The sequence below is a fragment of the Pan paniscus genome, chromosome 21 (genome assembly GCF_029289425.2).
Source record: "Pan paniscus chromosome 21, NHGRI_mPanPan1-v2.0_pri, whole genome shotgun sequence".
Lineage (NCBI taxonomy): Eukaryota > Metazoa > Chordata > Mammalia > Primates > Hominidae > Pan > Pan paniscus.
This window is the reverse complement of record NC_073270.2, coordinates 12748125-12811032: the sequence shown is the minus strand read 5'-3', so window position 1 is coordinate 12811032 and position 62908 is coordinate 12748125. Positions and strand designations below refer to the sequence as shown.

General features: G+C 39.3%; 1 protein-coding gene across 6 annotated transcripts; it reads right to left on the bottom strand.

Annotated features, from left to right (window-relative positions):
• Positions 1-10424: 10424 nt before the first annotated feature.
• On the bottom strand, positions 10425-46368 carry BTBD3 (BTB domain containing 3). Of its 6 annotated transcripts, none has more exons than XM_034947619.2 (5): positions 46145-46368; positions 18415-18682; positions 17840-17930; positions 17180-17298; positions 10425-14382 (listed from the first exon to the last, which is right to left on the bottom strand). In XM_034947619.2, the coding sequence occupies exons 1-5, from the start codon at positions 46329-46331 to the stop codon at positions 13350-13352; spliced, it is 1698 nt and encodes a 565-aa protein (XP_034803510.1). In that variant the 5' UTR covers positions 46332-46368; the 3' UTR covers positions 10425-13349. The 6 variants fall into 6 exon arrangements, with proteins under 6 accessions (XP_034803510.1, XP_057156798.1, XP_054960653.1 ...); XM_057300815.1 differs by lacking the exon at positions 46145-46368 and adding an exon at positions 46007-46096 and having other exon boundaries at positions 18415-19238; XM_055104678.1 differs by lacking the exon at positions 46145-46368 and adding an exon at positions 45719-45790 and having other exon boundaries at positions 18415-19238.
• Positions 46369-62908: the final 16540 nt, after the last annotated feature.

Here is a 62908-nt window from a genome sequence, read left to right as displayed (position 1 = left end):
CACAATTTAAAATATTTTTTCTTATGAAAATTTTCAAAGATAAAGAAACATAGATTGTAAAATGAAACAATGTACCCCTCACCCATTTCAACAATCACCAACATTTCCTTCAATTTTTTGTTTGGTGATAATTCCACAATAGTCTGACGTAGAATATCCTCTTTTTGACTGAAGGCAATGGGGTTTTTTCTTGGTTTGGGGTTACTTTTATTTTTTTTTCTTTAGCTATCTGAATGAGTTTCATATTTCCTCTTTGTGTCAACCAGAATGATGGGGACCTGCTCCCCAATGAACATCTACAGATAGATAAATGCATTCATTCCACGTATGGGTTTTCACAGCATTCATGTTTGGCTACTCTTCTCCCCTGATTATTGCATAAATGCTTCCATTGTTAACCAGAAAGGAAAATGCTTCTAGGAAGAAATTGGAAAGGTGACATCAATTTAACAAAGCCATTTGGGGTTAGCACAAAATGACAGGACAGCAGGAAGCAGTTAAAAAGCTTCCCCTGACAAGAAAAGCTAAATGACTCAGAGAGCTGCTCCCAATCAGACATGCTATTGACAAGAGACCCGTTCTGATAATGACCTATGAAAGACGGCATTCTGACGACACACGATAATTTGTTTTTCTAACCAGGGTGACTTAGCAGGGGTTTGGGTAAACTGCATGGCTCCTGTGCAAATGACAGTCACATGGCAAAGCCCAACACCTGGCTCATTTTATTTATTTAGGCTGTAAGAAGCCACTTGTCATGTGTCTGGTGACATTAAGCTGTTTCTTCCCACCCGTCTCCATCATTGTGACAACATGGCCCCCATGGGCTCGTCCACCAGCCTGGTCCCTCCTTACTCTCCCACCTGTTGTGAAGCGGTCTTTTAGCTTGAGATGTGAGTGCCATTCTGCAAAATAATGTTCTTTCACCTTCAATCTTTGCTGATCATTGTGGGGATGAAGATGCAGGAAGTGGGACAGGCTGCCCAAGTCCAAAGGCTATAAAGGGAGGTCAGTGAGCAGCACTGGTGAGGCCCCTGAGGCAGGAAGGGTAGAAAGGAGGGGTGAGTGTATCCAAGAGGACCTCTAGCTCCCCATGTGAGGCTGGGTCTACCCAGCCTGAGAGAACAGCAAAGCGGACAGGAAAGAAACTTTGACACCGTCTTCTGGACTCCGGATATTTCTCAGGCTGCTGTGAGCAAGACCGGGCACTTTCTGGTGAGGAACAAACCCCACACATCCTTTCAGCTGCTGCAAGACCTGAGGGCAGTGCTCTGTGGAGAGGAGTCAGGAGGGGCCTGGTTTCTCGCCTCTTCTCTTTATCCTGAATGGCTGATGGATCTGGCCTGCACTCCAGGCCCTACTTGGAGGCCCAGCAGCTGAAAACCCCCCAAGGAAAAGATCTACAAAGATCATTCATGGGACTCCAGCCAAGGCTTGGCAAATCCACAAAGGCTCCTTACAGAGTTTGGGCAGTAGGCCACCAAGGTCTAACAGAGACACCTCCCTACCCCTGGCAGCTTGTCACTGTGCGACATCCCCCCACTTCACCCAAAAGAAGCTGACTCCTTTCCTTCATCCCTCTTCCAACAGCTTTGCATCTCAGAGGAAATGGTCTGGCTCATGCTCTCTCTCTCTTTCTCTCTCTTTCTCTCTCTCTCTCTCTCTCTCTCTCCTCTCTACTCTCTCTGTGCTCACTCCCTTTTCCACCCCCATTCCTTTCATGATTTATTTTGCCTGCAGCTATTGCTTGGATATGGTTTGTTTCCACCAACACTCATGTTGAAGTTTAGTTGCCAGTGCAGCAGCATTAGAAGGTGAGGCATAATGGGTAATTTTGTGGTCACGGGGACAGATCCTTCACCAATAGATTAATGCTGTCTTGTGAGAATGCGTGCGTTCCTGCTCTCTTGGGAATGGATTAGTTACTGCAAGAGCAGGTTGTTGTAAAGCAAGTTTCTTCCTCATGTGTTTTCCCTCTTTGCACACACCTGCTAGTCTTTCTGCTTCTCTGCCATGTCTTGATGCAGCATATGGTTCTCTTCAGAAACTGAGCAGATGCCAGTGCCATGCTCTTGGACTTTCCAGAATCATGAGCTAAATAAACCTATTTTCTTTATAAATCACTCAGCCTACCATACTCTGTTACAGCAACACAAAATAAACTAAGACACTTGTGCTATCCTGTTTCTAGTTAGGCCACATCCATGCTCATTTCTGGAGTTTTCTTGAGTCAGAGGCCAATGTGACTTGCATATATGGAAGATTTGGTTTTACTGATCTAATACCTGTTCAACTGACACAGTGGGTGTTTCTTTGCAACTACAGGAAAGAGTTCAGTCCACTTACTACCTGGACTCTGTCTCCGTAAATGAGACATTAAAGAATGACAAGACGACCCACCACAAACATCCAAAAAATACCAAGTAGAGCTTTCTTGCACATATATTATGTGTATACATTGGACCATATCAGAAATAGATGTAACTACCTCTGCTTGGTTATGCTTTCTTGGGGTGTTTGTCTTTATGGGAAGATGGGTTCCTCCTGAATGTAGCAGGAGAGGGTAACAAAAAGGGGGTGAGAAGCTTTAACATTCCGCAGCTGGGAAGAGATCTGTCCTCAACTGCAGCCCTAGTTTTCTGATTGGGGTGAGTGATGGAGCCAACCTCTGAGAAGCCACCATGGCATGTGACTCCCATTCACATTGAATGCTACCACCAACACAACTGTACCTACAGTCATGGCATTTTTATAGGAGGTAAAACCACTCACTGGTGCACTTGAAAATATTTGAATTATATCACAATTGCTCTATTTTAATATATCTTTATTTAAGATAAGTGTTAAATATATCTTCATTTAAGATAGATAAAATAAGTGTTCAAAGCCCAAACAAGTTAAATTTCTTGGGCTGCCCTCTCTTGATTTCTGGTAAACCTATGTGGCAAATAAAATCTCAAATTTGGGGAAGGAATGGAGTGATTTAGCAACTCTGTAGTTGACTTTTTGGCTGTTTAATAAGTAAATATGATTCCTCAATAAGTGCTATAGTCTGAATGTCTCTGTGCTTTCAAAACTCCTATGTTGAAATCCTAACCTCCAATGTGATGGTATCATGAGGTGGGGTCTTCAGGTAGCAGGAGGTAGTTAGGTCAGGAGGGTGAAGCCCTCATGAATGGATTAGTGCCCTTAGAAAAAAGTCTGCGAGACTCTTTGCCCCTTTCACCCTGTGAGGATACATCAGGAAGATGCCACCTGCGAACTAGAGAGTGGACTCTCACCAGACATTGAATCTGCTGGCACTTTGATCTTGGAATTCCAAGCCCCAGAACTGTAAGAAATCAATTTCTGTTGTGTATCAACCACCTAGTTAGTTATTCTGTTATCATAGGCTGAACTGTCTAGGACAGTAAGGAATGCAGGATCTGAGATACTCTAGAAGTTAAAACTTTCTGTTCTGTGGAAGGACAGTGAGAAAGCAGCCAGGGCTTCCCTCCAGGGCCATTGGCAAGAGAAGGGTGCTTCAGAAAGGGAAGAAACACAAACAAGATCAGCGGCATTGTTGTACCTCCCCCAAGACCACAGAGCAAGGAGCTGACATGCAAATGCATGTGGAAATTGTCAAAGGGAACCAAGACACACGGTGTAGTGTAGGAAAGTCACATAAGAAACCTATTCTGTTGAGAAGCCCTTGGTGATATGGTCACAAAATGCAGAGAAGATTAAGGAACTCCTTGTCAAACACTGCTTAGGAGTAAGGATGATGTGCCCAGACCAGCGACTTGTGAACTAGCCCTATCTAGACTTTCCCCATGTGCTGAGCTTTCCCAGGTTGAACACTGTGAGTTGGGCCCATGCCAAGGAACCCTGAAGAGAAGAAATGGGAGAGAAGCTCTAAGTAAAAAGCTGTGTGAGGCTTCTTGCTAACCTGAGCCCCATCCTTCCTCCCTCTTCCAGCCAATCCTCCTTCTGCAGTTCTCTCTGACTCCAAGGGTTGGCTGAGCTGTTTTCTTTCAGCACACGGTCTTGCCCCATCTTCCTGGAAGAAGCACATGGACCATCTAAGGTTTCCTTTGGGGTGTTGCTGTGAACAGTAATAAAACAGAGGAGAAAAGATCCTTCCTCTTCACCTCCACAACATTTTTTTGCTTTACTAGGGCCAGGTTTCCTGAGTTAAATTGTGCAGTGATGCGAGCAGGGCAGTATGTGAGAATGGAAGTAAGGTCATAAGTGACAAGATAAAAATTATATCTAATGAGGTGTTTACTAACTCCAAATGCAAGTTCCAGCTTGAGGAGTCAGAGCTTGGGGGTGAGACACAGTCCAGTGAAAAGCTACAGCTGTGCTGGCTGGAGGGTTGGGGCCTGAGAAGCAACTCTTTTATCAGCAGAATCAACTAGTTACATGGGAGGAGAACTGCCACATGGATATTTGGACAGTTTATGCCGAGTATGAGGGAGAGTTCTCCTCCTCTCCTCTATAAAACCTTCAGTAAAATCTTCAGTTCACTAACGCTTTTTGTGCAAGTAGATTTTCTGTGGATAACTTCAAGTGGCATTAAATGTAGGGTCTAGGTTGAAAAGGAGCAGAGTGTCTATCTGTAGGCTTCTCCAAGCCTAGGTTAAAGTTGTGGTTGCTTGACTGTATATATGGCCAAATATGCCATCCCTCTCTGTACACACAGCCCTGTCTGTGTGACTTGCAGCCCTTATCAGTAAAGAAGTCTAATTCTCTACCCCATGCACCTGGGAGGCCTTGTGACTTGCTTTGGCCAATAGAATGCAGCGGAAGTGACAGTTTACGAGTTGTGAGCCAAAGCCTCAAGAGGCCATACGTGTTTCTTCCTGTTGCATGTGACATTTTTGTGCCTCCACCATAGCCATGAAGATGTGCTTGGGCTAGTTCGCTGGAGGATGAGACAATCAGAGTAAACCTGCCCTAGCAGAAGGCAGTCAACCCTCACACATGTGAGTAAACCCAGTCAAGACCTGCAAAGCTGCCTAGACCACCTGTGGAAGCACAACTGCATTGCAATATGCGACTGAGGTGTTGTGTTTGTTTTGTATTACGTGGGCAACAGAAAGCTGACACAAATGTATTTTAATTTTGACATTCTGGGTGGTAGGTCAGAGGCAAGAAGGAAAAAGACACAGGGGCTAGAGAACAGGCTGGACAGGGGCCCCGTGAAGCCTAGTGGGCAGATAAGTCAGCTTGGGTTTGGAGGCTGGGAGAGGATGCACTGCAGGCCAGCACCTATCTGGAGGAAGTGCAATGGTTACAGAGACAGTCCCAAGCATAGGCAGGCACTAAGACCAGTTCATGGTGATCAGACCATTAAGTAGGTGGCATGTCAAGTGCATGAGTTAGAATCAGCACACTGCTGATCAGATTGGATCTCTGGCCCTCTGAGAAGCAGATGGAAGGATGAGGGTATAGGGAGATGAACAGGCAGGAGCCAGGTCAACTAGCAGAGATCAGGATCAAAAAGTTAAGAGTCAGAGACTGGGCCTTTGATAATCAGCCCCACTGCACCCTGGGTAGCTTATCTTCACTTTTCTAGGATCTTCATCCTTCTCCCCATCTCCTGACCCCTGTGGTCTTCATTGGCATGGCTCTCACCGCCCTAACTGCTCCTCTGGCCTCCAGCATGATCCAGTCTGTTCTTCCCAGATGCAGATGGTGGTTTTGTTGGAGTTGGCTCCAGGGTCATGGGTTCAGGGTATAAGCACCAGACTGATTTCTCAGAGTGTGTGGTGCCAGGGTCCCCAGCAAGAATCACAGTGCTAAGCTGGAAGTCCATGTGGCATCGAAGGAAGGTTCCAGGATTTGTCTACATCAGGGTTCTCAATCTTTCACGCGCATTAGCAGAAACCTGACTACCCCTCTCCAGCTTCATGTAAACAAATGGGACTGGCTGTGCCCAAGACCTCCTAAATGAGAATCTCTGGGGACAGGTTGGAGGATGCTCTTACAGGTTTACTTTGCAAAATAGAGGAGAATATGGTCCTGAAAAGGGGACACAGAATTAGCTTCTGGGATGGTAGAGCCCTAGGGAAATGAGGTCCAAGTGCTGGCTCATGAACTGAGACTGCAGATGGGGACATTCGTGGGGAAGACAGAGATGAAGTACCAACAACCATGGGGACACCCAAATAAAGTTGCGAGTGCTTCGGGCACACCTGTGTTTACTTGAATAAAAACAATTAGCCATTCAAATATTCCCTGTAACATTCACATTACTTATAATAAAGGTCAAACCTGCCCTCAACACATAACAAAGTCAATGCTAAAACTGATTTCAATCTCAAATATTTGTAGAAGGCACTATATCTAAAATTGCGTAAGGCTGTAGGCCACAAAAAGACCTTATTTTGACTCTAGCATAACTAGTAAAGGTGATATTCATATTTTTTTCCTGCAAAATAGACTCCTCTTGGAAAATGTCTCAAAAACTTGTTATGCACACACACGTTCAGCTTTTACAAAGTAATTTTCTGAGAAATCCTACACAATTCTCTAGCAGAGAAGCTGTCTGATGTGCTAGAATCCATCTAATCAGAATAAATCATTTCTATCTCTCATTAACATGACAAAATTGAAATATTTATAAGAAGTTTGGTTAGAGTATGAGAATTCCTCAATAACCCAGCTCTCTGTAGCTTTATATTCTCCCTATTGACCACAGTAATTTAAAAAAGCAACAAAATCACTTTTTAATTGTCTGCATTGATCCAAATTGTTAAAAGTAGGTATAAACTATAAGTAAACTGGTTCTCATAAATGCAAATGAGGCAAATGCATAGGTTTAATCTGTGGCTTTTAACATTTTTTCACTTAATGAACATTTATGTGGCACTTCGTTTTTGCCAGGTACTATTGTCAGTGCTTTAGAAATAATGTATTTCATAGTCATAATGACCATTTTGAGGAAGTCACTATTGTTACTGCCATCATTCTTGACGGAACTGAGGCTCAGAGAGGTGAAGTAACTTCTCCAATGTCACCTGCGGTTAGAGCCATGGTCAAAACCAGGTCGTGGTCTGGCTCTAGGATTTGAGCTATTAACCTCTACCCTGTTGACTCTTGTTTTACCTTCTTCCTAAAAGATTGTAAAGATACAATCAAGGGTGGATATCTATATACCAACTATCTACAGAGGATGGTAGAGAAAAAACTGTTTGCCTTCCCTCTCCATAGGATAAATGTAAGGCAAGAGGTTGCATCCCACTTCAGCAAGCCCCTTTCTGACTGGATGTTGAAAAACACACAGCACCCTGGGGATCTCCCCTCCACACTTCTAAGATCTCCATCCTTCTTTCCATCCCTGGCCCCTCTGGCCTTCACTGGCATTGGCATGGATCTCTCAGCCCGAACTGCGCCTCTTTCCTCCAGTCTGATCCAGCATACTGTTCCCAAGGCTGTTTCTAAAACACAAAACTGTTGTTTTCTGTAACTCAAATCTCTATGTCACTGATTTATTTTGTGGATAAAAACCAGATAATTTAGCCTAATACACGAAGTGCTTACTTCATGCCTCTGCCCAGCCGATCATCCTACTCCAAACCTGGCACACAGTAGGTGGCCTCATTCTTCCACAGGTTCCCTTTACTGAACTGTATTAAGCTGTCTGCCATTCTGTCCCCACTGATATTTCCTCTTCCAGAATTCCCTTCATCCCCCTCTTTCCCCTCATGACAATTTGCATCACCAGTCTTCACAAAGATCATTCTAGTGCATCCTTTACAACCCAACTTAAGCATCATTTCCTCTTCTACCCCAAGGCAAGCCACATCACCTCTTACTGGTCTCTGACTCTCCGGCATCTCTGTGACTGCCGGGGATGAAGCAAAAGATCAATAAATGATTGGTGAATGAATGAATGGTGGGTTGATCCCTTGAATGATTCATTAAACCTTCTGTCTCTTCTAGGGAACTCAATTATGCAAAAAAACAATATATTCTTCAGTCCATTAATGCCTCCAAATGTTCTTGGACTTTTTCTTGAAGACTGAAGAGCTACGACAGCCTTTAATTTTGAATTGATTAACGTTCAATGCACTGTATCAACACAATTATAAGGGGTGCTGAAATAATTTAAAGTTTAGTACTGTTTAAGACAAGCACAAAAATGAAAATTCCCTAAGACAGCTAGAATGTCTCTCAAAAGCACATTTTTACATATTCTACAGTATAACAGAATGTACCCTCTGCTTCAAGCTTTGAAAGATTATTTGTGCTTCCCTAGTCACTATCTTTCTTTTGACTTTTCGAAGATAGTTTAGGGAAGAAACTTCATATTGTATAGCCACAGTAAAGGCTGCTACGTATCAAAATATTTTATAGACTTTCCTTGTTTCTCACAAAAGTCTTCATACTTCAGGCTGCTCACTGATTTGCTGCAGCACTCCATGTCAAAGCTAACATGGAGGCCACTAGTATGACTTGTCTTTAATTTCTTTCAGGTGTAATTTTACTCTAAAACCATTGAAATCAAAGAGAGTTTATTAAATATAAAACTGCCCACCAGTCATAAAAACAAAAATGTCTTAATTTGAAGTAACTTTCCGTACTGTTGTCACATGAATTGAAAAAGGACATCATCCTCATAGCAACTTTGAGCACATGCCCACTCTGATTACTACCAACAGCTTAAAGAGAGATCTTAAGAGTATTGTTTAAGGGCTAGTAGTCTCATAGATAACTTTTATTATGTCCTACATACAGATATATTTAAAGTACAGGTTTAACAAAGAGTGGGTTGTTTTGTCTCACTACCTGTCTTGAGGTTAGGGACTTTTTAGATGGCAGAGCATAAAACAGCAGCATCTGCTAGTAAAACTGCTGTCCACTGGACACTGAAGTAGATGGGCATGTGAACAATGATCATGAGGATAGTTAGGGTCGGCAAAAATAGGAATTACACTTTCCCTACTGCCCTTCACATCTCAAAAAAGTTTAAGAGGCAACAGGGGGAGATGCCCAAGTTCGGAAAGTATACCCAAACATTGTCCGGAGACCAATCTGTAGCTGCTAGTGCCTTACACTGCTTGAAGTGCGGCAGGGTCGGCCACAGTCTTCACTTCTTCTTCACAGGTATTTCCATCTCACCTACCTGGCAATTTCTTAGTTGAGAAACTTTTCACCAGTGTTTATGTTGGTTATGGAAATAAATGAAGAAACTATTTTTGGAAATTTTCCCTGGTATTAGTTTTTAGAACACATACTCTGAAAAGAAGAGGATAAGGGAAGTGTAGAGCAAAGGGAATAGTTGGTCAATAAATGTAAATGGCTCCATAAAAATGTTGAAATGTACTAACGAGGAATCCACAAAGTGTGTTCATCTTCACCGAAGCACCTCAAAGGCACTCAAAACCCTGCTCTAATAAACACTTAACCACAGGTTTTCAGGGCAACTTGCTTGTTTTGGCCTCCACATTTTATACCGTTTAGGTCCTCAGAAATGCTTTTCTCCTTCCTGTTTTCTTCCAAGTGTAAGCCCATGGCTTTCACAGGCAAGTTATAGAGTCGACTGGGAAGACAGTGTACTTTCCTGGACATGTAGATCCCAAGTCCCAACAATGAAGGAGGATCGTTCCCAATTGTCTTGGAATAATGAAAATAAACATATATGGATTAAGTGGCAACAAAGATGAGATAATGGCTAAGGCATTCCGGGATTAAAGATCTTACAACTCAGGTTGTAACTGTGATTAAACTGATGAGAGTGGGGAGTTCCAGTGCCTTTGTTCTTTGGAGTAATTCCAAAACTCCTCTGGGCAAGTATGCTATGGAAACTGAATCCCGAGTAGATGAAGCGGTTAAGCAAATATACAGGGTTTCACACTAAACTGCAGTAGAAAAGCATCAGAAACTGCAGAAAAAAGAAGTGTATGTTCATAATTATGTATGATTATGTGGATGTGTGTATATAAATACTTGATATAAAGAAATATAATGGAAAACTAGTTGAGCACATAAAAACTATATTCAAAATTCTTACGTGCCATTTTTTAAATTCCTAGACTTAAGCTACTGCAACAAAGGAAAAAGTAGCATTGGTCATATCAGAAGCCAGATGTCATTCAGTATCAACACCCCCCTTAGCACAGGAAGATCCAGACATTTGAGCAACTATAGCTTCAGAATACCGGCCAACCACGAATTCCATAATAGAAATATAAATGCATCCATTCATTCCCTCTCATTAACAGTCAGGCTTTGAACAATGCAAGTGATTAACACATTCATTGTTCTGTTATCCTTTTGCCTCAAATTTTTACTTCTTTAGGGATCAAAGATATCTGAACACTTAGCTAACAAATGCCTCTGCGAAACCATCTCTGCAAAACGTAGTGGGCATCAAAAGTGCCAGAATGAATTTTTGACTATTTCAAGGGTGTGACAAAAACACTAAGGAAAACAAATCTATGAACTAGTTTTATTTGCATTTAACATGATTATACACATTCATGTGTCTAACAAGATCTGCACTGTTACATTAAAAATACAGTACAATAACATTCAACATGAGGTACTTCATATTTATGTATTTTTTCCTTCATAAATAATGCTGTAAGCTACTAAATTCAAGCACACTGATGCACAAGTGGCTACAGTGTCTTGAATTAGCTGAGCTTATTTAAACACCTTAATAAACAAAAAAGTTCAGTGCAATAATTATGTAGAAATTAGACCATTTACTTAAATACTATTTTAAGATATGCTTAAAGAATGTCACATTAGAACTGCTAGCCTAGTTCCCCTTTATCCCCAGAATGAACAACGACAAAGACTGCCAGCCAGATACGTTGGGGAAAAGCATCTACAGTGTATTCTGCTTAATAAAGTTGTGTTTATAGAATAGAGTTGCCTGCTTTGTTAGAACAATGGTTTCTAGTTTTAAAAGCTACAAAATCCAAGATTACAAAAGCAAATAAAGCAAGCATATTAGCCTTCATTCCATTTCATTGAAAATGCATAAAGGACAATAGGGTTTAAAATGTAAAATTTCTTATTCTAAATACAATTTTCAAATTTTACCCACAGCTCTCGGTACCAGCCAATCAGATGGTAGATATGTTTTAAAGTAATAACAATTAACATAAAATTAAATTATTCTATACACAGTGTACAGGATTTCACACGACTTTCACCAGCAGCTCACTAGTCACATGGAGGCAGCTAGCAAACATGGGCACTGACAGTGAGCGTTAGTGATGAACGCACTGCACCTGAAGACTATCACACCCACCTCAACAATCTGATAGGATGCAATTAAAGTTTCTTCTCTGGCTTACAAACAAGTGCCTTCTTATAAGGCCTACCAATTTGCACAGTAGCTATGAGTTACTGAAATGTGTAACCATAATTTAAAAACCAAATCTTTTGTAGAAGTGTGCTTTTTAATTGAAAATGTACCTTTGTACTTCAATGCTTTGCCAAACTACCTGTAATCTCCCCAATAAGAAATAATTGTACTTTTAGAAGGTTGTCCTGGAAATACTCATCTATAATCACCAGTAACAGCTTTTCATCATCTATGCTAATAGATGTAGGTAATGGCAAGAGTGATTAAAACATTTCCAATAATCCAGTGTTCTCCCTCAGGGAAGCCGGCTGAAGGCAACAAGCCCACATCTACAGGGGAAGAAGTGGCCCAGAGGCACAGTGAATACGTCAGGGCAGTCACTCATGGGCCTTGCTGGGGCCAGCAGGAGGACCATTACTGTCCCACCTCTTACTAGCCAGGTAGAGAGGAGATAGCTCCTGAGCTGGCAAACACACTTGCATGCGCATGGGTGCGCAGGCACACACACACCCCAGGACTAACTCCTGGCTCCAGACAAGCCAGTTTCAGGCTTGCAGAGCAGGAGCAGGAGGCGGCCAAGGACCACACTCTGGGTGGCGGCGGGGAAGCCATCTCAGGATCACACTGAGCAGAAAAGCTGCCCAGAAACACATGGATACTTCAACTGGAAGTGAACACACTGGACACTGCCAGGGACACAGGCACTAAACCAGCACAAGCCAGCAGCGAAGGAGAATTTAATAAGCTTTTCCCTCCTTTGTTTACATTATCTGCGGACAAGTAAGGGAGCTAGATGTGATACCGATGCAGTGAATATTAGGTATAATAAAATGTGTCACTCCAGGCCATTTTTTATAAACCCTGCAGGCATATGTTGGCACTTTAAGATGGCCAGGGGCCAGATTCTAGCAGTCTAGGAACAGGACAAAATTAAAATTAACAAAGAATATAGTATACAATCAAAGTGGATCAGGTAAAGTATATTTCAAATTTAAAAAAATGAACAAAGGTATCTCATTACATTAAATGTAGTGCTACAAAACTAGTTGCTACTCCATTTGTATAAAGAATTGTTTGGTCCTCTTTTAATGGGGAAAAAGAAAATAGAAATTCTACACAGTATGACTTATACAAATAAGCAAACAGTGGGGATCAAAAGCTAAGTGGAGAGAAGAGTTTGGCTTTTTCAAACTGCATATTCTTACATGCCATCAGTTAAATTATTTGTAGTATGAGTCTTTTTCAGGCTTCCTTTTTAAACTGTCTTAGTTTAAATTAGTAGGAGTTTAACTTTTTTCTACTGACAATAAAATCTAAAAATTTACTTCTAAAAGAAGTATCTGTATTGAAATTTTTTGTCTTCTAAACTAAAAGAAAATAAATCTGCTTGTAGAAGTCATGGCCTAAACAAATGCCCCCAGTTCGTTATTTTCCAATTTTACATTGATATTCTGAAGTGTTTAATACCTAACAATCTTATGAATTTAGTAATTTTTTAAATCCCAGAAGCAACAAATGTAAAAGGAATAAAATGAGAGCCAAACACAACCACTGTCTACTTTCTAAATTATTACTCATTACAAGGCAAAACTTCTTTCAAAATTGTACACTGAGGTTTATCTGTTTTGGGGGGTAAGAGGAGTTCTGTTTAAAAATAACTCTTGTTATCACTTTATTTCTGTTCATCAAATAACGTCCAAAAGGAAATTCAAGGTGATCCAAAATTATCTTCAGAGGGACAAAACTGAGAGGGTGGTGGAACACTTGGGAAAGCACATAATCTCCCCAGGTTCATAGATGCAACTCTAAAAACCACAAAGCCTTAATAAGAACGTTAGCTCTTTTAAGCAGATAGTTAAAAGCGGAATGCTGCATTTTTGCCTGTACATAATTAAAAGGTTAAAAGAAATTAGAACCTGCCTACCGCTTCATTCATTACAAATTACCGGCACTGATCACATATTTGCAGATGAGCTAAGCATCAGGCAAGTTGGAACCAGATGTGCACTTTGGAGCTCAAGCTGCTTCAGGAAGTGAGTTTTCAAGCATAGAATATAAGTTCAGGGATCTGCCCTCCCTGTACCCCAGTGCCATTGGTGCTATCTGAGGAGCACTGAAACTGGACAGTCACTTTGCCACACTGAACTTCTGTCATGCCTTCTTGTCCAAAGTAGCTGAGTTCATTGCCATCCAGTATCACACTGGCTGTGTAGAAGGTGTCTGGCTCGATCTGCACTGGGTATTCAAACCATACGGGAAAGGTATTGCTGGACCCATCTGAGAAGTACTTGCTCAAGTTCTGCCCCAGGACAACGCCCTGCCGCTTAAGTTCAATCTTGGCACTGTATTCTGCAGAACCACAGCTGGAGCCATACAGCCCAAAGCCAGCAATGAACACTCTTTTATCAACTGCAAACTGGATGCTGTCACAGCGACCACGATAGCGCCATTGGTTGCTTCGATAGGCACACGACTGGAAACGGTGACAGCGCTGGGGGACAAGGCCCTTACGGGCTTTACTCACAAACTGAAGCTCAGGCTTTTTGGCTGCAGTATACCAGAGGAAGATGTCGTTGGTCTCATTGAGAGTTAATACCCCGGACTGTGCAGCACCATTTGCAAAATCATCGAGGGCCATTGTGGGTATGCGGATCAAGTAAAGTGCCTTTCCTAGAACCTTGCGTTTATTTTCAATGCTCAACGCCAGATCTTGTCGTTGGCATTCTACTTCAGCCCAGTTGAGAGCTGCCTCAAAAACCACAATTTCTTTGGCATTCAGAGTTTCCCTACGGAGAATACTTTCTAGTGTCTGGAAGTCAATATCGCAGAATCCCTCAGACTTGAGAGCTAACTCAGCCTGGGCATCAATCACCTCCCAGCAACGCTGGGTCAGGTCTGGCTCCTCGAACAGGCAGCTCTGGGAGAGGAGCACACAGGCATTCTTGGCACTCAGGCTGGTCTCCAGGAAATTAACACAGGCTCTGGCAAGGTGAGGGACAATGTACTTTTTGGCAGCATAAAGTGTGGCCAGCACTGTGTCAGCAGCCAAGTCAATTTCATCACAATAGATATATCTGTAAAAAGCACATAACATGTAAGTGGAATTTTCACAAAATGAGTACATCCAGCAAGAAAAGATACAACCACTTTCAAGTTTGTTCTGAGAACATCATCTTATGTGACAGTTAATACAAACATATTTGCAGAGTAAAGGAACATTCGAAACATATTAATAAATTATTAATATTTTAACCCAGTAGTAAAGTTTGTATAATTAAAGATATTAACTTTGTGCTACCATTCTAGCCTCTATTTTATAAGCTGCATTCAGTGTCATCTCAACAAAACAGAAGCTATTGAAACTGAAAAACAACTGCATATTGAATAGTCAACATTACAAAAAAATAGCAAAATTCTATTATATATACTACATTATATTTAACCAAGAATAGTCTCGTTATGTTTTAAGAGCAATTATTGCATCTTCATGCTTTTGGAGTTTTCCTAAACACAAAATAAAACCTGAGATTAATATTTTCCAAATAGTTCCAAGTTCAATGGATTATCAAAAGTATGGACTGCAATGCTATCGTCCAGTTAACTTTACATAGAATCCAACAGACTTTTTGTTTGTTTTTGTTTTTTAAACTCAAAACTCTTCCTTCTCCACACATTCCTTCTACCTTCAGAATTCAAGATTACATTATTTCCAGATATATTTAATTAAAAGACAAAGTAGGAAAGCTTAAATATGTATTATTCCTGTGCTTCTGTGAACTGTCCTTATTTCAGGATATAAAACACTTCACAGGATACACTTTTTGGAGACAGTGGCAGTCTCCCAAAGAGGCATGTAAAGGTAGTCATCATCTGCTTCTCTTCTACCTAAGGTCTACAGCTACTTTATCTTGAGTTTTCCTTTAGTTATTGTATTTCACCTTAGTGAAACACATGAAACTTAAGAAATTAGCAACAGCTTCTATAAGAAAGTAAAACACAAGAATGGCAATGAGAAAAATGTCCACGATCACAAATGAAACCTGCCTTTTTGCTCACAGGAACTTTTCTCTTCTCTGATAGGCTAAGTCACCTACTGATGGCAAGGCCACTTGATAGTACACCTGCGGCTCAGTGATGCTCTGACTGTGAGCCAGGACCCTGGGGAGGATCCTAGAGCATGGTCAGCACTTTTGAGCTCTTACCCTGGAACTGTCAAGGGAGCAGCTGTCCTCTTTTTCTGACAACCCCAGGAATACTGGCTACTCATACTCGATGAAGCAGGCCACCACTTTCACAACTACAGCACTAGAGCAAATGGCACCTGACTCATTTCTGATCTTACCACATTTTGTGGACTGCATGTATAATTTTATAAAGCTTTATCAATATATACTATAGGCAATGCATCTGTGGGAAAAGATACTTGTCAAATGATTCATCAAATGACTTAGGTGAGATGTAATTCTCTGCCATTCTTGTTCATGTTTCCTAATTATGTATATATCAGGAATGATACAACATCCTACTTGACTGCAGTGAAGACAAAATGCTGAACTAGTGCTAGCAATCTCCTCAGCAACAGAAAACACTGTAAAAAATACAAAGCTGACTTCATGCAGTGGGGATCCTTGCAGGTAAAACTGGTTTCTGTACATATATCTCCAAAAGATTACAAAGGTTAAAAGTAGCAGATTAGTTTACATTTTGGTACTTCACACGCTCACTTGCCTTTAATTTCCCCATCCCCTACTGTGAAAGTTCTTGTCAGTGACAATTATATTTCAAAACTGTAAGATGAATAATGAATTAAATACTTTTAAGTTCTAGAACTAACTACAGTACTTATTTTTCAGAAGACAGTAAACAATGTATGGCAACATTTTAACTATATGTAGGAGTACTGTCCAACTTGTTGACCCACTGAATACTTTTTTCAACAAACATTTTACTTATTCCAATGAACTGAAATCCCTAGAGCAACAGATAACCTTAAAGTAATACACTTTGCTGTGCTAGAATAAAGATTAGGAAAAATCATATAAATACTATTTGGAATAATAATTAGATTATGATCACTTGGTGGACTACCACATTGTCTAGTACCGTACATGATAAAGAAGCTGATTCTATAACGTGTTTAACATATACTGGTGCCTGCAGAAGACCCACCAGACAGAAAACTATCTTTTTTATAAATATATAACGTATCTTTAAGTTTCATACTTCTGTATTACCAATGAAAGTTTTTCTGTATAAATCCACATGAAACTGGAGGAGACTATCCATATCTTTCTAAGATTTCCCCTGTAATGTCAAATGCAAGTACTTTTTACCCTTGAGAGTGTCTGATTTTATATGAGTATGTATATGTATGTGTACACAAAGATCAGATTATTTCAACAGATGATAAGTTTTTCATTTGCTCTTAGGAGACAATAACTCTTAGAATACTCAGGAATCTCCCAACTGGTGTTACTTAAATAAGGTACTTAACTTCTGAAATTGTGAAGCAAAAACATTTGTTTAAAGACTTTTTCACACACAATGCTTTCAGAGAGAACATCTTCTATTAAATAATGCTAATACCAGAAAGTTATTTGTCTTTAATTTTAAGTTGCTAAAAATCATCACTACACATGCCACTTGCTCCCAAATTCTACGTCAAGGTGCGATTATAAATGCTGCATAATTCCATATGCTTTCCACGGAAAGCTAAAGTGTTCTTTTCCGAAAACATTTACAAGGTAAGCAGCACCCTCTTTCTTCATCAGTCTTCTTTTCTGTTATGCAGAACTTAAATTTAACTGTGAAACCAGCAGGGTACAAACACAGCATAAACAAACTCTTTCCAAACACACGAATGATGCTTACTTCAGCATAGCGAGAAAAGCAGCAGGTTCGACATCTGGTATACGGATTTCATCTTTGTCCTCTGCAAGTTCTCCGTAAAACATCGCATGGAACACAGAGCTCCCAACAGCTAAAACATACTGTGTAGAAAGGGAAATCTTATTTCATACACTAAATTGAAGGCATTTCCAGCAAATCAATGCAGAAAAACAACACTAGGCAATCAGGTTTAGTAAACATAGCGTACCTAAAATCTACTGCTTTGAAAAAGCCAAGGTACACAGGGTAGCTTGCCATGGAAGCATAAGACCATGCTGCTAATTATTTCAAAGCTTTAAGAGATTAATGCACATGTCCCCTCATTACTAAATACATACAATAATAGCTTACATAACTAATTTCTAGGAGAAGGGTAAACATACGACTTTCCTGACCTGTCACAACAACTTCCCATGTCTGGAGAGTTAAGAGGGGATGTGTGAGATATAAAGCAGTATAGAAGGAAACAAAGAAAAAATTAAGCGTGGCCAAAGCCCTCTGGAGAGGGTGCGCTCTCTCCCTAATCGAGTGAAACATGCACTGCCTGACATCGGCAAGCTGCCCACACCAAGTTACAGGCTTATGGAGAGGGTCCCTCTTTGTAAACGTCAGGACTAAACCGGTCATGCAGCTGTTGCTTACTTTGTGTCCTGGCAACCGTTGAGTCCCACCTGGTGGCCCAACCACAAAATGTACATCTGCCATCAAATCATTATTGAACATCATCGCATTTCTATAAACAGAGGCAACTCATTAATTCACAGCAGCCTGCATTTTTAACATCCCCTTCCCCAACATACAAAACCCACAAAAGACTTGCAAGCTAAGCAACAGTCCAGTAACTTCAAGGCAAAACAACAAATAAAGGTTCTAACTAAACTGTTCATAATCATTGCAAACATAAGGGAAGTAACTAAAGTTTAAAATAAAAGTTATACAAACTTTTAATAAAGCTAAGGACAAATAAAAGGTTCCTATTTTCTATGGCCCATAGACAACCCTGTCACTTGAATGTTACAGCTTGCAAAAACATTTTTATCTAAGAGGAAAACAGCTGTACTGTTTTGGAAAAGATACAAGGCAATTTTCCATTACCAATAAAAAGCTTCTGGGAAAAGAGGAAACACATTTGTGTTCAAATACATTACAGGTTTTGCAAAAGCAGAAACTTCAACACAGGAAAACTTTTAAAGTAAATAGACTAGCGCGGCACTTACCTCTCTCTAATGGTGGGATAAAGACCCTGCCAGTTTGGGGCCGGGATAAGGTTGTTGTTACTGAGATTCTGCTGGTGGTACTGCTGGACGCTGGTGCTGCTGGAGTTGGCTGGCTTTTTACGGGGGAATATATCAGCAGCCATCTTCTTCTTTTTAGTCTTCAAGGTAATTATTTCATAACAAACTGGTGGCAACTTGCTGCTGTTGCTACTGCTGCTGCTGGTATTTGCTTTCTTTGAGCTTTTCTTGGACCTGTTCTTTACCGTCTCTGGAAGCATCAAGAAGAAGGTGAGACATTTCATGTTCTTTTCCTTGTCATCTACCATGAGTACAGTGTGTCTCTCTTTAGAGTTAGATATCCCAAATTGGTTTGAACATCAAGGAAAAGAGATTAGCCCGGGCTAAGAGGTTAACTGAAACCAACAAAGCTGGTATTTTGCTGCTTTTTTCAGCCAGGCAAGGTGACCTTTTCACTATGTTGAATAGAAACTGGCTTTAAGTTTTATCCAGTACTGGGTCTGTTAAATATATCCCCATCATGATTCCTGTTTCTCTTATTTGCTCATAAAAATAACTGTTTCCTAGATCACCTGAAAATGCTACACTGCAAAGATGACAGGCACAGAGCTGTAGCACTTGTTTTCTGAATTAGGTTAGCAAGATGGGCTGGAGCTGCGTGAGTCTGTTCAGCCGGCTGAAGTTGTGTGGTGAATGGATCGGAGGAGAGTAGGTATTACAGCCCTGCAGATGGAGTCAGACAGCCAGTGCTCCGAGCCAATAGCTGAAGTCACCAATCATGATTGGACCAAGCAAAACAGTGACACCTATTGTAACATGCATAGTTCTGATATTAAAGGAACAGCAGTTGCATTTTCTTGTCTACTGTATATTTAAACAAGATAAATAACATATGAAATATATTTGACAACAGGAAGGGAGGAGTTTATGCCCACAGATTTCTCTTCAGTAGACATACATTATGTCCCCAGTTAAGCAGGATCAATTAACAAAGGGTAGGGACAGATATCTATATTTCTACTAAAATCTTTTTCCCAGCAGCATTTAGTTTCAAATACTTAAAACAAAATCCTCCAGTCTATAAACTGAAAAGGGCTATTAATAGCAAAACACATTTATTACACTTTAAAGGCAAAGGACGTTATTTTTCTTAGCCTCTTTTGAGTGCAAGTCATAGTCTAGTGCTAAAGAAGAGAACTGAGGCCATGTGTTCAGTTTACCTCCCAGTGTTTTCTAGCTTCTATAATGGTCTTTGACAGGTGTCTCAGGTCACAAAATACTGTTAATTAGATTAAGATTATACCCGTACACCTAAGTACACTAAAGCATAAGATAAACTCTAGAAGTAAAAATAAGATTCAAATAAAAACAAATCTGATGATCAATGTTCAAAGGCTGTAATTCACTAAAAATATTTCAGATGGGGCCATGTTCAGGATCTCAAAATTCAACTTAACTGTTAAGGCTACATTTAGTCTTGTCTTAATTTTAAAGAATATAATCCACAACTTCTAAGACAGAACAAATAACAAGGCTATTCAAAATGATAAATGTTCGGATTCCACCTAGTTAAAATGCAAACAGGTTCTCTCTGCTTTGAATTAGAAGAATATAAGCTACCATTTGATTTTTGTAGGTGTGAATCCTCCAACCATTTCTAGCGTTGGTGAGCAAAAAAAACAAAAACACCTGCAATAGGTTCTGCACATGCTTATTTATTGTAAAGAGGGACTAATTAAAATATTTAATCTCACCCCTATCTATTTGGATCACGCTCATTTGTTCAAAGCACAGCAGCCATTTGCTACCCCCCAGGCAAATGCACCCTTCATGACCACAGCCCTCCTTGTTGTAACATTTGTCTGAATAATGACTGCCTGACACAGTGAGGGCTCAGCAAATAAGAGTTACGATTGTTATTGTTATAATTAATAATCTGCTAAAGGCAGTTACCAGAAATCAGTCTTTAAATCCCTAGAACACTAAATTGAACCAAGAAATATCCTCTTTATTGTTGTTATTATTATTCTTAAAACCATTTGCAAAGCCTCTGTAAGAGAACCAGGGCCTGTAGCACAGTTACCTGTCTCCATTTTAGATGGATCCTGAAGCACTGCTTATTTCTTATGATTATCATGTTCTCAACAACAGAACACACACATACAGATACCTCCAAATCATCTTCATACACACTTTAACACACAATGTTAGAGAGGGATCTAGAAACCAGTTTAAAAAGCACATAGAGAAAGTCATGAAGAAACAAGTAAGCTCCTATTGACCTAATTATTCAGAATAGGGTTAACACTAAAGGATTTCTCTCTTGCTCAAGTGCCACTGAACTTCCTTGACCACTTCCTTGCAGGAAAGCTCCCATGCCAGGTAGGCCTTTCTGACTGGGATTAATCTCATAAATATTTCTAACAAATCTAGTATCTGGCTTTTCAGGTCAGAAGTAATCAATTAGAATGGAAAGGGAAACCAGCTGCTTTTAGGCAGACATACTATTAATTGGTAGCTGGATGGAGACAAAATAGAAAAAACATAAAACACAGATACGAGAATTTAGAAGGGTTTGTGATCTTTACTCATTTTGCATATGGCTCAATACCCATCACCAAGAAGTCTCCAAAACACATGGCTCTTACACCACTAAGTTAAAGAAAAAAAGTAAAGTGGATGTAACAGTTTGAGAAAGAGAATTATGCAATATTGTAGAACATGTTTTCTAAAATTACAGATATCAGTTATTTAGAAAAATAAGTTTTGTAGAAAATTCTGACAATACTAGTTAAATGAAGTAGTGCTAAATCTGAATCATCTACAACAGTGCTACAAAGAGGGGCATTATTACTCCAATGTATGTAAGGACTGATGAGCATGGCTGTTTAAAATCAAGACAGAAAAATTATCTGACGCCTACTTTTTCTTACCACGGTAATAAGGCAAGTAATGCAGGTTCTTGCTACTGAAAATGTAGTTGAAGGATCAGCAGCAGCATCTACAGGGAGCCTGTTAGTAACCCAGAATCTCAGCCAGACTCTGGATCAGAATCTGCATTTCATATGGTATTCAAGGTTGAAAAAAACTTCACACAGATAACTACTGACTACTAGATGTCTTCCCAATGATCCAGTACCAACATCTGGTGCCATATGTTGCATTCAACTATTAAGTGAATTGAAAATAACTCAAAATAATTTAATTTAGTTTGGACATTAAAAACTTAACAAGCCCTCACATCTTGTTCTGAAATTCTTCTGATTAGGCCCCAAATGTCAAATTCTACGATTGAGGTGTGCAGACAGCCAACTGAGAGGGACCAAGATATTCTCTGGAAAGGAAGCGCCAGCCCCAATTATTTTAAAAGATAATGACAGTGATGATTTCGGCAGGAAAAATAAGGAATTAAAAAATGTCAACTATGAAGCAGATAATCACTTAGTACTTTTAAATGGTCTACTTCACAATTGTATTTCAACAAATTAGCAATGTAGCATGGTAAAATTAGCAACCAATCTAGTTCAGTCCTGGCTGGGCCACTTAAAATAGAGAAAGGGGAGTATTTGAACAAATCATTTAGCCTTTAAGGGCCTCAGTTTTCCTCAGCTATAAGATGGAAGAGATTCACCCAGAATGAATGTTTTTCAAACTTTACACTCAATCCACAGTAAGAAATGCATTTTATATTCTGACTTAGTACTAAACATAAACACACATACAGGCATACAAATGGAAAGACATGGCTCAAAAAACAAAACCTACTCTTAGCATGTTATGATATACACTCTGATATTTTCTATTTTCTTCTTTCTTCTTTTCTTTTCAATGTTGGTCATAATCCATTCAACTGATCTCATGACCACAGTTTAAGAAACACTGGTCTAGGTTATTTCTAAGGGCATTTAAGGTTTAACACACTAGGTTCTTTTCTTTTTTTTTTAATTTATTTTATTATTATTATACTTTAAGTTTTAGTGTACATGTGCACAATGTGCAGGTTAGTTACATATGTATACATGAACACACTAGGTTATTTTCTATCAAGAATTCAGACTAGGGACCACCAGATGATGGCAAGTTCATGAAACTCCTCAAACTGTCGGTGAAATTGGCAGTATGTGTGCATTTATTTTTCTAGAAAGAGAAGCCATGGCTTTCATCTGCCATGAGTAATTGCAACCCAAAATACAATAAAATGTTAGGGTTAAAATGTTATTAAACTATAAGATTGATTTGAATATACGAAATTTTGGTATCACTTTATTCTTTCATTTCTATAGTCTACTACATTAAATACAAATTATGGTTTCTTTTCCTATAGTCTACTACATTAAATACAAATTATGGCTTCTTTTCCTCCTTGATTAAATATAAATAGTTAAAACTCCATCTGTTGAGTCTGTAACCCAGAAACATCACCCACTGGGTTGAAGGGTAAAAAAGGATAGCAGCCTGATGTCTACTGCTACATTTTACTCCTAAAATTTCTTTCCAATCGGCATTTTATCACTTGTTTCTACACTTCCTGAATTTTAGAGCTGTCTGCCCTAATGAGGTAAATAGGCCAAGAAGTCCATCAAGTTTGTATGAAAGTATTCCCAAAATAAAACATACTGACTATGCAGTGTATTAGGTGTTGGGCATACGGCGGTGAGCAAGACTAGAAACCAAACTTAAAAAGTTAGCTAATAATAGTGTGTTTCAGTTGATTTTGTAATTGCCAGAAAGCTGAATCACTGTTAACCTATTTCCATTCAATTCCCAAAATAACAAAATTATCCACAGAATTTAAGCTCACTTAGATCATCCTTTTCACCACTGGAAGGTTTGTCAGCAATCCTACCTTTATTTAATACAATCTGACATATTCACTTTGCAGACTTGAATGAGGTTTGAAACTGAACGGGACTCCAGAAATCATTTAATGCAACTCTTTTTTCACAGGTATGGCAACTGGTGTCAGAAGTATAAGGGGTTTGTGAAAATTCCACAGTAAAGAAGTGGGGCAACACCTGGACTACGAGGCGGATCTCCTGGCTTGTCATGTTGTTTGCTTCATTCACTCTAATATTCACTCACAGTAATTACCTCACACACTTACAGAATGCTCAATTGTCATATTTCTAATCTACTTTAAAAGAAGACCTTTCTTTTAAAGTTTACAAAGATGAAAACCATGAACATATGTAGTCTGCACCCCTGTAGGGGCACACTACAGTCAAGAATGCTGAAAGGATACTTGTGGAATGAGATGGAAGGAAGGAACCGCAGTGAGGACGCTGCTCAAAAACAGAAGAGGCTCTCCAGGTAAAATAAAGTTAGAAACCAGCTACTCACGGTTAACACCAACTTCTATGTCAACAACTAATAATGCTGGCAACTCTTGTTTAACTTGCTCTAACTCTGGACTCCTTGTCTGGACTTGTACATGGTTTACTACAAGGCCGCTAAAAAGCAACAGCAGTGAGGTTAACAGAGGTTTAAACAAGGTAAGGTAGACTGAAGAAATACCTATCACTTCCAAAAATGATTAACATAACCTAACAGAGGAGAGTAGTTTAATCTGGTAAGTTATGAGGGAATAGTGTTTTGTTTTTGCTTATTTGTCCCTTCGATACTGAGCAAAAATTATGCTTTTGATTTGGGAGGTAAAAAGATAAGCAACAAAATGTTGGCAGTCCCCAAAGTCAGCAGAAGCTGCTTTCTAAATTTGGAAATAAATATGGAGTCAAGCGCTGGAAGCATAGCATAGCTAAAAAAGCAAGAGCTAACAACAAGTGACCTTAAGGTTAGTATTTGTGAGCCTCATTTTCCACATCTGCCAAATGGGGTAATTAGACCCAGCTTCTCCCTCAGGTTTATTGTGAAGGCAAGATTATATGTTTTGTGAAAGCACTTTAGTTAAAAACAGTCTACAAAGGTAAGTTCTCACCATTAGCAACAATTGTGCCCAAAGCAGGAAACGTTTGTGATGCAATCATCTAAAACACAAAATCTCAAAGATTAATCTAGCTCCTCATCCTTGTACTCTTTTCAGACTGCACAGCTACTGACATTTCATCCTATCTGCAGGCTTCCTCTAGCCCCACCTATGGGCCAAGCAGGTCCCATTTTGCTGTGAATCTGATTTTGCAGGGAAGGTTCAATAATAAGCAAGATTTGTGCTGTGCACTGTGATCCGGTCCACACCCAATGTCCAAATCCCACAGTGTTATTTCCAAACCTGCACTTGAACCCACACTTCAGGCTGGGTGCCCATTGTGGACTTCAAACCTCCATGAGGCCACCTGTTGGCTGATTCACTGCTGTGCCCACTTCCTGAGACAGCCTCCTGCAAGGAGTCCATCTAGCCACCCAGCCATATCTCACTAGCAACTCAATTTGGCCTCTCTCGACAATGACCCAGTTTGAATTCCAGCACCAAGGTTGATAACTAAGGCCAAGTATTTGGCCAAGGCATACCTCAGTGCTGTCCACAGGATAAGGTTCATGGTCAGTTTCATTAAGCCACCTTTTCACCACACAGAGCTCCAGTTAACCTTGAATTGTACTTTAGATTTGGGGTGAGCGGGGGGTGGGGAGGAATGCCCAAAGGTAGAATGTGGTAATTCTTAGAAGGCAGGGAACGATGATTCTTTTTAAAATTCCATATGGCACTTACCATGACATTTGACGATTATAGCTCTTACATACACACTGTGTCTCAGTGTGCACCTTGTTTGGAATACTAAACTACTCATCTAAATCCCAAATTATTCTCTTCCATACATTAAGTGATCTTGAAAAGGGGTATATAAAGTTTACCAGGAGATACTCTGAAGATGGCTATTTAAAGGAATATTATAATTTCTTTTGTAAAGTTGAAGATACTTCAATAAAAAAAGGCAACCAATTGCTAAGTTTTACATACTCTAGATCAAGTTTGTCCAACCTGCGGCCCTGCAAGAGGCCTAGGATGGCTTTGAATGCAGCCTCAAACAAATTCGCCACCTTTCTTAAAACATTATGAGATTTTTTTTTTCTGCAATTTTTTTAGCTCATGGGCTATCCTTAGTGTTAGCATACTTTATGTGTGGCTCAAGACAATTCTTCCAACATGGCCCAGGGAAGCCAAAAGGTTAGACAACTCTGCTCTAGATGATCTCATGGTACATTTCCTCAGGTGTATTGACTACATGATCGCCTATCTTTTCCAATTATAGGTTTCCAGGATTTAAAAAATCTGTATAATATTTGCCAGAAATAGTGATTTACTTAATATAATTTTCTTTACATTTTAATATGATTATGACCAATACCCAACTAAAACTCTGTGTACATATGTAAGTGCCATATTTTATGGACTGTAGATTCCTTGTGCCTCCCCCACCCTCGCCACTTTAACATCTCTGAAACTGGTTTGTGTCTTTTAATTGATGCCATCTCATGAGTATAACTATTAGGCTTTTTTTTTCCTTTCTTAGCAGTACATAAAGTAATGGCATGTCTTACACCTGATGGCACCCTACAGTCAGTGAAATACGGTAAAATTTGTACAATTCAACAGAAAGAAAGAAATCTTTTTTTTAGGTTGCTTAATTATTTCCTTAACCAGGCAAGATGATGGCTCAGAATTCTGGCTGAACTACATTAGAATAATTGAGCTTTCATCAAGTAGTTATTTGATAAAGTATATAATCACAATTCTCAATTGAGACTGCTACTATGACAACCATTGATATGGTAGAATAATATCTAGATGGAAATCTCAAAATGAGAATTTGCATTGCCAGGACTGGTAAGAGTTCCAGCATTAATATAATGCATTTCTAGTATTTTCTCATGCCACACAATTGTACATAAAATGTACATAAAACTGATCAGTATAAGCCTGTAACTCTCTGGGTAATATTTGCTAAAGATATTTTATCAATCAATTCAAGATTTATTAACTTACAACTACTTTATACATAGGTTAAATATGGAGCTAAATGACTCATTAGAAGATATTGCTTACTTTCAAACAAATAGAATCCATATTAAAATGTCAGCTTAAGAGAGAGAAACATTATCATAATACAATGATCCCAATATATATATGACTTTCTACTAGGTACTTGAAAATAGTCTATCCAAAGAAAAGTAAAATCAAGGCTCAGGAGGTCCCTTTCAAAAAGGCCTGAATGGGGCTGTTCCAACAAAGGACTTCAATCCTACTGGGAATGCTGGAATGGAACAACCTCACCCAACCATTGCTGTGGCTTTCTCCAGGTCATTTGTTGGCTTTAAATAACAGAAAAAGAAAATAATATGTTTCGGTCAAAGAAAAAGGAAAGTGTTTCCAAAGATATGTTTTACTTTGGCTAGTATTAGTTTTTTTTTGTTTTTTTTTTTCTGATATTCGAAAGATAGTCACCAAGAACATCTCCTCAATCAGATCATCAAAGTCCAAAAGCTTCTCTCACATGTTAACCAAAGAGTATCTTGTTCTATTTGGGAAAAACACCTTTTCCAAGAACACATGGGATGGGAAGAAAGAATCCAGACAACTCCCAAATCACCAGATATTCTACATCAGTCCTGATTATTAGTGAGGTTCCAAGTATCACAGCCAAATTTCCCCAACATCCACAACTAAGTTCTATACCTTTAGTCACTCAGTGCTTAGAAATAAACACTGCTCTCCTGTCCTTCAATTTACTGCCTCCCCGCCATCAACACCAAACACCTGAATTATATCAATTATCTTAGATTTTAAATTGTGCTCACTGTAAAACGAACAGGACAGGTTGGGAAAGGCAAGGCCAGAAAAAGCTTTTTATTTTGTTGTTTTGTTTTGTTTTGTTTTGCAAAACCACATAGAAAAGACCAGTTACAATTTCACATTTTGACAATCACTATACACATATCCAGAAGGTCTCAATTAATTACTATTTAATGAAATGCTATCCTTTGTTTTACAATGTATGCGACCAGAATGAAATATAGTTATTTTGGGCAAACAATACAAGATCTAACATTAAGAGGTCTGCTATGCTGAGTGAAATCTGAGAAATCTTGCTGTGGGAAAACTTAAACATCCATGAAGTTACAAAGTAGCTTAACACTCAATTTCTAACATACCTTCTCTCGAGTAGATACCACCAAATAAAAATGAAAAAAGGCACCTACATTTCTAAAATAAATAACAATAATATTCCCTAACAAAAAATTCAAGTAGAATTAGAAGGCTGTGACAGAGCATTATTACAGAAACCAGTTTCTGGCAAAAACTCACAGTAAAAGCTCTTCTAGAACCAAATTAAAAGATACATTTTATGCTACCTTTTTTTTTTTTTTTTTTTTGACAGGGGGTTTCGCCCTTGTTGCCCAGGCTGGAGCACAATGGCGCAATCTCAGCTCACTGCAACCTCCGCCTCCCGGGTTCAAGCAATTCTCCTGCCTCAACTTCCCAAATACCTGAGATTACAGGAATGCGCCACCACACCGGGCTAAGTTTGTATTTTTAGTAGAGACGGGGTTTCACCATGTTGGTCAGGCTGGTCTCAAACTCCTGACCTCATGTGATCCACCCGAACTCCTGACCTCATGTGATCCACCCGCCTAGGCCTCCCAAAGTACTGGAATTACAGGCATGAGCCACCGCGCCTGGCCGTTTTATGCTACTTTTAATTAGCTTAAAAGTATACAATCCCCATCAACTGTTGTGAAGTACACAATAGAAAGGCACAGTATACTTTAAATGTTGGTATAACCTTAAATATAATAACACCAAGTAACATTCACAAACTACCACCATTTGCTGCAGGAAATAATAATTCAACACTGATAAAGCACTTCTTTGTTGCTTCAACCTCTCATGCTATTATAATCAGAATAAAAATTGAGGTTCCATACCTAGCTTTATCACATGTATTAGAACTAAGAAAATAGAGTATTTCAAAAAAAATTCAATTCTCTAATATTCTCTAAAATAAAAATAATTATTTTTTTAATTAAGAGCTACTATATAAGTAGGTCAGTACTTGAACTGCCCAGAGATTTAGAGTAAAATAATCTAATTGCTCATGAAATAATGCTAAAATAAGTCTCACTTAAAGTGGGGACTATTCATGAAAACATGTTCTTAAATTTGAGTTTCTCCAGTCTCTGCATCACATAACAATAGGGAGGACAGCATTTATAATACATAGGAACTTTAACCATAATAAACAGATTAAAAACATTAAAGTCAAAATACATCTTCAAAGAGTGGCAACTCAACTGTCAGTACCTTATTTAAAAAAAAAAAAAAAAAAAAAAAAAAAAAAAACCACAGAGAAGCAACCACTCCACCATAGTTAACAGAGATATGAACTCATACAAGATCCAAGGTGATGATGACTGGAACCAGACCAAGGAAGGACAATCTCTGAAAATGGTGATCACAATTTACATCTGAGTCAGGTCTCTCTGCATAAGGATTTTACTTGTCATCTGCGGAGATGCCATAATTTCTACTAAGAGTTCCGTATAGGAGACCTGGGTGATGTCAGTATTTGACTGAAGTAACACTCTTGTAAAATTTAAAATATAGCATCAAAAATGAGACAAAAAGAGGCATGTGGTCAAATCTTTACTCTATAATGCTCTTCTCTAAGGGGCTATCATCTAAATTGAGGAAGGTCTCTCTCACATACCAGAGAAGTGCAAACAAGCATCCGCCCCAGAAGAAGGGAAGAAATTCCGTCTCACCTTTCCCAGTGAGAGGAAGCATGGCTTGCAATGCATTTTCGATCTCCATGACCTGGCTCAATTCCCAATTAGATCTTTTGACTCATCCTCTTCATTCACCCACCCTGCAAACCAGACTATTCCCACACTACAAATGGGTCCATTGCTTCCTGCCATCCTCACTGCCCTTTCTTCTGTACAACCCTACGTATAAAAAGCCTACCCACCCATCCTTCAAGACGCAGTCCAAAGGATACCTAAGCAAGGAAGGTTTCCTGGTGCTTCCAGACTCATCATGCCCAAATGCAGTACTTTCTCACATTCTATCTTGCCTTATGTTGCCTGATTAAAGTGTGCTTTCTCTGAGGACTGCATCTCCATATCTGCAACAGTGCCATGCCCATGCACCTGGCTTTCAATGGTTACACAAGAGGAGGTTAAAGCCCAACACTTCCAAGTCCAATTAGAACTCCAGATCACACTTGTGGGGTGCAACTGGTCCTAGACCAAAATGGTCTGAAACTAAGATCTACAGTGTTTCTAGCTGACTGAGATGCAAGCTTAGACTAGGTAGAGTGGAAAAGAACCTGAATACCTATTAAATGTGTCCTGGGGCTCTCCTGAACATGTCTAAGCACAAATGCAGTATTATAATACCACATTAATCTCACAGCTAATCCAACTGTAAACACCAAAGCTCAACTTAAAGCAAGTCCCTACATGCTTAGAGTAAGGCTTCACTACATTAAAAGTCTAAAATTTAATGTAATACACATATTCACAGAGAAGTGTGGGTTAACCAGGAACAAGAACTATTACCAGGACAAAGCTGCCTTTATCAACCGGCCTCAACTCATGGCCTGGCATATTTATTTATAGTGCTAGTAAAGAATTTTAATGATTTAATGAACTGGAAAGGATGATAAATTCTCAGCAATTCACGTGAAAAGAGGAAAGAAGTCACATGAATAATCCAAAAAAAGGATAATTAAAAAGACTGTCTAATGTGGTCCTGAAATGTGTTTCACCTGTACTTAACACTAAATCGATGAATTTCCACTACATTAGACACACCCAGTCTTCAAACAAAGTAATAAAATAGGCTTGTGTGTATAGGGCAGTAGGAAAATGCATGCCTCCCCTGCAAATAAACCACAATTCTAAGATGGGCGATGTCTCATTTCAGATTACTGCAGAGCAAAAGCACAAGTAGAAAAGTATACTGCTTACATGCATGAGTCTCTGTCTCACTTCACTAAGAAGAATCAGACAAGTAATCAGGTGTTTGACTTTTTTACAAAAAAAAAAAAGAATTCTCAACTTCCATCTATATATTCCCTTACAACATTGAAGTAAGAGGCTGGGTACGGTGGCTCACACCTGTAATCCTAGCACTTTGGGAGGCCTAGCTGGGTGGATCACCTGAGGTCAGGAGTTCAAGAACAGACTGTCCAACATGGTGAAACCCCATCTCTACTACAAATACAAAAATTAGCCAGGTGTGGTGGCATGTGCCTGTAATCCCAGCTACATGAGAGGCTGAGGCAGGAGAATAGCTTGAGCCTGGGAGGCAGAGGTTGCAGTGAGCACCGATAACACCATTGCACTCCACCCTGGGCTACAGAACGAGACTCCGTCTCAAAAAAAAAAAAAAAAAAAAAGGAGTAATAATAAATGGAAATTATGGTATCAGTAGTGGAATAACTTATTTTTGGCCAAAACTGGAAAGTATCTTGCTGGGCCGGTGTGTTTATGGAACCTTTACCACCAGCAACGATTTTAAAAACCATTAAGAGTGTTGAAAATGTAAAGTCATAGTTTTGAGATTTGTGTTGGCCAAAATAAATAAATAAATAAATCTGCTCGAATTTTTCAATAACGAATTCACTGGCCATAAAAGTATATTTCTTAGAAGGCAGGGTGAGGTAAATTCATTCCATGTGTGCCTGTTGTTCAATGTGTATATGACTTAAAACTATGAAGCCTTTTAAGCAGTTCTGACTTGCACTGGTTAAGAAAGTAAGTAGAACAAGTGACCAAATCTCTCTGCAACCTCCCAGCAACATCTGCTAGTGGTGATGCAGAACAAAGGCCACAATGGAAGGGATCATTTGCTCCTAACAGAAAAGGCAAGAGTTTCACCAGGAACTACAAAAGATAAAAATGGCTCCATAGTCTGGCTCTGTAACTTTTCTTACTATTGATGCTGCTGGTTTCTAAGCCATCTGAAGGTCACTCCAGTGACTCTGAGCAAAAGTGAACAGTGCCAAAGGAGCAGTAAAGTCACCTTCCTTTTCCGCAGTCCTCCTCACACACACCTGAATGATGGGGGATTTATTTACGCATAGCGGTAAAACGGCCTGGGTAAGTGCAAAATAGCTATTGTGCATTCCCCTTTGCTATAATCAATGTATTGTTTCATGGGGAATCTCTGGGAGATGCAATAGTAAAAATTATTGATTTTATTAAACTTCAGCTGTTGAGTAAACACTTTTAAAATATTCTACGTCATGAAATTGGGAAGTATGCACAAAGCATTTCTGGTCAAATTGAAATAGAATGGTTTCCTTGAGAAAAAACACGTGTACAACTATTTGTGTTACAAGTCAAACCAGCAGCTTTTTTCTTGAAATGCCATTGTTACTTGACAGAAGCAGCAAAGTATGCTTATTCAGACTAAGGTATTTGGCAGACATTTTCTCAAAAATGAATGAAGTGAGCCTGTCACTGCAAGGAAAACTGACAGTATTTATTGCTGATAATAAAATTCAAGGCTTCAAGCAAAAATTAGAATTTGGAAACCTTGATTACACCACCAAGAGCCTGACAGCTTCCCAATACTCAAAAGACTGTTCTGATAAGAGCAGTGATATTAAATGAACATGATTTTTGATACTGTATAATGAAATGTGTCAACACTTGAAAGATTTGCATAACTCAGTGAACCAACCTTTTCTAATAAGAATGCAATTACAATACAAAATCATGCATTGGTAAAAGATCCAAAGTACAATGGTCGACCAATGGATTTAAAGTATAACAAGAGTACAAAACGTTCATCGATACGGTTTTAGATTCCACATGGCAATTAACCTTTAAGAAACTACTACTTATGAAGCTTTGGTGAGGTATCAAATATCCACAATCATCTGAAAATGCTATTAAAATATTCTTGTCCAGCTATACATCTGTTTGAGGCCAGATTTTCTTCATATGCTTCAATGAAAACAATTATTTTTAAATAAATACTTAATTTTTAAAATTTTGACAACAGTATATTAATAGATATGACCCCTATAAACAAGCTTTCTGGGCTTTTGAAAATAATTAAGAGTATAAAAGGGTCCCAAAACCAAAACGTATGAGAAAAGCTGATGCCCAGCTTCATAAGAAGTTTGGATTTTATTGTAAGCATAATCGTAAGCCTCTAGAGGCTTTTGATATGGTTTGGATTTGTGTCCCCATCCACATTTCATGATGAATTGTAATCCCCAATGTTGAGGGAGGGATCTGGTGGGAGGTGACTGGATCATACGGGTGGATTTCCACCTTGATAGTGAGTAAGTTCTCATGAGATCTGGTTGTTTGAAAGTGCATAACACTTGCCCCTTTGCTTGCTCTCTCCTGCCAGCGCGTGAAGATGTACTTGCTTCCCCTTTACTTTCTGCCATGATTCTGTTTCCTGAGCACCCTCCCCAGCCATGCTTCCTGTAGAGCCTGCAGAACTGTGAGCCAATTAAACCTCTTTTCTTTATAAATTAAACAGTCTCAGGTAGCTGCTTTACAGCAGTGTTAGAACGGACTCATACAGCTATTAACAAAAAAAATTCTTAATGAACTATATACAAGATCAGGGCCAACTTTTTACACATACCTGCTTTTTCCCTTTCATTCTCCTAGAAAACAGTAACTAATTCTCAGAGCACAAATCTCAACCATTCACTCCAAAATATATTTTTGCACATTGTAGACAGAATGAAGGATACAAGAGACAATCTCTGCCACAAAAATTAAAAGCGGTGGCTCACACCTGTAATCCCAGCATTTTGGGAGGCCAAGGCAGGCAGATCACCTGAGGTCAGGAGTTTGAAACCAGCCTGGCCAATATGACGAAATGCTGTCTCTACTAAAAATACAAAAAATTAGCTGGGCATGGTGGCGGGCACCTGTAATCCCAGCTACTCCAGACGCTGAAGCAGGAGAATCGCTTGAACCAGGGAGGTGGAGGTTGCAGTGAGCCGAGATCATGCCACTGCATACAGCCTGGGCAACAAGAGCAAAACTCCGCCTCAAAAAAAAAAAATTAAGAACAGTCAAAGAGCTAATATTCCATCTGTTCAAAGGCACTGTTAGGCATCTCGTCAATACCCCAACCTCAAAAAATTCACAGAATTTAGGGTGCAAAATCATATTAATTGACATCCTCTTTGAAGACATTAAGAAAAAAATTATAAATGAGCTTTGAGGTAGACAAGTATCCCTACAAACTTCACATAAACCAGCAAGAAAACAAACATCTCTCTCTGAAAATCTGCTTTCTCCTACATCATATTTCCTTAGGAGAATTGGGGGTAGCAATCTTTGGTGTTCTCCTAAAGCAAGCATGGCTGCCAATGTTTAAGATAATTTGTTAACTTTTTTCTTTCATTTAAAGAGAGACATATCAGGCAGAATATGACTCTTCCTACAGTGCCATTTTAATATTGTATCTACAGAGTATGGCATTTGATACCATACAATATCGAAATCTTCCTATATACTAAATAGAAGAAAATAGTTTGTTGGAAATAAAGTTTAGGTTAGGACTTTGTAAAAGTCCAAAAGAAATACTTAATCTAAATAACATTTTATTTAAAAATACAGGTAACCCTTGAACGCTATGGGTTTGAACTGCTCTGGTCCACTTATATCTAGATTTTTTTCAATAACTATATTGGAAAATTAGTTGGAGATTTGTGTAACAATTAAAAAAAACAGATGAACTGCACAGCCTAGATATATTGAAATTTTTTTAAGTTTTGTATTTCATTAATGGATAAAACATGTAGCTGTGAGTCTATTTTATCATTTACTACCATAAAACATACACACATCTATGAGAGTTACCAAAATTTATGCACACAAACACATACTGACTGTATACAGTGCCATTCCCAGTCCAGAGAAATGTAAACAAATGTAAAAATGCAGTATTAAATCATAAAGGCATAAAATTAACTGTAGTACATACTATTCTACTGTAATAATTTCATAGCCATCTCCTGTTATTCCTGTGGTGAACTCAAGTGTTGCCAGTATCTGCCTAAAATGCCATATGATGCTAATCATCTCAGCATGAGCACTTTCTCTCCCCAATATATTGCTTATGGCAGTAAAATGTGATCTCTGGTGGTTCTTGTGCATTTCTCATCATGTTTAGTGCAATACAGTAAACCACGAATAACACCATGAGACCCATACAAAGTGCCATTAGTGATGCTAGAAGTGCTTCCGAGAAGCATAGAAAAGACACTACAAGAAAAAAGTTGAATTGCTTGATATGTACTGTAGATTGAGGTCTGTAGCTGTGGTCACCCACCATTTCAGACAGATGATTCATCTTGTAAACAGATGATGTAAACTTACAATATTGATGAATACAGTACATTTCTATAAATGTATTTTCACTTCCTTATGATTTTCATAATATATTATTTTCCCTAGTTTATTGTAAGAATGTAGTATATAATATATATGACATACAAAATATGCGTTTATTGACTGTTTATGTTCTCAATAAAGCTTCTGGTCAACAGTAAGCTATTAGTTAAGTTTTTGTGAGTCAAAAGTTACACATGGATTTTCAACTGTGCAGGGTGGGAGGTCGGTGGGGCGGGGGCAGGCATCAGTGCCTCTTTATGCTCAAGTTGTTCAAGGGTCTAGTCTTTTACTAGAGCTAGCATCCAAACACCTTCCCATCTTCACTCTTAAAAAAATTTTAAGAGGTTATACATTTTAGTAGGATTCTGATCCTCACAACTACTTCACACTCAGTAACTATATAATATTATAGAAACACTGTAAAATCAAAATATAGGTTGTCCTTATCTTGAGCATCTCATTTTCCTATAAGCCAAACAGAACACCATTATATATTGACATCCCTAACCCACACCCACCTAGTCAAATCCGTCACTGCCTGGTGATGATTTTGAGTATATGCTAGGAGATATTTGCTAGCTAAGAGTTCAGAACTGATTCTGACATTTTGCGGGGGATCACTGATAAGAGAAAGTAGCTAATAAAGTAATAAAACATTTCTAGTACGCGTGAGCTGATCCCACAGAAATACTTATTGAATGGTATTAAATTAACTAGACAATCTACTAATTTAAATAAATAAATTACATAGCATTTATTAAGTAGGTGCTGAAATCATCTTGGGGAAGGGTAAGGAAGTCCACCATGAGAGACTGACTGCGACTGCATAGGGATCAAAAGTGACTGCACAAGTGACTGCACATGTGCACGCTCCCTCCACTGTTGACCACTTTCACTAACAGCTCACTCTCCAATAGATGATCTTCAGCTTCAAGCACTTATTCATCCTGTCTCCCAAGGCCACAAAAGATGGTGAACAAAAAAACCACAGGAAGAGACAGAGCACTCTGGAATGCACCTCCACCCAACACTGATGTCTAAGTGGTAGAGCGGAGAAGTGCTGTGCAAGAGAATGCTACCAACAGTTCCCTGTAGCCTGAACCTGCATCCTGAGCAGAAGGAGGGACTTTTGTAGCTTCTCACCATTTTTTTCTATGGAAAATAAGATTTTGGGAAAAATCACCTGATATAACCTCAATTAAGAATTTTACCAATTTCCAGGTTTTCTAGGAATATAGATCATTCTCCAACAACACATTAAATTTGTAGATGGACTTTGGCCGGGTGCGGTGGCTCAAGCCTGTAATCCCAGCACTTTGGGAGGCTGAGGCAGGCAGATCACGAGGTCAGGATATCGAGACCATCCTGGCTAACATGGTGAAACCCCATCTCTACTAAAAATACAAAAACAAAATTAGCTGGGCATGGTGGCGGGCACCTATAGTCCCAGCTACTCGGGACGCTGAGGCGGGAGAAAGGCGTGAACCCGGAAGGCAGAGCTTGCAGTGAGCCGAGATGTCGCCACTGCACTCCAGCCTGGGCGACAGAGCCACACTCCGTCTCAAAAAAAAAAAAAAAAAGTAGGTGGACTTTATTATATTTGACTTTTTGCTACATTCTCCATGAACAAAGGTATGAAAATAGGTGGCAGTCTACATTAGAAGTCCTTCTCTATCCACAGAGACCTAAAGTACAACATCATAGCAGAGGGCCAAAATCAGTCCCTCACTATAGAGTATGTTTGCTGGTGATGGGTAGGCAAGACCGCCACTTTCAAAAAAAACAGATTAGTAGAAGAAATTAGGTGGCATTAAAAGACAAAAACTCTCACAAAGGCAACAAATACTTAAAGAGTCTCCAAAGCAGGTGTAGAACTTTAAACGAGATGTGTTTTCCAACTGGGCTGTCCATTAATGGCCTAAACTGAGGGCAATGTGATTTATCATCGGAAAGATACGTTGGTCAATTTTTTCCATTCAGCCTTGGCCAATAGTACTGAATATTTAGGGTTCAATATAAAATGAATTTGTAACAGCACTATTTTCAAAAGAATGAGTCTTCGCGACAACAAAAAGTAGATCTAATCAGAGTTGCAAAGGCAAGGGAAATTTATCAGGTAGAATAGATGCATTCAAAGCAATGGAACTTGTGAAATTTTATTTCCAATGTGCATGGTAATCACCGCTAAAATGTTTACACCTAATTAAATATGGGGAATGCTCTTACTTATATAGCATCATAGAAAAATTAAGGAGAGATCAAATATACACAAGGAGCTAGGTATATTTTGAATTATTTTGACAGTAGAGTTGAATAAAATTTTCACATTTTTGTGTATAGGTAACAGCTATTGGGCTTATCCATTTCTAAACACACATACATCATGGTTTTTATTTACTGTGTATTCTTCAGTTGCATAAACCATCTCTAAAATAATCATCTTTTTTTTCTTGCAAATCACGGCACTTGCTTGCACAGTAAATTGCAACAGTAAAAATCTACAAATGTTTCTTGCTCTATTAAGAAAGAGAAGGAAAGGGAGTCTGATGTTTTTGAGATATTCTTGGATTTGAAGGACACAAAAGGAGCCTAGAAACACAATAAGCAAAACTTTAAAATGACTGCTTGGTAAGTGCAGCAAACCACCATGGCACACATTTACCTATGTAACAAATCTTCATGCCTGCACATGTATCCTGGAAGTAAAAATAAAATACAATTAGAAAAAAAAGAAAAGAAAAGAATGCAAATACTTTAAGGGTCTGAGACATGAGGAGCCATGGAAAATAACGGGAAGTGTCCAAGAGATCAAATACAGTGCTCATCCACTTCTCAGATTTGTGTGAGGACTAGAGGGGGCATAATAATTATTTAATATAATTCATATGAAAAAATAAAAATCAGGTATTTTAAAAACAATAAAATAAAATGACTGCTATAAGGATTGCTGTAGGGATGACTACAACATTGTCTTGTCTGGAAAACAGAAGGTAAAGGACTGAGATCCTTTGATTTTGTGGATTTAGTAAAAGGTTCAATTACGTGCATCCAAGTGGCTCTGAGGATTTCAAAATCACCTTAGAAGTTATTTCAGCAAGAACCTCATAGGAAAAAAGACTAGAAGGGGCCATGAAAGATGTCCCAAACAGCAAGAAGGCATTAAAAGGGGGAGAGCAAATGGTTATCACCCACATTAAGGGACAAATATTTGCAGACTGGTTAAAGAACAAAATATAGTAACAGTATATCACTGATATTTACCAGGGAACCCAGGTATGTTTTGAAAAGCTCCCAGGTGATGTCACACCTACTCTTGATTAAAAACTGAAATATAAAGAGAGAAGATTCTAGAATACAATTCACATCATTCAGATGTGAATCAGGGCACTTGGCCAGGCTTTTTTGTCAGTTAAGTGACCTGGTCCTATCCATTAGTACTTTACAGAGAGCACCCTATTTAATTCTCATAACCACTCTCTGTATTATTATCTCCATTATAAACTATAAATGTTCTTGAACTTCTCCCTTGCTGGTGGGATAAGTCAACGTTAGATCCACAAATGCTAAAACACTATGCATGTGTTGCTTTATGGGAAATTCACTGAAAAAAAAATTGGAGAAGGCAGACTACATTCATTCATTCAAAAAATACTGAGCATCTTCTATGTGCTAGGCACTCGGGACACTTAATAAACATACTCGACCTCAAGGAATTTATAGTCTAGCAGAGGTAGGAAAGAGAGGCAATTCACAAAATAGACAAATAAATAGTAACTTAGAAGGTAACAGATGCAACGGAAAAATAAAATGCAGAGCACTGCAAGAGACATACAGGATGCAGATTGCAATTGTAACTAGAGTAATCGCACAGACAAAATGCTATTTTAGTGAAGACCTGAAAGAGGTGAGGGAGTTGACCATGAATATATCTGGGAGCTGGGGGGGTAGGATAAATATTATAGGCAGAGGAAAAAGTCCAGTGCAAAGACCTAAAATGGAAATGTGCCTGCCACGTTCAAGGATTAGCAAGGAGGTAAGGAAGGCTGGAATGGAAAGTGCCGAGTGGGAGACAAGCAGGAGAAGAGGTCAGTTAGTGAGAATCAGATCATGTAGGGCTTTTTAATTTTTATTTATTTATTTATTTGTAGACAGAATCTCACTCTGTCCCCCAGGCTGGAATGCAATGGCACAATCTCGGCTCACTGCATGCAACCTCCGCCTTCCAGGTTCAAGAGATTCTCCTGCCTCAGCCTCCCAAGTACCTGGAATTACAGGTGCATGCCATCACGTCTGGCTAATTTTTGTATTTTTAGTAGACATAAGGTTTCACCATGTTGGCCAGGCTGGTCTTCAACTGCTGACCTCAAGTGATCTGCCCACCCCAGCCTACCAAAGTGCTGGATTACAGGCGTGAACCACCATGCCCGGCCCAGATCATGTAAGGTTTTATGAATCATAAGAACACTGGCCTTTATTCTGAGTGACATGGAAGCCACTGGAGGGTTTTAAGCATAATTTGACTTATGTTTTTAAAAGATCACTCTGATGTTAAGCAGATGGAAAATTAAAGAGAAGCCAGGGAAGGAAAAGGAGACCAGTGATCTGTTAGGAGGCCATGGGCCACGGCAATACTCCAGGCAAGAAATGCAGGAGACTTGGACAAAGATGCTGGTAGTACGGATGGGAAAAGTAGTTAAACTGATTCTGGATACGTTTTGAAGACAGAACAGCAGGATTTGCTGACAACCTGGAAACAGAGTTGGAGAGAAAGAGAAGAGTCAGGAGGATTCCATGTCTTTTTTTTTTTTTTTTTTTTTGCTTAAATAACATGAAAAAAATGGAGCTAACACCCACTAGGTTGGTGCAAAAGTAATTTGCCATTAATGCAAAAAACCACAATTACTTTTGCACCAACCTAATAAAATGGGGCAGGCTGCAGATGGAGCAGGTTTGCAGAGAAAGATCAGAAATTTTGTTCTGGCCATATTTAGGCTGAAGCGTCTTTCACATATTCACGTTAAGAAGTCAAAAAAGTAGTTGGAGATGTCTGAGGTGGAAATATACATTTAGGAGTCTTAAGTAGCTACACAGTATTTTATTAAAGCCCTGTGACTATTTGTGACAACAGGCGGGTGAGAACTGAGCCTTGGCACATTCTAAATTCATAGGCTGGTGAGAAGAGAAAACCGACACAAATTTAAAAACAACTGAAAAGAAACCAGAAGGCCAGCGGTATAGAAGGGAAGGCAACAGTGTGTGGTGTCCTCAAGAATCAAATGAAGGAAGAATATTAAAAAAGGAGGAATAACAAATTACATCAAATACTGCCAACAGGTAAAGAAGTGACTTGAGTGTCAGCTATAACTTGGAATATTTGCTTGTGAAAAATCCCTAGTGACATCTCCTATACCACCCCAACCAAGACAATATGCTCATGCATTGAATATGTTATACTACATTCTTCCCATGCATTCAATTTGTTTTTCTGAAGAACCATCCATAAGGAAAATTTTGATCCAATTTAATATTTGGGACTCAAATCAGTAGACTCTTCAGAAATACCAGCAGATAAACTGCAGATGCTAATGATCACTTGCTAATATTCAATTCCCATGTCTTAAAAACATAAAATTACCTCTAGGCAACTTGGAAATGAAAGGATAGATTTTCTTTTTCCTGATGAAGAATTATGATAAACCAAAAAGCCAATATTCTACTATTCTTTTCCTTACTAAAATAAAGAACAATAAAAGTGTGTACATTATCACCATTACTATTCGATAATGTTCCAGAAAGATGTTATAACGTTACAGAATGCTAAATCTAGTGCAAACCGCCACAGAACCAAAATAAAAGTCATAACTATTTAAAAGTAGATAAAAGTGTCATTATCTGCCACTCATATAACTTGGGAACATACAAAAATAAACTGCAAAGCTTTTCGCATAAGTGCCAGCTATAAAATAAATACACCAAAATCAACCACCATTTTAGACTACCGACAGCCAATTTGAAGAGCCCATCACAAAGTAACAAAAACAAATACCTAAGAAGAACTCTAACAGGAAACATTAGGATTCAGATGAAGAAAACAACTCTGCTGAGAGATAAAAGGTCATGAATAATCTTTCATGACCCTTAAAAGAAACACTGATTACAGATGGCAGTCCTTGCCAACGAAACAAAATGTAACATGATCCGGTATTTTTTTAGTTCTAAGGATTCATCTTCCGAGCCTTCCAGATTAAGACGACAAATTTAACACACATATCCAATTACACCCTTTCCCTAAACCCCACTTAAGTGACAGTAAGAGATCTTTCTAGAAGACATAGAGACCCAAGGACTTAAAGAACTGTAATGGAAACTACAAATCATGAAAGTGGAAAACAGATGGACAAGTGGCAACTGTCTCAGCCAACTTGAGAGAGGGAATGCTATACCAACAGTGAGAAAAGCCGAGAAGTATTCACTCCAGTCTGCTCAAAGACTGAGGGTAAAAGGGTGACAGGTTAAAATAAGGTCAGTAAAAGCTGCATGAGAAGCTCTAAAATTCCAAGATGCCTTCCCCACCTCCTCACTGTAGACCATTGGCAGACAATCCTAGAACCTAGCAAGACTAGAGATTTGTTCTTGGAAGAGTAGGTAAATAGGTAAGTCTGTATGGTGAACCTTCTCCAACGTGACTCTACACAGAGAATGCTGAAACCCCAGCCAGATTCCTCCATGAACACTGGAACCTACACTCTTTCCTCAGTGCAAAACTTTACTGGAAGACCACTCTCTGACCAGCCCAAGAAGACCCTACAAATGGCCCCAGTGAAAAACGCAGGAGAAACAGTAAACAATCCAAAGTAGCTGCCACTGGGGAGGGAGAGTAAGGGATGGGGGGAAGAAGAGGCAGATGAAAGACCATCTATTTTACAATAAGCCTCCTAGACTTTTAAAACTGTGCATGTATGAAATACAATAATCTTTATCTGAAAGGACAAGGGCATAGAATTGTAATGTTAAAAGGATAGTGTGACTTGCTCTGCCAGGTATTTCTAAATATTCTAAATCTATGATTAAAAAGATGTGGCATTGATTAAGACTAGAGGATCAACACACAGAGAAGCAAGACCTAAAACTGAAGCAGACCTCAAAGTTAGTCAAGATCTTAAAAAACAATAAAGACCACAAAGCAAAGAAGAAAGGAGGAACTATTTAACAAATGGTGGTAGAACTCGCTAACTAGGGAAAAGGAAGAGGAGGCAGTGGCGGTATAGGAGCGCTTCATATCCATGTACAATTATAGAATTAAATGTAAAAAGATCTAACATATTTCCAAAATGTTGTTTATCTCACCTTTCAGATAAAGATTATTAAATTTAATATATGCATACAGCTTTAAAGTCTAAAAGCCTTATTGTAAAATAAGTGGTCTTCCTCAACGCCTTAGTCTTCCTCCCCGTCCACTTTTGACTGCTTACAGCTTCTCCTGAGTTTTTCACTGGGGCCATTTGCAGGGTCTTTCTGGGCTTTCCAAGCATGAACAAATACAAGGAAAAAATCATGAAGGACAAGGTAGAGACTTGTTTATATAGAAATAAAAATATTTTATTGGTTGAAAAACGCCAAAAAGTGAAAGAAATAATGGCCTGTGGAGAAGAAAAAAAAAAACTAAAAACATGATAAAGGCGCAATCTTCTTTAGATAAAACAGGTATTTAATTTTTTTAAATCACCACTTTAAAGTAGGCAAAGTACCAGAAGAGAGAGCTCCCAAAAAGGAAAACAAAAGAAAAAAAACAGATGATCAATTTCAATAGCTACCAAAAAATAAATTAAAAGATCATATTTTTATAGAAAAATCAGGAAAGATGATGAACACTGGAGTGCTGACACACTACAGGTAGACCATACACTCTGTAAGGGAATGTTATGGCATAAGCAATTTGGCAACAAGCCACAAGAGTCATAAAAGAGTTCACCTCTGCCCCAGGATTTCTACTGCTATAAATCTAACCTGAGTAAATCCGAAATATTTAAACTTTCAGACAAGGGCATTTTTCTCAGCTCCACCTGTGTGTCCACTCTCACGTACTGAGCCTACATCATTTGGTCGACCCTGCTGGCCTTCCTCTACTTAGTTCATTCCATCTCACCAAAACTCTATGGTGCAGGCACCATGACCCTTATTCCAAGGAAATGCGATTAAAGAGGTAATTAAGGTCACTTAGGAAGTGGCCGTGCTAGCATTGGCAACCAAAGGGTTTAATACTGTATTCTCAAGCCACTAAAACTAAAAATAATACGTAAAACAACAGAAAACTAGTTCAATAAACTTGGGTGTATTCATCATTAAAAATCTTATTTTCAAAGGGTTTCCAGAAAAAGGAAACGTCTCTAATATTTACTTCATATTAAATAAAAGTGCAATATTTAAAACTACAGATAAAATTAAAGGCCAATTTTGTTCAAAAGTATGTCTATGCAGACAAACAAAAAGAGTAAAATGGAAGCACATCATCTAATTACCAGTTGTTTCTTTTTAGATGATATGACGGTGATTTTTACTTTCTTAATTTTTTTCAGTGATTCCCAAAATGTCTCCCAACAGGAAATATTTTTTTATTTAATTTTTTAAAAGAAACAAAGCAACAACAAATTCTCAACTGTATTTGCTTAATTTGAATAAACAAAGGACATGTCGATAAATGTACATTAATGCACACCTTCAAGGAATTTGAGACTGGACAACTATGCTGAAAGAGATACTAAATTGAAAACGCTTAAAGGTAATTTTTAAATGTGTGATGAAAGAAGGGAAGATTAAGTGAGAGATTATTATTTTAGCAGCCCAGCATCACTGCTGGAACTACAAGGTCCATCACATGATAGGGGTTTCCACCAGTATTTCTTTCTCACAGTAAATGGGAAAAATTCACCTTACAGGATTTGCTTGATAGCTCAGTTAACAGAAATTTAAACAGCACATAAAATAGATTTTAGTAAGAGAAAACCATTTCAACTCCCAACACAAACTCAAAAATCACTGGAATCCTAAATGCATTTTGGAATTGACTAAAGTCTGATAACTTACAAAGTTTAAAATATTTTTTTAAAAACACAATTAAAAACAAGTATGTTAAATGACCTATTTCTGTACTATTTTGTTCAGAAGAGTTTTAACAGTTCCTTGCAAGGCAAAATGGAATTAGATGTCTATAGCATACCTGTTTTGAGCATTAAAAAAAAAAATGAACATTTTTTCAAATTGATCTTTGGATGCATGTGTTTGGGCAGGGAAGTAGGAGAATGTGTAGACTAATTGTGCCTTTCCTTTGTTAAAGTATAATATTACAAGCAGTTTAACATTTTGTAAAGAATGTTGGCAGAGTACTTTCTAGGAACAAAACAACTTAAAAGCTAAGCATGGCATTTTTGCCACAAATTATCAAAAGTTTTTCCGCACAGATGTGGAGTTATATTTCACTTTTTAAATTTTTAAATATAAGATATAACTTAGGGCTTTAGAGAAATAGTGCATACAATTCTTAGGCATGTGCACCTCCAAGAAAACATGCTAAAAAAGAAAAAGAAAACATTGTTTCCACTTTATTTTGGAAGTTTGTTAAACAAGTTATCAGTGCAAGGATTGGGAAAGAATGAGAAATCAAGAAAGAACATGGCTGCTAGTAATTATCATCCCATACAACGGCGTTAATAATCTGTAAGTATCTCAGAAAGAACATCTTGGAACTGCATAAGCTCACCCTTACCTGCGCTGAGGCCAAGAAATGAAAAAGAGTGATTCAAAAATTCTTCCGAAAAGGAAGAGTCCTGTTCAGAAACCCAAGGGTAAGAGGACCCGCCCACTTCCCCTGGAGGACTCGTTGCTATGGGAACCCGCAGTAACCCTTTAAAGCCAGTAACCTGTGGGGGAGGAAGATCCTCCCTGAGGTTAAAGTTAAAACAGGGGATCTGGCAGAGGGTTGAGTAGGGGACTGAGGTAGGGTTAAAAGAAGGGGAAAGCCCTTGGCTGGGCAGGGAGTCAGTGAAAGCGGGCTTAGTAAACTCAACAGAAATTCAAAACAACACTTAGAACAATTGTTTTGAGTGCTAGAGTCACATTATAGTTCACAAAGTTTGAACCGTTAGAGACGCTTCCCTCCCTCCCTGGTGGGAAACAAACCCCTCTTTGTGAGTTCCTGTCTAGGAAAATGAATTTGAGTTTCATCTCACCAATTACAAACTGAATGCTACTACTATGTGAAACTAAAGTCTTGACTTTCTTATATTAAACCAGTGTTTCCAAACTCGGCTGCGCGATCACCTGGGGATCTTTAAAAAATACACTGTGTTAATTGGTCTGGTGTGCGATTGGGCTTGAAGAGTTTTAAAACTCCCTAGCGACTCCTCTGTGCAGCCAAGTTTGGGGAAACTGTTTTACAGGATTTGGCGAGGTGGCGGGGAATATTTAAAAAAGAAAAAGCACCGTGATCTCCCTTGGTCTTTTGAGGACTAATAATAGAATTAGCTCGCTTTCACCAGGCACACACAGGACAATGGGTTGCTTGATAAATAGGGATCCCCAGCAGGCCCGAACAATACTTTCTTTGAAAAGGCCAGGAGGTAAAAAGCCTTTTCTTCCCAAGAGAGCAAACATCCTTCTTCCCGCACACCAAACTTGTACGTCTATTTTTAGAGCAAACGGGCCACAAATGCCACTCAGAACTCGGAGGACTAGTCCAGCCTCAGGAGGAAGCCGCCCCCGCCATCGCCCGCCGCCACTCGCTGGGTTCCCGCGGCGCCTGAGGCCGCGCAAACCCGGAGCGTCGGTCGCCGGAGTCCCCCCCGGACCCCGCTCGCCGCGCCCCGCCGGCAGCGCCTCAGGAAAGTTACTTAGGGGAAGTTTGCTCCGCTTCCCACCGCGCGCCTCCCCGGGAGAGGGGCGCGGCCCCCGCCACCTGCTAGGCGCCGAGGCTTCCCGACCGCGCCCCCTGCCTGGACCTCCGCCACCTCCGGGGTCGCGCACCCCGCGGGCGTCCGCACGGCCAGGCGGGCTCGTGCGCCCCTCCCCGCGGTCTTTCGGCTGAGGCGGCCCTGCCCCTCCGCCCCCGGCACCAGGACCTCCGCGCGGGCCCGACGCGCCCCACTGGGACCCCCCCCCTTGGAAAGCCAGCCCGCGCGGCCAGCGCCTCTCGAGCCCGGGGGACGGATATGGGATCCTCTGGTCCCGTGGGTCCGAGGCCGACCTGCGGCCACCAGCCCGGCCTCTCCTCGCTTCGCTCGGCCCCTCCGGCCGGCCGCAGGGCGCGCGCCCCTGCCCGGGCGGTCCCGCGCTGCGCACGCGCGGAGGCGCCGACCCGCTCGCCCGCGGCGCCCTCACTCACCGCCAGCGCTCCTCCTTGCCTCGGGCGACGCAGCCGTCCGCCGCCTTGCCCTGTGCCCGCTCCTCAGGCCCCGGCCGGGGCACTCGGAGATCCAGCGCCCGGCGGGCTCGGCGGGCACCCGCACGCAGGGCACGCTCTGCGGGAGCGAGCGCGCGTGCCCGAGCACCGGGAGGGAGCGGAGCGGCATGGGAGGTGCTCCCGGAGGCGGCCTTGGATACGGGGCATGCGCAATGTCTGCCCTTTCCTCAAGCAGGAGTGAGGGGTGGGCGGGAACCCTGGCTTGGAGAAGGCGGGGAGGGTGGAGGAGAGCCAGCACTCCCGCATCTCTGAGAGGCCACTTCGTCCTTATCCCACGAACTGCAGTTTTTCTCTCTGGGTCATTCATCAATGAATGTATTAAGCATTTATTGAACACTTGCACTGGCAGAGTGAATGTGCGGGATACAGGGCATCCTCCGGTGATAGAGGGCCGATTGCATTTGGCTTTGGGGCTCCTTTTTAGGCACTGATGCCAGCCCTCTCTCTAACAGATAAGGAGGGTGCATAAATAGAGGTCTCGTAATACCTAACGACTACACTCTTCAGTGATCTGGGGAAGGAGAGTAGCTGCTGGTTGGGTTGATCATGAAAACTTCGTTGAGAAGCGAAAAAGAGGAAAGGTGAACACGAAGGCGTAAGTGGCAAAAAAAAAAAAAAAATCAAACAGCATATGAATCCATGCATCCTGTCGGGGACAAGTTTAATCTGAGTGTATTGTTCTTAGTGAAAGATGAAAACGGCGGCCAGAAAGGTAGTTGAAGCTCATCTGGAAATAATCTTTAATGCTTAGCACGACTTCAGCTTTATTCCGTGGATAATTGAGAGGCACGGAAGAAGGGGAGAAGGGGAGCCCAGTGGTGGCTTGATAAAATGCAGAATTTAGGAATATAAAGTGAAAACTAGAGACATGAAATGCTGTAATATATGTTCTAGGTAAGAAGTAGTAGGGTCCTAAGTTCAAGGGTTGGTATCAGGAATGGAAAGGATCAAAAAGTTTCCAGAGACTGTGAAGGACAGAATGACTCCCTTACTTATGTCACTGCCTCTTGGGTAGAGAGATATTTATCATGACAGGCGCCTACTTCATTAGATTAGATCATCATCCTTGGCAAAATGTATATCGGTGGATAAATTAGACCTATACAATACTGTTAGGACAAGTGGATGCTTCTTTTAGCATGAGTTTGGCCCTGGGAGAACGTATTTCTGCTCAGTTGAAAAACCATTAATTTGAGAGACAGCATACATAGTGAAAGACACCTGGGCTTTGGACAACAAAAGTCCCTTTGATAAAGTTCAAATACCTCATAATACACTATATTGTCTAAATTACTTACTATCTGTGAGCCTTACTGTGTTCATCTGTAACATGGGATCATAATATTTACCTTGTATAATGGTAAGTTTTATGTGTCAACTTGGCTAGGTCATGGTATCCAGATATTTGGACAAACATTAGATGTTTCAGTGAAGGTATTTTTTAGATGAGATTAACAATGAAATCAGTAGACTTTGAGGAAAGCTGATTACTCTTAATAATGTGTATGATTTTCATCCAATCAGCTGAAGACCTTAGTAGAAAAATGCTGACTTCCCCTAAGCAAGAAGGAATTCTGGCAGCAAACAGCCATTGACTTGCACCTTTTCCCTGGACCTGAAGCCCACCTACCTACTCTGAAGATTTTGGAGTTGCCAAGCTTCCACAAGCATATAAGCCAATACCTTTCTCTCTCTTTCTCTTTTTTCTCTCTCTTAAACTGCAAAAAGCAAACAAACAAACAAACAAACAGCAGGTCCAAAATGGAGTCACTCATACTAGTGTCACATAACCAAACCAAAACTTGCGTTATTTACTTGCAAGGTTTGACCTTGTGAGAAATCAGAAGAGAGATAACAGTGAAATCCAACTAGGCCAACAAGATTTTGCTTACATCTGTAGAAGAAAAGTAACCTTGAAATGACCAACCCTCTATTTGTTCTTTATTTCTGCTTTTCTCTTCTTTTTTCTGCCCATAAAACTCACCCACTCTGTTTAGCTCATCAGAGTTTCTTTCTACTTTGTAGACTGGATGCTGCCCAGTTCATGAATCGCTAATAAAAGCCAAACAGATATTTGAAACTCAATTTGGTGAAATTTCTTTAATTGACATATATTTAAAATAAATATATAGATATATATCCATCCTGTTGGCTCTGTTTCTCTGGAGAACTCTGACTAATACACCTTGAAAGGTTATGAAGATTATGTAAATTAATTCTCATCTGAAAAACAAGCATTATAATCTTTAATTTGTGAGGCTGTAAAAAATTAAACACAAGTGCATAAAGCACCCAATTTATAGCAGAGTCTGAGTAAATGATAACTACTATTACTTATGAATGAACACTGGAGGGAAAAACCAGACAAAGAGATAGGATAGATATTAGCACTTTGAAAGCCTTTTCTCAGTTCACTGGGTAATAAATATGTAAAAAACAGATTTAAGAGGTAAAAGAAAATTTTGGTGTCCCTAGCTCTGACACACTAAAAATGTGATAAATATTGCAATTACTTGCAAATAAATTCCTTAAGAGCCATTAACTAAAGTTAGACTCTAGCTGTACTCTCAAACACTAAACATGCAAAGCAGAGATATGAATTCATATCTGAACAGTTTACTCCAATTTAAGTTCCAGTTGAATTCACTCTGCTTGCTACTAGGAAGGAGAAACCTGGAAAGAGCTTATTTTTGAAATAATTCCCAATCGCACAGAGTAGGTGCATGCTAGAGCACTCAATCAATGTGTTTGTTGAATAGGCTTCTGGGTGAGCTTATTGTTATGGGGAGTATGAAAAAGTGGTTAAAATATTCCATTTGTTCTACAAATATTACTATTTGTTATGTACTGGGCAGCATCCTGCCCTCAAAGAATTTCTCAAATAGAACAGAAAAATGCATAACTATAACTGTAATTTAAGGCAGAATGTGACAAGTGCCTTAAGGGGAACATAAATGGTTGGGCCAATTGTACCTTGCTCAGGTAGCTAATGCTGAGGGCTCACTTTCCTAATCATGTCTCCATAGTGGTTCCCAGCTTTTCATATTTTCTTATGGTGAAAGCCAATGAAATACATGAGCATCTTATAAATACGTTTTGAGCAAAGTTGGTAAATATCAAGTCAACATTCTCATTCCCCTGACTCTTTTGCTTCTGAGTTCGCTTTCATGGAATACAGTAAGAGAGGGTGAAGCAGGAGAAGCACAATCCATTCAAATGTAACAGTTTCTCCTTTTCTTCCTCTTATTATGTGTCTCAGCTGTTTCATTTAAGGCAGATTTAACTTTAGAGTGAAAAACAAAAAATAACAGGTAATTTTTCTGACAAGATTTATGAGCAAAATACATAAAAACTAACATGAAAATAACAAAAGGTGGGGTTTACATTTATGAAAGGGTGATGAATGATTGAGTTGGAAACCATTAACTAGGTGGACAAAGATGACGATCATGTTTGTCCCATGACCAGCGTTGTCACAAGGTGACTCCTTTTTCCTTTTGGCTAAGAACGAAATATTCCACCATGCATAAGTACAAACAAACTCCAGGAGTGACAAAAACAAATGATTTGGGGAAAATACACATTTTAGTATATTTTAAATAATGAGGATGGTATTTTATTATGAGAATTTGTGAATATATTAAAGTTTTGCCACAACGACTGGGAAATAAATGTATCTGGAATTAAAGGAAGCTAGGAATTAAAGGAACTGGAATTAAAGTATTTGTATGTACTACAAATACAATGTTTTAGAAATTGAAAGAAATGGCCTCAAGCCGTGGATGATAATTATCATCTGATGTTCCATGAAAGAGTCATATAAGCAAAGTGACCCCCAAATTCTAAAGGAGCCAAGAAGCCAAAGAGGAGGCAGACAAATTTAGTTTGTCGGTGTTGGTGGATTTATTCTGGGACTTAGAGACAGAAGAATGTCCTTGGATAGCCACAAAACAAGTAGATCTCTGCACCTGTTACTCCCCATACCCAAGGCTTATCTACTATAGGGAAAATGTATACGTATTCCAGCAAGACAATGAAAGGCAACTCTCCAAAACAAGAAAGAATGCTATGTGTGTCACAACCTATAATTTTTATGATAACATCAAGGTTGCTTTGCTCTAAAAGCAGGAGCACAGTTTCTTACACTAGGGACAGTAAATAAAGTAGCAATCAGGTGGTATTCATGGGACTAGGGCTGATCAGAAATTAACACTGCAGATTAGCATCCAAGATGGAGCCACTTTTGTCTCCATATCTGATGAATAATAGGATGACACTAGGAGATGGGAAATAAGTTAAAATGTATCCTGGGCCAGAGTTTTAAAAATATATATATAAACCTGGCATGGTGCCTTGCAAATATAATCAATGTGCTAGCTCTAAATGGTTTAAAATTAGACTAAAACAGAATTAGCTATACATTATTCATATGCAGCATTCTCCCTTTCATGGTCTTTCTTTTTACTTACGCTATTCAAAAAAATTCAACCACATCAGTATCACAGGTAGACTGTTGTCCACTCAATAAAGAGAATGGTAATGTAGGGGTTTGTTACTGCAAATGGTCCCCAACTTTTAATGATTAAATTTACAATTTTTTGACTTTATGATGGTGTGAGTTCAGTAGAAACTGTAATTTGAATTTTTTATTTTGATCTGTTCCCAGGCTAGCAATATCTGGTTCGATATTCTCTCACTATGCTGAGAAGTCAGCCACAGCTCCCAGTGAGCTACTTGATCACAAGGGTAACAACTGATACTCTACAGTGTGCTACATTTGACAAATTATGTGATATATTAAACACTTTATTATAAAATAGTATTTGTGTTAGATGACTTTGCCCAACCCGAAGCTAATGTAAGTGTTACGAACACGTTTAAGATAGGCTAAGCTAAGCTACTATGTTTGGTAGGTTAGGTATATTAAATGCATTTTCCACTTATTATGTTTTCAACTTACGATGGGTTTATTGGGCTGTTACTCCATTGTAAGTTGAGGAGCATCTGTGGAAGAATATTTGATCATGAAAAAATCCAAATTTAATAAAATGGCTAGCAGGAACAATATTGATTATTTTTTTACAGGTTCTATCTCCCTTTTTCCTTTAAGATTTTATTCAACAAAATATGATTGGTTGACACACAACTTTTCAATAAGATGACTTTTGCAAATTTTAATGACATCCGTAACTTGAATTGTATGTTAACTTTACATAAGTGCAACATTTAAAGTACTAAATTGAGTGTAATCATAACAATTAAATGCATATAAATTATTTTGCATAAGCAACAACAAAAGCAGGACAAGAAACCTACTATTGGCTTACGGTTTTTCTTTTCTTTTCTTTTCTTTTCTTTTTTTTTTTGAGACAGTCTCCCTCTGTTGCCTATGCTGGAGTGCAGTGGTGTGGTCTCCGCTCACTGCAACCTCTGTCTCCCACCTCCTGGGCTCAAGCAATTCTCCTGCCTCTGCCTCCCAAGTAGCTGGGATTACAGGGGCCTGCCACCACACCCAGCTAAATTTTTGTATTTTTAGTAGAGACAGGGTTTCACCATGTTGGGCAGGCTGGTCTCGAACCCCTGACCTCGTGATCCACCTGCCTTGCCCTCCCAAAGCGCTGGGATTATAGGCATAAGCCACCCAGCCTGGCTGTACAGTTTTTCTTTGAAAATGAACCTCCTATAGAACATTAAATCCAGTTTTCTAGAATGTAAACACATACTTCATTAAATCAGTTTTTGTAAAATCACATGAATATTAAAATAAGTATTTCCATACATCATATTCTAGTTTAGTGGGGCAGTCTGGATTAGTGCTGTTTAATGGAAAAAAAAAAATGTGAGCCGCAAATGTGAGTTACATAAGTAATTTTACATTTTCCACTAGTAGCATTTTAAAAAGCAAAGTCTCAGGATACAAAATCAATGTGCAAAAGTCATAAGCATTCCTATACACCAATAATAGAGAGCCAAATCATGAGTGCACTCCCATTTACAATTGCTACAAAGGAATAAAATACCTAGGAACACAACTCACAAGGGATGTGAAGGAACTCTTCAAGGAGAACTACAGGCCATTGCTCAAGGGAGTAAGAGAGGACACAAACAAATGGAAAAATATTCCATGCTCATGGATGAAGAATCAATATCGTGAAAATGGCCATACTGCCCAAAGTAATTTACAGATTCAATGCTATCCCCATCAAGTTACCACTAATCTTCTTCACAGAATTAGAAAAAAACTACTTTAAATTTTATATGGAACCAAAAAAGAGCCCGCATAGCCAAGACAATCCTAAGCAAAAAGAACAAAACTGGAGGCATCACGCTACCTGACTTCAAACTATACTACAAGGCTACAGCAACCAAAACACCCTGGTACTGGTACCCAAACAGATATATAGGCCACTGGAACAGAACAGAGGCCTCAGAAATAATGCCACGCATCTACAACTACCTCATCTTTGACAAACCTGACAAAAACAAGCAATGGGGAAAGGATTCCCTATTTAATAAATGTTGTTGGGAAAATTGGCTAACCATATGCAGAAAACTGAAACTGGACCCCTTCCTTACACCTTTTACAAAAATTATTTCAAGATGGATTAAAGACCTAAACATAAGACCTAAACCCATAAAAACCCTAGAAAAAAAACCAAGGCAATACCATTCAGGACATAGGCATGGGTAAGGACTTCATGACTAAAAACACCAAAAGCGATGGCAACGAAAGCCAAAATTGACAAATGGGATCAAATTAAACTAAAGAACTTCTGCACAGCAAAAGAAACTATCTTCAGAGTGAATAGGCAACCTACAGAATGGGAGAAAATTTTTGCAATCTATCCATCTGACAAAGGGCTAATATCCAGAACCTACAAAGAACATAAACAAATTTACAAGAAAAAAACAAATAACCCCATCAAAAAGTGGGCAAAGGATATGAACAGACACTTCTCAAAAGGAGACATTTATGCAGCCAACAAACGTATGAAAAAAAGCTCATCATCACTGGTCATTAAAGAAATGGAAATCAAACCACACTGAGATACCATCTCACACCAGTTAGAATGGCGATCATTAAAGAGTCAGGAAACAACAGATGCTGGAGAGGATGTGAAGAAATAGAAATGCTTTTACACTGTCGGGGGAAGTATAAATTAGCTCAACCATTGTGGAAGACAGTGTGGAAATTCCTCAAGGATCTAGAACCAGAAATACCATTTGCCCCCACAATCCCATTACTGGGTATATACCCAAAGGATTATAAATCATTCTACTATAAAGACACATGCACACATATGTTTATTGCAGCACTATTCACAATAGCAAAGACTTGAAATCAACCCAAATGCCCATTAATGATAGACTGGATAAAGAAAATGTGGCACATATACACCACGTGGAATACTATGCTGCCATAAAAAAATATGGGTTCATGTCCTTTGAGGGACATAGATGAAGCTGGAAACCATCATTCTCAGCAAACTAACACAGGAAAAGAAAACCAAACACTGCATGTTCTCACTCATAAGTGGGAGTTGAACAATAAGAACACATGGACACAGGGAAGGGAACACCACACACTGGAGCCTGTCGGGGCGGGGGGCTAGGGGAGGGATAGCATTAGGAGAAATACCTAATGTAGATAGATAACGGGTTGATGGGTGCAGCAAACCACCATGGCACATGTATACCTATGTTACAAACCTGCACATTCTGCACATATATCCCAGAATTTAGAGCAAAATAATAAAAAATAATAATAAGATACAAAATTATCTATATATGATCATAGAACTATACACAGTATTTGCATACAATAAAACAAAAATGAAACAAAAAAGTAAAACAAACAGATGAAATTAATAATGTATTTAACCCAAATATCAACATATTATTATTTCAACATGTAGCAAGTGTAAAAAATTATTAACAAGATATTTTACATTTTTTTACACTACGTCTTCAAAATCTGGTGTGTATTTTCTACTTACAGCTCATCTTGATTCAGACCAGCCATATATCAAATACTTACTAGCCACGTGTGACTCACGGCTATTGTATTGGAAAGCACAGATCTAGGACTAAGTTGTTGATTCTCAAACTTGGCTGCACATTGGAATTACCTGAGAAACTTGAATATTTTTTTTGAGATGGAGTTTCGCTCTCATGCCCCAGGCTGGGGTGCAATGGCGCGACCTTGGCTCACTGCAACCTCCGCCTCCCAGGTTCAAACAAAACATTTTTGATATCTGTATCACAGTCCCATAATTCCAGCATATTTGTTCTGGGGTGCTACCAGGGCGTTGAGAGTCTTTTTAAAGGTCTTTAGGTGATTCTAATATGTAGCAAAGTTTAAGAATTGCTAGTCTCACTTATTTACATATTTAGAAAAGCATGATCAGAACTTTGATATTATGAAATCTGTGGCAAGTATGAAATCTGTGGCAATTATTCTACATTTTCTTTATTTAAAACCAACATCATCTAAAAATCATGCTGAAGCATACTGGTGCTGTAGCATAAAAAGCATACATGGTATATGTACATCACTGGTATATTTTAATAAAAGCAATAATCGCTGATAAAATGTCAATGCTTTGATTAATATGGCCATGGGTTCAAATGTAACATGAATGATTCCAAGTAAGGATTTTTTCCTCTTTTTTTATTTTTTTTATTTTTTGAGACAGGGTCTCACTGTCACCCAGGCTGGAGTGCAGTGGCGCGATCTCAGCTTACTGAGACCTCCACCTGGCCCTCGGCCTCCCAGGTAACTGGGACCACAGGTGCAGACCACCACTCCCAGCTAATTTTTTAATTTTTTTGTAGAGACAGGGTTTCATCATGGCTCTCGCCGGGGTTGCCCAAGCTTGTCTCAAACTCCTGAGCTCAAGGGATCAGCACTAGCCTCCCAAAGTGCTAGGATTAGAGGTCTGAGCCACATCATGCCCAGCCTCCAGGTGAGAATTTAGTCTCAGCACTTGAACTGTTAAGTACTGGCACTTCTGTATGTGTTCTACTGAGGAAGAAAAACTTTGTCTCTACCCTCTTAAGTTCAGTGTTTGGGGACATGTGAACTAAACTGAAACTGACATATTCGCAGGAAAATAAACAAAGTTTATCCATATGCATGTGGGAATGCACGAAAGTTGTGGCTCTATAAATAGTTAAAGATGAGGGTTTATATACATGATTTTATGGTGTGTGGAGAAAAGGCTTCTGTGGGAAAAACCAATGGGTTTCTAGGAAAACCAATGGGAGACAAAAGTTTGTGATACTGTTTGTTTATGCAAGTCCAAATGGCCTTCTCCATTTTTTTCTTCATAGCCATAAAACTCCCTCAGAGAGGGGATTTATAGCAGCCTCATTCCCAGAATTTTTGTTTTTACTGAGATAAGGGAAGCCCTGGGAAGCTGCCTTTCTGTATCTGTTGAATCTCAAATATCTTTATTTTAAAATAATTTTTGTATCAATTCTGAAGGCCCAAGTTGGTCCCAAAGATTTTTTAACTTTATAATTGTTTAGCAAATCTCCTAACAGAGAAAGTGCCTCTGACAGTGGGTCAGGAAACCTTTTCATCATGCTTATATTTATTTGATGTGTCAACTCTTGTGTCCAGTACCCTGAATGACAAGTATGAAGGCTAACCCACATGCTTAACAAATATTTCCCATCTTATTTTCTACTCCAGGGATTATTCATTATCTGTACCTAGTAGGTATACTTAATATTGCTGAGTACTTCAAGACTTAGTGGCTTTAAAATCATCTTTATTACTTCCATTATGCCTGTGGGTCTGCTGGAAAGTTTTGTTTCTCGGCCAGTCTCCATTAATCTCTCCTAGGTTCTCTCAAACATTGACATTTAGTGGGTGGGTACCTGGAGGCTAGTTGGTCTAGGACAGCCTCAGATGAAACAACTCAGTTCTGCTCCATGTGGTCTCTCTTGGAAGGCTGCCACTGCTCTGAGAACAAAGCCAGGCTAGCCTGCTGGAGCGTGAGAGACCATGTGGAGCAGGAAGTACACGTTCAAGTCTGATTGCATCAAGTTTCCACTGTCTCATTGGCCAAAGCAATTCCCAAGGACAAGCCCAGAGTCAAGGTGGGAGGACACTACTGAAGGGAATGGATACCAGTATTAGCATATTCAATCTACTACGCATAGTGCTTTATGCAATTAGCCCCACCATGTTTTATTCTGTCCATTACAGTTGCTCTCATTCCGAAACATTCTTAGTTATGGCAGTGTTGAATATCTTTTTTTTTCCAAACTAAATGTCTTGCCTTTAAGTTTTATTAGTATCCTATTGTTTGGAACTATATTTTATGGTTCAGTCATTTTTATACTTTTAAAACCCCTGTTTAAACTTGGTTATATGAATAAATAATAAAAATGAATGTAATCTTTGCTCAAGTAAGCAGTCAGTAAACAGATGCAATATGTTTAAAAGACTTTATGCTTTGTCTTGAGTTCCAAAAATGTTTAAAGGCAACCTAATTTCAAAAAGATTAAATAAGTAAGTCCTCATAGGCATACAATATTGATAAATGTTCCCTTCCTACCACTCATTGTCCATTCAACATTTGTAGTTCGCATGTACATTTTTCACTGCACTTTTTCACAATCAGCTCAATTCATCCTGTAAAATCATTTCTGGTTGAATTTTGATGTGAACATGCTAAAGAGTTGTATGTGGAGAGATTCTCAAACTTGGACATTAGAGTAAAAGGCATTATATTTTATCAACTGGAAATATAAGTAAGCTATGTTTAAAAAGTAAAACAACTGCATTTCCTCCTCTAGGATGACTTATTTTGTGTCTTTGGTGTTTCAGAATCCTATAGAATTATCTTTTCCCCATTATACAGGCATTGTAAATTATTTGTTCCTAGAATATAACCTTATAAGATTAAAAGAGCTTTGAATTACCATGCAACATTTTGTGCCTATCTGAGTAAATGACAAAATAGACTAAGAAAACATCACCTAGTTATGTTATGTTGTTTACTCTTTGAAAATATGTATTGTTGTGCAAATCCTAGCAAGGAAGAAAAGACTAAATTCTCTTGTGTGTAACTGGAGAAAGTATTCTTTCTGAGCAAATAATACTTGGACCAGGAGAAGCCCAATGGATCTGGATTCTCTCAAGATGATCTTCACGGTCTTGGGGCATACAGGAGCCCAATGTAACAGCACAAATCCATATCCCACCACATCCTCTTGCATTAGTTTTCCTCAGAACCAACCGCCTAAACAGGATTCAAGGGAAAGCAATTTATTCTGCAATGATCAGAGGAAACTCTGTAGCGAAGTAGGGAAGTGAAACAAACAAGAGGAGGCCACTATGTTACCACTGTGGCCAGATGGAGCTCAATCCTGCTTGGGGGAACTGGCAGGGATATCCTGATGATCCTGATGAAAGGTGGAGGGCGCTGGAATCATTATTTACTAACTCCCATTCATCAAGGGACAAGAGAGCTGAAAGCATTATCTGCCAGTTTCCATCCATGAAAGACTGTGGGTTGTTCTCAGAAAACTAGTTTCCTAGCACCTACATTCAGTCCCTGCTCATGAGCTGCACATGGTTCTGTGGCCGGAAAAAAAGAAAAGAAAAAGAAAAGGCAAAGAATCTTATTTGCTGGTAATTGGAAGTCATCCCTCTTGCACCTGAATGTGTAAGGGACTCTTACACCAGTATGCACCAGATACGCAGAGACACACAGCATAGCATCATGAAGGTCTTTCTCAGGCACACCTGAATATTACCTTATTCTCCTCAAGGATTGCCTTCTTTCCTATATTGTCTTTACTGCCCTCTCTGACCCTCTCACATTTTAATACCTTCAACAGAGGTATGCTCTGAAGGTGGACATAGTAGACAGTGACCCACTGCACCCAGTGAACAAGGCAAAAATACGGGTTTGTCAAACCATCAGGCTATGTGTGTGCTCTCTGATCAAGGCACCTTAGATGCAGATGATTTCCAGAAAGTCTGGAAGAAATTGCATGAAGGTGTAGATGTGCGGAAGCAGATCTGAAGACAAAGGTGCTAGCAGATACTCATCGACAACAGTGGTTCTCAATTGGAGGAGATTTTACAGACTATCCAACACTTGCCCCACCCCCCCGCCACCGAGGATATTTGGCAATAGCTGGAAACATTTGGTTTTGCTTGTCACAGCTGTGGGAGAAGTGCTACTGGCATCAGGTGCTTGGAGGCCAGGAATGCTGCTAAACATTCTACAAGGCACAAGACAATGCACATAATCATAGTCATCCTCAAAGTTCCATTGTGATGCTGTTGGGAAACCCTGATCTAAAGAAACATCAGGCCGGGCGCGGTGGCTCACGCCTGTATGGGAGGCCGAGGCGGGTGGATCACGAGGTCAGGAGATCGAGACCACGGTGAAACCCCGTCTCTACTAAAAATACAAAAAAATTTAGCCGGGCGCGGTGGCGGGCGCCTGTAGCCCCAGCTACTCGGGAGGCTGAGCCAGGAGAATGGCGTGAACCCGGGAGGCAGAGCTTGCAGTGAGCCGAGATCGTGCCACGGCACTCCAGCCTGGGCAACAGAGCGAGACTCCATCTTAAAAAAAAAAAAAAAAGAAACATCAGTGGAAGAGGAAGAAACTGCAGGTCATGCATTCCAGTTTTCTCTCCTAATCTTTACTTTCAATTTTTACTCTAACATGCAAAGTTTCCATTGATTTCTAAAGGTGATTCTAAGCATGTTGGGAGGTACAAAAAGAAAACTCATTATGGTTTTTGAAACTTTACTAAATTGAATAGGGGAGTAGCAGTCTAACCTTTAAAAATGTTTCCAGATGCTGAACATAGGATTGAAATGCTAAATGGAAAGAACTAACTATTACTGATTAGTAGTGCAATGGCAGAAAAGGGCAGATTTCTTTTGATGTACCGAGTCATGAAGGACATAAAGACGCTGACATTCAGTGATTAATTTCTGGAAATGTGGTCGAACGAATCAAATTATGTATCATTTGATGCCATTAAATTTGAGTTCCTGCATTATATGTGGACCTTTCACTTTTCAAGCATTCTCAGTGTGTGAAATTGAATGTGCCATTTACAAGCTATCGTGTAATTTTCTGTTTTCTGAAACAAAAGCAACAATCTGGGTACATTAAAGACTATTATATAATTGACAAACCTGCTTTTTAAAACTTGATCCAAAACACTTACAATTACTATCATTTGCCAAAGGGAGGTATTCCTTAACAGTGCAAAATCATTTAAAAATTAAAATGAAAATCCTCTTTTGCTTTTGTTCCAATAAGGATAACTTCCATGTGTATACATTTACACCGTTTGCAAAACTTCTTTTTTTATAATGCCCATTAACTCACTTGATTTTTAAATTAACCATATAAATAGACAGAACAGATAGCATTATCCCCATTTTTAAAACGAGAAAGCTAAAACTCAGAGATCATAATTTACTAGTTCAGCAATAAAGACACAGAGTGTCAACTCTTCGTAAAACAACCACATTTTTATCACATCATATTACTTTCACTTGATGTTTAATTCCAATATAATGTACCTGCAGATAGTGTACAAATCAAAAGTGTGCAACTCTATGAATTTTCACAACCTAAAAACACCCACGTAACCAGCATCCAGATCAAGAACCAGAGCATAGCCATCCTCTCCAAAACCTCTCATTCCGCTTTTAGATACCATTGCCTATTTCTCTCAAGATAACCAATTATCTTCACTTCTGACAGCACTGTTTCCTTTTGCCTGTTTTTGAATTTTATGTAAATGGAATTATATCACGTGTCCTCTTATGGTCTCTTCTTGGTCAATATGAAGTTTGTGGGCTTCATTCAGATTATTGAATGTGGCTGCAAGTTGTTGATTCTCATTGTTCTATACTATTTCATGTGTGACCATTTCAGAATTTATTTATCCATTTGATCATTTGATGGCCGTTTGTGTTGTCTTCAGTTTTTGCCTATTGCAAGTAGCAGTGCCATGAACTTTTTTTCTCTACATCTTTTGGTGAACATAGGTACATATTTCTATTGAGTTTATATCTAGGAGCAGAAGTGCTGGGTCAAAGAATATGCATAGATTCTGCATTAGTGGGCACTGGCCAACAGTGGTTGTACAAATTTACATTCCTATCAACATTCTGTGAGAGTTTCTGTTGCACTTTATCCTTGTCAACACTTGGCATTATCTGTCCTTTTTCATCACAGCCATTCTCTTAGATACAGTAGCACATCATGGTGATATTTTGTTTCAATTTCATTTTAATAATTGAAACCCAAATATTTTGACATCACCAGCCTGTAGGTTAAACATTTATTTTAACACCAAAACTTGCTGCCCCTTGCCCCCACCTACATAAATGCAGGGCGTTAACGCCCACTTTAAAGTCATGCAATTATTCTGGGTTATCCACTGAATCTGTAGAAATCTTCTTCTGGTCATTTCATCAGTGTTTGGTACCCATAAGGCATGTGACAAGTGCTTGCATCAGAATCATGGATGCCTAGCCCTATAAGTGAGTATTGTGCCCCCAAGAGGGATTTTGCCTAGTCGTTCAACTGCTGTTGAAGTCCAAGGCTACTGACAAGCATATGCCATGTTCCATTCTGTTCTCATTTCATGAGAGCCATATTCTATGTTCCATGAAAAACTTCGTTACTTGGGCTCCAAAGCATTACCTCTGCCTCCTTCCCAAACTCTGCCATGATCCAGCTGGCCAAACCCCATCCAAATCCCTCATTTCAGCTCATGCCTTGTGATCTTCTTCTCTCTCTCTGAGCTCTTCATATCTGATTGTAAGAGGGAACTTGGAATAAACCTCCTCTACAGACTCTCTATCCATCTCTTCATATCTCACATTTCTGCCCCTGAGACTTACATATAAAACTTATGTCTTGCCTCCCATGAGTGAATGCCATCATCTTCATAGTTCACCACTCACAACTGGACTAGGTACCTATTTCTCAATGTAGGATAGCTAGGGATAATTGGCCATTAAAAAATTATATTTCCAATAAGAAAGGTAATTTGGAAGTTAGAAAATCATGAGGAGTCCATGATGTAAATAAGTATCTCTGTACTTTCCTGCTGATAAGTCACAGAGCTACCCAAGATGGATAATGCTCCAGGGAGTGGAGGGAAATAGAAACTCTTTAAATTGGATATGTTGCATCTTCAATGCCTAGGCCACTAATGGCCAACAGGGCAGCCGGTATCTATAAAGAGATACTACTATAAAAGTAAGATTTTAGTCATTATCTTCTCTAGTCCTACCTTTGCTTTTATTAAATGGATGGATCGTCACAATAATATTTTATAAAGAACCACCTCAAAATTAAGTGACTTAAAACAATAAGATACAATTAACTAATGACTCTGAGGACTGGTGATTTAGTCCAGCGTCATCTGGGCAGCTCTTCTAGTCTTGGCTGGGTCACTCATATATCTGGACTCTTAGCCTTGATTGGGATGACTGACGTGGCTGGTCTCTGCTGTAGGTAGTTTTCTTTCCTCCCTGTTAACAGCAGGATAGCCTGGTGAGATCCTTTCCATGGTTATGGTGAGAGCAAAAGTGAGCAAGCCTAGTTGTACAGGGTCTCTTCAAGACTCACTGACATTCCATGGACCGAAGAAAGTCATGTGGCTGGAGCCAGAGTCCGAGTAGGAGTATTGCAAAGTTATCTAGCCAGAACCATAGGCACAAAAAATGGGTGAAAAACTGGACTATTTTCACACTCCATCACACAAGTAAACTTAGACAAGTCATGTAATCAGTTCTGCTGTCAATACGATGGGGGTGATTATAACCCAGAAGCCTCTCCCAAATTTTCCTAATGGTTTAAAATGTAATAAATAGATTGAAAACACTTAAGTGCTTCAAAACTGTTAAGTGATATATGCATGTGAGATCTTGTTATTATTATTATTTACATTATTCTTTTTATTATATTCACATGGTTGACTCTAAGCAAAATCCTGAGATGAGTGATCTTGGCTTTCAGCGTTTCTGGCTCTGACAAGTGGCCTCATGCTTTATGATATTAGGCCTCTCAGGAGCTTCCATTATAATACTCTACCCATTTTTAGGAATCACCCAATAAAAGAATAATCAAAATGAACAAATGAATGAATGAAGATTGAATGAATGAATGAATAAATGAAGTTCTCAAGAAATGGCTAGTCAACCCTTATTCTTCCCTGCATTCCACCAGAATGAATTGAGTACCTTCTCTGTACAAAACTCCCTTAACCTGTCATTACTAAGTTCCAGGAATGCAAATTAGAATGGAGACAACCTCCTCCATGGAGGAATTCACAGTCTATGGGTGAAAAACACTTCCAAACAGAAATTTCCTTACAATATCTGGAGAACTACATTGGAGATATGTGCCAATGAAAGTGAGTTTTTATGGGCCTTCCTAGAGAAGTAAGAAGGTTTCAAAGAAGGCACTTTGGAGCTGAAAGGAACTGGGGGGAGGGGGTGTTCCCAGGCTCACAGGAAGGGGGTGCACATTCCAATTCGAGGCAATGGCCTGTGGAAATGCCTCTGGGAGAGGTGGCATGTTTGGACATTGTTCAGTAAAGCTGGAATTTATGAGGATCATAGGTGTGATGGGAAATGAAGTTAGAGAGGTGTGTAGGGAGCACTAAAGGGTTTACATG

What these genes read in the sequence shown, in the direction of transcription:
- BTBD3 (XM_034947619.2), bottom strand. Translation starts at nt 46,331, where the DNA reads ATGCCGCTCCGCTCCCTCCCGGTGCTCGGGCACGCGCGCTCGCTCCCG. An exon ending in AACGGTTGCCAGGACACAAA is followed by an intron (nt 17,299 to 17,839) that starts GTAAGCAACAGC and finishes CTTTCTACACAG; the next exon opens with TATGTTTTAGCTGTTGGGAG. An exon ending in GCTTTTCTCGCTATGCTGAA is followed by an intron (nt 14,383 to 17,179) that starts GTAAGCATCATT and finishes TGCTTTTTACAG; the next exon opens with ATATATCTATTGTGATGAAA.